Source organism: Micromys minutus (assembly GCF_963924665.1).
Source record: "Micromys minutus genome assembly, chromosome: 5".
In the NCBI taxonomy this organism is placed as follows: Eukaryota; Metazoa; Chordata; class Mammalia; order Rodentia; family Muridae; genus Micromys; species Micromys minutus.
This window is the reverse complement of record NC_137974.1, coordinates 20,242,629-20,314,717: the sequence shown is the minus strand read 5'-3', so window position 1 is coordinate 20,314,717 and position 72,089 is coordinate 20,242,629. Positions and strand designations below refer to the sequence as shown.

Genomic DNA, 72,089 nt, shown 5'->3' with positions numbered 1-72,089 from the left:
TCAGCATGGTGCCTGATGGAGTTGGGGACTAAGAAAAAAGCAGGGGGAAAGAGGTTTGTAAGAAATAGATAATTGGATTCACAGAAGTTTTATTCAGGTTTGAAGATTGACTAAAGCTGGTGTAATCTTGCTTTGCTAAGGACAGGATAAACCTATCTAAAATTATTGTTTTTATTTTTATTTTTGAGTTTTTATTTTAGCTACACTGTTCTCTCCCTTTATGAATCTTCAAACATGTAACTCTCCTTAATTTCCTTCAAATGTCTGATCTCTTTTTTTAAATAATTGTTATCACAAATAAACTTATTTTTAGGTATAAACTAAACTATGAATGAAAATGTCATATTCATTCTCTGATATCTAAGCTTGGGTCACAAATACACTCTAAAGATATCAAGAAGCTTTTCTCACAAGAGCAAGCATTTACAATATCATTCCAATATGGGGTTATCTTTGTTTCATAAAGACAAAAGGAAGATGGTATAAACAAAAGTTATATCTTACAGTCATTTTATTATTCATCCCTATGAAATTAACTATTTTCTTAGATTTAGTTCCTGAACATAATTTGGTGAGCCATAAAACATCTTCCCTGCTCTGGTATGAACTGGAAAGGAGTAAGACTTAACAAAGTCATTTTGTTATAGGTAAAACTTTTTATTTTTAAATCCAACATGTTTGCTAGTTTTCTTTTAAACCTAATGAAGTTAGTAGGAAACTTATATAGTTCCAATGAAAACTTCAAAAGCATGCTTTTGCTATAAAAACTTCACCATTTAGAATGTTCTGGGATAATAGGATGAATAAATTATACCAGAGTATCATCTGAAATCAATACCAAGATATGGAATATCATCAGCACCTGAAAACAACCAATAGTTCAAATGTGCAGTAGACAATTTTATGTCCTTTCATGATTCTGTCATGGATGTTACAGAATTTGACTGAGCCTTACAAACTAAATGATTATTCAGGAAAAGAAGAAATACTCTTTCACATCCCTTTGTGGCCTAATTAAGATCTATGCAGTGCTAAGAAGCACATCTGTCTCATTCTTAAAATAGGAATAAAAAAAGTGACGAAGCTGCAAAGCTCCTGTCAGGATGATATTACACCAATTCCCTACTTTGGGGACAGAGTGTAGAAGTAGAGAATAATTATCTTTATAATGTATGGGATGAGATACTGTTAAAAATCATCATATAAACATGCATCCAGACTTCTTAGGATAAAGCTAATTTGAAGGAATTAAGTGAGTTTGAAAGAGGTGAACAAATGTTCTATATCAAAGAATAGTTTAAACTCCATCATTAATTCATTAATCTAATCCTTCATGTGACAAAGTTTACTTTTCTATCTGTATTTACTCTATTTAGTATCTATCATAATTTCAGAAGCATTCTTCAGGCTATCGTAACTTATATAAATAACATAAGCAGAAACACTGCCTCCTTTGTCAATAAATTGTAAAAATGTATCACAATAAAAACATAGTAAAAACTGAGAAAGACACCCTCAAGGATGTACTTTGTTCTGTAAGACAGTCAAGAAAAACCTTATCATCTGTCCTGTAATACCAAAAATATGGGGGATAGAAACCGACAGTCTTCATGACTATCTGAAAAGAATATTCAGTAAAATAATAAATGTCACTGCCCTGAAGAAAGACTCATTCGTTTGAGGTCAAGGAACAAGAAGCCTAGGCTAAGTGAGGCAGGTTGAAACGAACAAGGAGAGAATGTTTGGCAAGCCAAAATCAACTAAAGAATGGCAATTACAATTGTCTATGAAGACAAATCTTTCTGGATAGGATTTTTTTAAATTAATTATTGTAGATTCTCTTCTTTTTCTATTTTTCTTTTTTTAAAAACTTTATTTTACAAAACAAAGATAAATGTACAGATTTTAAGCATTTTTGCATAAAATTGTACAATACATTTTTGTCAGTACCTGTTTTTTTTTAAAGGTTTGATAGTGTGATAAAGATACCACCAGTAACAATGAGCATAAAGTACATGTAAAACAAGATGCAACCTGGAAATAATCAAAGTTTTCTCGGTGTGTAAAGATTTTTTTTTTTTTTTTTTTTTTTTTTTACAATAAGCAGACAGTACATGTAATACAAGGTACAACCCGGAATTTGTCAATGTGTTCTTGGTGGGTAAGGATTGAGCATGACAATTTTTTTTGTTTTGTTTTGTTTTCTTTATTTCTTGGACTTCATACAGTCTGTGAGTTGTTTCTGGGGCAGTGCGAGCCTCTGGGGTTAGCATCCCACTATCAGTGACTGCATATTATGTCTGTTCTTTTGTGACTGGGTTATCTCACTCAGGATTATATTCTCTAGATGCAGCCATTTTCTTAAGAATTTGGTCAAGTCATTGTTTCTGACTTGTAGTACTTGTAATACTTCTGAGTAGTATTCCATTGTGTAAATGTACCACAATTTTTGTATCCATTCATCTTCTGAAGGACATCTGGGTTCTTTCCAGCTTCTGGCTATTATAAATAGAGCTGCTATGAACATTGTGGTACATATATCTTTGTTGTGTACTAATGTGTCTCTGGGGTATATGCCCAGAAGTGGAATAGCTGGGTCTTCAGGTAGTACTATGTCCAATTTTCTGAGGTATCGACAGACTGATTTCCAGAGTGGTTGTATCAGTTTGCAACCCCACCAACAGTGGAGAAATGTTCCTCTTTTTCTGCAACCTCGCCAGAGTCTGTTGTCATCTGAGTTTTGGATCTTGGCCAATCTGACTGGTGTGAGGTGGAATCTCAGGGTTGTTTTGATTTGCATTTCCCTGATGGCTAAGGATGTCGAGCACTTCCTCAGGTATTTCTCAGCCATTCGATATTCCTCAACTGAGAACGTTTTGTTTAGCTCTGTACCCCATTTTTTAATAGGGTTCTTTGATTCTCTGGTATCTGGCTTTTTGAGTTCTTTGTATACCTTGGATAGTAGGCCTCTATCTGATGTGGAGTTGGTAAAGATCTTTTCACATTCTGTTGGTTGCCATTTTCTTTTCTTGACAATGTTTTTAGCATTACAGAAACTTTGCAATCTCATTAAGTCCCATTTGTTAATCTTTGACCTTAGAGCTTGAGCCATTGGTGTTTTGTTCAGAAAATTTTCTCCTGTGCCTATGTGTTCTAAGGTAGATTCTCTTCTAATAACAGTGATTTCACTAATACTTATCAAATAGCTTTGTTATTATTGTTAAGAGTGCTATTCTCCATTTGTTGAGTGTATCTTGGTGTGAAGTCCAAATTGAGAGCCCCTGGATAATCCAAAGCTTTTTGTTCTATTATTGTACAGGTAGGGTTATCATGCCATGGAAATTGTTGATATGGTTCATAGTCATCACAGCTGGATTTGACTGTTGGTTACTTCTCTCACTTTTAAGAGCCCAAGTTCTGGTTCTTAATTTCATTGATTTTTCTGTGCTCAAAAGAAAAATTTACTATTTGTTTTTGTTTGTGAATGTATTCAGAGAATACATTGGTTTATTCACACACATTTATATTTGAAGCTTTTATTGTTATTTAATTTGATCTTTCATATTCTTTTAATTTTCTGTCATTCATAAATATAAAAACTATATTATCACATAAGAAGCTGTCAGTACTGTCGTCTGTTTTCATTCCCCAAATCAGGTGTTGAGACTGGGATTCTCATTGCCATTGTGTTGTAGATGGGGTTTATTGATACTCTGTTGAGACCCTCACCTCAAAACTCTACTTAATGAACTAACAACTTGTAGGAATGCCTTACCATGGAAAAACATCCATTTCTCTTCTATTAGTCTCAATAACCCTTTCTTACTATAGGGGCACAGAAAGAATTATATGTACTGCTTCATTAGTCTAAAGGACTGGCTTTTAGTCTAAGACATTCAGCCTTTAAAACCATGAGTTAATAATGTTGTTTGATTTTATTTCCTCTTTCTTTTTGCTTTTTCTTTTACTTATTTTTAATAAACACACCATACTACATCATTTTTAACTCACCACTATGACAAAACGGAATAATAATAAGTTAATTTCGGACACTTGACAATAAGGAGTTTTTATATTAACAACTAAAGTCGTAGCTCAAAGTCATAGCTCTTAGATAATTTTCTATAAAAATTGTGAGTTTCTTAAAAGCTTATTTCTAGAAAACTATACTCCCGGTTGGAACTGGATTTCCAGGAGAACAAATAATCATGTCAAATTCTGTGTACTGACTTTTCCTGGTAAGTCAGCTATTGGCAAAATTAAAGGTCTTGTTGAGTGTCAAACAGGATGATTCATAAACATATTATCACAGTTTAAGCTTTCCTAGAAGTAAAAAAAAGAGAGAGAAAGAAGAAATAACAGACACTACTAAGACATTTCTAAAAATGCACTGAATATATTCTTTGACATTTTCATATATGTATAAAATATTCTGACTACCCTAACCACCACTTTTTTTTTTAACTTTACTTCCTGCTCTTATCACCACAGTATTCTACACCAATTGATTTCCCACAATTATTTATTTGCTCATTTCATCTTTGAGATTCACTGTTTTAAATAATGCAAGCTATGTTTTTATGGGTTTAGACCTATGGACTGTAGCTTGTTCAAATCCTCAGTAAGCATATTGACACATATAATGAGATTTCCTCCCAATGAATCAGCCCATTGCCAGTAGTTCAAGAGTAGGAAGACTAGTGAGACTCTCCCCACACCACGTGCCTAGCTCTTGTCATGTAAAGGTTAATAATAGGCTGCCACAGCTGCTGTGAATTCATGGTTGTATAGACTTTGACATTCCCAAATGCTGACACTTCACAGCCCATTTTCCAATATTCTGACTCTTGCATTTTCCCCTATCTTTTTTTAAGTCTCAGTTGTAATACTATGAGTATTCTTCTTATTTAGACTGAGCAGTCCACACTCATGTATTCTCAGCATGTTGGTCTCTGCTTTCACTAATATATACTGCAAAAGAGAAGTTTCTTTTATTGTCATTATTTTATTAATTAATTATTTTATTTATTTACATTACAAATGTTGCCTCCCCCTCTATGTCCCCTCTAGTAGAGTTCTTCCCCCTAGACTTGGTATTTCACTACCCTGGGACATCATGCTTCTACAGGACTGAGTGCACCCTCTGACACTGAGGCCAGATAAGCCAACCCAATCTGCTACATAAGTACTCAGAGCCCTCTTTCACCCAGTCTATGTTCTTACATTGGTAGCTCAGTCTCTGAGAGCACCTGGGTTTACAGGTTAGTGGATAATGTTGGTATTTCCCTTCAGTTCCTTCAATCCTTTCACTAACTCTTCTATATGAATTCACAAGTGGGGTGACTTTGGGAGGGGGGCTTCTAGAAAGTCCCAGAGAAGCAGTATGTGAGAGGATCCAAGGACTCAAGAGGATGGCATGAGCCAAAATGTTCAAAAGCGAGGAAATAGAATCAAAAAAAAACCACACCCAGGAATACCTCTTATGGAATGACCATTAAATCCAATCAGAACATGGTTAATTACCCCCATGAAATGATGCCATTATTATACCAGTAAGCATGCCTTACCTGTCAGGTTGATATTACAGATGACAGAGTTAAAAGTTGAATAAAACTATATATACATATACCATACTTTCTGGTACTATGAGGTTGGAATGCCAAGGTGAGAACTTCAAGTTCAGTTCCAGCTAGATTTCTCTATACAACTAAGATTGTGATGTCTGCTGTAATAAAGCCTTATTTAGCTCTGGTAGGCAATACAAAAGAATGTCAAGATCCTATAATTGTTGGGATCCTCTGGAGTAGCCCTGTTAGAATATATGCAGATGTCTAATACTTGATACTGAGAATTTTGATTATTAACACTGATATTTAAAGAGAAATGTTATTAGTCCTTCCAGAATAATTTTTTAATTATCTTCATAGTTATGGACATTATTTCACTTACAAGGTCGGTTTTTTAATGTATCTTATTTATATATTCTTGGTGTTGTTCATATTTTTCCCTCTAACTCATATCAGTTTTGTTTTTATCTGCAAAATCAAATTATCATAATTCTAACTAAAATAATTGAGATTATATAATAATGACATTTTGTAAAAAGTCTATTAATATAATTTAACAATGATTCCCATTTTAAATTCTCAACACACAAAAAAAATATCATGAAAGAGAACACCTTCTAACCTAATGTCTTTTATATTCATTTAAATTTTAAAACTTCAAAATAATTAAAATCTTAAAATCAGTCACTTATGTTTTTTGGTAAATAGTTTCTACTCATTTTATGTTATGAAAAACATGGTTGGGTTTTTAATAGATCAGCCTAATCATTTTGGCTAGCTGGGTTGCTTTCTTTTTTCTTATTCTATGCAGACAGCATATATTTATATCAATTTTTTTCCTGAGATATCATCTGGAGGTATATGAGCAGGTACACAAAGAGTTTGTCAACCTCTTGATACTAGAGTCACCAACAAGGAAATAATATTCAATTATCAAAATCATCTAAAAATGTCAAACTATTATTTTGATATCTTTTCTGCAAAAGTCTAATATATCTTATAATATCTGCTTCAAAAGAATACCTAACATACACATATCTCTATTTTGTTGATTATGTGGATTACTAAAATATGTTAACTTTCTTTGTTGCTCTTATTATTTCTACTTGGCAAAGATTATGTACCTTTATCTATAGTGATATTCTAAAATAAGCAAACATAAAATAAGTGCATTACTTGATTTTAAGAAGAAATGTTCAAGTTCATAGTTAATTAATTCTATCAGTTGAATAATTATTAATCATGGTGTGCTCTCTGCTCTACCCAAGCAACTCTGCAATGTTACTGAAAGATATATCCCCTTTTGTTATTCTCCCATTCTGTATCTTTGTTATGCTGAAAAATTTCTGCCATCCATGTTTATATTATACCAAAAAAATTGTTTTTACGTGTTCTTCATTTTAACCATCTATTGTTCACCAAAACGACAAACAAGACTCTTGGGTAGAGTGAAGTTCAGTCCTGGAGGGCTTATCTGTTTTAAGAGGGGCCGATTTACTTGTGAATTTAACATGTTTGGGCTTAATTTCTCAGACAATAAACCCCAAATCAAAACAGTATATTTCATATCAATTCTAAAATTCCTGTACTCACATTTAGCTTTTCCATTTTTTCATAGATTTATATGTCTTATTTATACCCAAACCCTTCTGTATTTGTTACTGAAGCTCTATATTGTATCTTGAGATCTGGAAGGAAAATTCCATTAACACATGTTTTAGCTTAGAAGTAGCTTTGCTCTCTGAGTTTTGTTCTGCTCCCATATACATTCTAAGTTATCTTTTATTTCTGTGACAAATGTTATGGGAAATTTGATTGTTAATGCATTAAAGTATTTTTCATTATTAGGATAAAATTTTAAAATTGTGTTTTCATCATGTGTCTTCAGTCAGGACATGAAGATAGAAAATCTTATCGTTTTCTATTTATTTATTTGTTTGTTTGTTTATCTCACTGCTCCCATCTCATTCACTCTGTACCATAACCTTCTCCCACTGTCCTTCTCCTCTTTGCAGGTAGGGGACCCCATGGATATCCTCCCATCCTAGTATATCACATCTCTGGTAGACTAGGCACATCCTCTCCCACTGAGACAAGACAAAGCAGCCCAACTAGAACATATCACACATACAAACAACAGGTTTTGGGATAGCCTTCTGCTTTAGTTGTTCAGGACCTAGATGATGACCAGGCTCTACACCTGCTACATATGTGTAGAGAGACCTACATCTATCCTCTTTATGTTCTTTGGTTGGTGGATCAGTCTCTGAGACCCTAAGAGTCCAGGTTAGTGGACTTTTCTAGTCTTCCTGTAGAGTTCTTATCCCATCTTGGGTTTGCTATCCTTCCTGCTATTCTGTAAGTATCCATCCACTGTTTAGATGGGAGTGTCTGTATCTGTGTAAGCTGGCTTCTGGGTGAAGTTTCTCAGAGGACAGCCATACTCCTGTCTGCAAGCAGAGCAGAGTATCAATTAATAGTGTCAGGGATTAATACTTGCCCATAGGATGAGGCCCAATTCAGGCCAGCTATTGGTTGGCCAGTTTCTCAGTCTCTGTTCCATCCCCCATCTCTGTATTTCTTGTAGAAAAGATAGATTTGGAATTGAATATTTTGTAAATGAGTTGTTACCCCTATCATTCCATGCAAGGTGGCCTCTTTAGGTTCTATAGCCTCGCTGCTCTAATTTATAGCTAAGAATAACCCCCAATCTTATCATTTTGCAATGTTTTCCTAAATCTTTTCAAGAGATTGAAGCTCTTGTTGTATAGAACTTTATCCTCCTTCATTACCTTCAAGATGAAACTACAGCAAGCTGATATTCCACAATATTACTAAAAGTTGGAGACATAACATAGCATCTTCACAAATGATACTAGGGAAAATATGCTCATGTTGAGAAGAATGATATATATCATTTTCTATCACGCTAAACAAAATAACTTGATGTTGATAGAAGACCTCATTTTTAATCATGAAATGCAAAAGCTGCAAAAAGGTAAAATAGACAGTATCTAAAAAGTATTAGTATGGAAATTATTTTCTGAGGGGAATCCAATTACCCAGATATTAAGGCCAACAACTGACAAGTGTGACTCATAAATCTAATGATTTTCTAAATAGCTACGAAATAATAAGTTCAGTAGAGAAAAACCTACACAGATTAGGAAATAATTGTTTCCAGTTATACACCTATCTAAATATTAATATCCAGAATATGATAATAACTCAAAAACAAAGATCCAATTAACATGAGAGGTATTGATTTCATCAGACGTCAAAGAAGATGTAAAATGGTTAAGAAATACCTCCTGAAAAAGTATTCATCATCCTTAGGCACCATTGGAATTCAAGTATAGATAATACTGAAATTCGATCTTGACCAAGTCAGAATGTTCAATAACACAAATGACAATCAATTCTATGGAGGATAGAGGGGGAGATAACAACCATTTACAGTTAGAGAGATTTCAGGTTGGTCCAGCCACTCTGGAAATCAGTGTTTGTGTGTGTGTGTGTGTGTGTGTGTGTGTGTGCGTGCGCGTGCGCTCGCGCACGCGTGCACACGCACATGTGTATGTGTAAGACTCGATATTTATTACATAAATAATTGCCATACAATGGTGATTTCCATTCTGTTCACAATGGAGAGAAATTGGAAACAACATAAATGTTTCTTAAGAAGATAAATATATAAGGAGCCATAGAACATATACAATGGAATACTTTTCAACTTTAACTTTTTATTTTTTTTTAGTATTGGGATAGAAATTAAAGATTATATGGAATGTGGTGACTCATAGCCCTGCCCTCCAAAAGAAGAAAACAAAAAATATTGTAAGTTCTCTCCGCTATGTATTCATTCTGGCTCTGAATTGCCAAATTTGGAAGAACTGCAGAAACCTCAAAAGTAAAAAAGTGGCATGAGAGAGTGTTGAAAAAGGATTAAGATTGTATGGAGGAGAAATGGACTCTAAATATGTCTGTAGTAATGAAGGAATATAAAAATTATATAATTATCTATCTATTATTATATAAATATATAATAAGATAATATATTTTTATTATTATTTTCTAATTACCTAAAATCATGTGTGATGCTCATAAACATACATTTAATATAATTATTACATATGTATAGGCAGGCTGAAGATAAGTTATGAAATGTAGACAGCACTGCCAATGTTCTTTAGAGAAGTTATAGGCTAACAAAGCAATACTACATCACTAGGCAGGAAAAGCTTCTGTTTACCATGACAGTACATGTGATTCACACTATAACACCAATATGTCCATTGTCGGTGGTCACCTCTCATAGGTTAAAATAAGTCCCTAGTGCTGAAAACTGTTTAGACATAAGACTCGGAAGATTCCATCTATATGTAATCTGAAAACCCTCCTGTCATACAACTTTTATACTTATAGAAATTAATATGTAAGCTTCCAAGTGAGGCAAGCACTCCATAGATCTGTCCAAATAAGATGTCTATGGATTATAACAACTATTAACGTGATATGATTTCTAAAATTTAAATAATAATACTAATTTTTTTTTTAGCAATTAGCAGATGGATAATTAAACTGACGGTCCACTCAATAAGATAGAAATAATCCAGGCTACTAGAAACCTACCCAACTATATGGGACTAAGCGCGGACATGTATCATAGAAGACAAACTACTACCATAATTTGACTCTACCACCATGATTTCCAAATGCATTCTAAAATGTATTTTTATATGCAGTTAGGGGTAACTCTTACCATTCATCAAGAAGCTTCTTTTAGCATAAAATGCAGATATTTACAGGAAACCACAACTTGTCATGAGGAAGCATCAATGAATCATGTGGAGCCCAGCCCCGATTGTATATATTTACAACACAACTTCTGCACCTAAGGCTCAAAAATTAAAATGAAAGGAAGGAAAAAGGTGCATGCAGAATAATTGTAAGAGCCAAAGGCCAGGGAATCCGAAGTTGAATTGTTTATCTTAGTAATGATAAGAAATGATAAGATAGTTATGATACTTCACTAATACTGCTAAACTAACAAGATGTTTACAATGATATCAGTAGACATGCTAGTGCATAATTGTGAAACACCATGGGTTTCCAACTACACAAAAAAAAAACCAAAAACCAACCAAACAAACAAACAAAAAACAAGTAATTAATATCTCTAGAGAGAGGGAGAATTAACTTCCCTGAGAATGAGCTTTATAATTAGTAACCCAATACCAAATGTTCAGCTGTGAAATTATAGACAGGCGAGGCACACTAAGTAAAATCATCAGACTGCGTTGAACATCTGGAAATACATAATATCTCGAGATATGTAACATTAATAATCAAATAATATCCATCAATTTGATGAGAAGTGAGGGGTTAGAGGGAGAAGGTAAGGAAAGTGGGAAGGGAATTGGGAAATGTTCATTAAATTTTTAATTGTTGAAGAAAATATCTGGTTGTAGGGGAGCAGAGTGGTAAGGGGGGAGGACAGGATCAGGTGTGGGGTACACAGTTGAGAGGCCCAGAGGTCCAGGAGAATAAATGAAAATACACCGATACAGGATTAGAGGGGAAACTTCTAGAAAGTCCCAAATACCTGGGATGGGGGAGGGTCCCAGAACTCAATCTGCATAACTTAGCTTAAATGCCCACAGTCAGTAAATGGAACCTATAGAGACCACCTCCAGCAGACAAGCACTGCTTCCAGTGGAAAGACGTGGGTATCAATCACCTTCAAAATTTTCTACCCAAAATTGTTCATGTCTAAAAGTAATGCAAGGACAAAAAATGGAGCAGATACTGAAGGAATAGCAGACCAGTGACTTAATCAACTTGGGATCTTATTCCAGACACTATTACTGATGCTATGTTGTCCTTGAAGCTGACTGAAACAGATGCAGATGCTGACAGCCAGCCATCAGATAAGAACTCTATTGAAGAGTGAGAAGAAGGACCAAAGGAACTGATGTGTCAAAAAACCTTGAATCCTTGGAACTCCTAGGGACTAAAACACCCACCAAAGATTATACAGAGACTCGGGTGAGGGTCCTGGCACAGGTCATATGTAGTAGAGGACAGCCTTGAGTGGCATCAGTGGGTAATGGTGGGCATAATCCTGTAGAGAACTGATGTTCTAGAAAGTGGGAGGTGAGAACAGCAGGCACCCACTCTGAGGGAAGCGGGATGTCAGAAAAACTCAGTGAGGGAAGACAAGGGGCAATATATGGGGTGTAAATAAATAATTAATTAATAATTTATAAAATAAATTAACACCTTTAAATCTACATGTGCCTCCTGTTAGCAAGAGAACACATTTTGTCAATTCTTACTATGGCATGGGTTCTACCAGACACACCATACTTTGTGACAATGATTATCTGACTATGCTTATTTTAGACGGAACAAAGAATTAATTATAATCCACATGGCTGATACTTAAAATTATCTTCTCAAGCTTCTTAATATTTTTAATTGAATCAATTACTAATTAGTAGAAGTGGTAAAAAGGTCATGTTTGTTTACATATTTGATTTAGTTTCCTGGGGAACTGAGACCAGTACTTCAAGCATGCTAGGTAGGACTTTGCCAAAGAGCTACCTTTTCATAAAGGAAGCTGGTTTGACTTGTGTATAAGGTAAGTACTATTATGCCTTTGAATTATACTCTATTGTAAGTTTTATAATTTTAATTACATGTTTCTATCTTATAACTGTTTTCTATTACTATTTATATCACTGCAGAGCTCCACCGGATACATTGTGGAAAGACTATGACATTTTGTTGTTCAGTTTTCATATATAGGCAAAATGTCCTGAAGCCACTGTGGCTGACTTTCTTTCATTTTTTGTTTTTCATATTTTAAAACATTTTTAATTGAAAAACTTTATTTTAAAAAACAAAGATAAATGTACACATTTTAAGCATTTTTGATTAAAGTGTACAAATACACTTTTGTCAGTACTTGGCTTTTTAAAGGTATGATAGTGTGCATTAAGATCTTACTACTTACAATGAGCATAAAGTACCTGTCAAACAAGATGTAACCTGGAATTAGTCAAAGGTTTTTTAGTGTGTAAAGATTAAAATGGTTTTTCAATTTCTTTCTTTCTTTCTTTCTTTCTTTCTTTCTTTCTTTCTTTCTTTCTTTTCTTGAACTTCATATAGTATATAAGTTGTTTCTGGGGTGTTCAGAACTTTCTGGGGTTAGTATTCAATTATCAGTGACTGAATATTATGTCCGTTCTTTTGTGACTGGGTTACCTCACTCAGGATGATATTCTCTAGATGCATGCATTTTCTTAAGAACTTCATAAGGTCATTGTTTCTGATAGCTTAGTGGTACTCCATTGTGTAAATGTACCACAATTTTTGTATCCATTCATCTACTGAAGGACATTTGGGCTCTTTCCAGCTTCTAGCCATTATAAATAGGGCTGCTATGAACATTGTGGTGCATGTGTCTTTGTTGTATGTTGAAGCTTCTCTGGGGTATATGCCCAGAAGTGGAATAACTGGGTATTTAGGTAGTACTCTGTCCAATTTTCTGAGGAATCTCCAGACTGATTTCCAGAGTGGTTGTACAAGTTTACAACCTAACCAAAAGTGGAGAAGTGTTCCTCTTTCTCCACATCCTTGCCAGCATCTGATGTCATCTGAATTTTTGATCTTAGCCATTCTGGTTGGTGTGAGGTGGAATTTCAGGGTTGTTTTGATTTTCATTTCCCTGGTGGTTAATCATGTCAGGAACTTTCTTAGATGCTGCTTAGCCATTCGATATTCTTCAGTGGAGAATTTTTTGTTTAGCCCTTTACCCCATTTTTTGAAAGGGTTGTTTCATTCTCTGGTGTCTAGCTTCTTGAGTTCTTTGTATACCTTGGATATTAGGCCTCTATATGATGTGGGTTAGTAAAGATCTTTTTCAAATCATTTGGCTGCAGTTTTGTTTGCTTGACAGTGCCCTTAACCTTACACAAATTTTGCAATCTCATTAAGTCCCATTTGTCAATATTTCACCTTAGAGCACAAGCCATTGGTGTTCTGTTCAGGAAATTTTCTCCTGTGCCTATGTGTTCTAAGTTTTAGCCTCTTTTCTCTTCTAATAGTTTCAGTGGATCTGGTTTAATGTGGAGATCTTTGATCCTCTTGTACTTGAGCTTTGTACAAGGAGATAAGAATGGTTATATTTTCATTCTTCTGCATGCTGAGTGTCAGTTGGACAAACATCATATGTTGAAGAGGCTGTCTTTTTTCCATTGAATGTTTATAGCTCCTTTGTCAAAAATCAAGTGACCATATATGTGAGGGCACATTTCTGTATCTTCTTTTCTATTCCATTTATCTACTCACATATCTGTGTACCAGTACAATGCAGTTTTTACATAATTACATTGTAATATAGTTTGAGGTCAGGGATGGTGATTGAACAGATATTTCCTTGTTGAGGATGGATTTTGCTATTCTAGGTCTTTTGTTATTCCAGATGAAATTGTACATTGCTCTTTCCAGCTCTATGAATAATTGGGTTGGAATTTTGATGGGGACTGCATTGAATCTGTAGATTGCTTTTGGTAAGATGTGTGGCTGACTTTCTTATTCAATTTGATTTCATCAGTTCATAACTATGTACTTGCTTTCATGTGTACTATGGAAGTCAATCAAAATCATATTCATCCATGGAAACTTATACAGCATTTTAGGCCTGACTTATGCAGTATCTTAGTTTAAATACTTGTGAATATATTTTTGTTCCAATGGTTGAACTGTCTCATATTTCATATGAAGGAAAAGCACTAGACAACAACCCAGTCACATGAAAGTTTTTTTGTACTCAATTCACAGTTGATAGTATGGGTAATTTAGAATTCTTACTATATGCACACTCCTATATATAAATAAATTACCATTTTCTGACTTTTAAAAGATGTTACGTAGAAAGTAATACCTTAATATCAAAGAAATCGTCTTAAATAATAGACAATAATTTTACTGCATGAGCATTATATATCCATTTAATACATATTTCAAATCATTCGTACAAATTTTCATAAACTATGAAAAACGTCAAAAAGTACTCCCAGTTCTTAATACATTGTGATGGCTACTGTTGACTGTCAAATTAACTATATCTGGAATGAACTACAATCCAGAAAGAAGGTTACAGCTCTGATGTGGAACTTGAGGCAAGATGATATGACTTTGATCCCAATCTTGAGGCAGTTTGACCTACTCTTTAATCTTTTTTATTGGACATTTTCTTTAGTTACATTTTAAATAGTATCTCTTTTTTTCCAGTTTCCCCTGCAGAATAGTCCTATCTAATCCACCCTCCCCTTGCCTCTATAAGAGTGTTTCCCCCACCCAATAATTCCATCCTACCTTCCTGACCTGATATTACCCTTCACTGAGGCAGCGAGCTTTCACAGGATCAAGTGCCTCTTCTCCTCTTGATGCCCAAACAGGCCATCCTCTACAACATATGCATCTGGAGCCATGGGTCACTTCCATGTGTACTCATGGGTTGGTGATTTCGCCTCTGGTAGCTCTAGGGATATTCTTGGTTGACATTGTTTTTCTTAACCTTGGAGATCCATCCCATTAAGAGTCACCAGACCCAGACAATATTGTGGATGCCAAGAAGTAAAAGCTAACAGGAGTCTAATATAGCTGCCTCAGAGACTCTGCCAGTATGTGGCAAAGAAACAGGCAAATGCTCTCAGCCAACCATAGGACTGATTACAAGGTCCCTAATGGAGAAGTTAGTAAAAACAGTAAAGGAGCTGAAGAGGTTGGCAACTCCTTAATCTTTTTAATGGAGAGGGAATACAAGTCTTTAATCCAGGCCACAGTTTCTGCTAGAAGCCTATAAAAGAATAATTAAAAACTAAAGTTTTTGTTTTTTGCTTGTTTCCCTTTGTCTCTCTAGAAATCCATCCCGTCACTGGCATTAGAGCCTACTACTACTACTACTACTACTCACACACACACACATACACACACACACACACACACACACACACACACACACACACACACACACAAAAGAGAGAGACAGAGAGAGAGACAGAGGGGGTAAGGGAGGGAGGGAGGGAGGGAGGGAGAGAGAGAGAGAGAGAGAGAGAGAGATTTATTCCATGATTTCTGTGACTCTAGAGAACTGTCTCTTACACACATCAAATTGCACCTGTTAAATTATGTATGTTTGAATAGGCTCAAATATTCCTGACCTTGTACAAAGGAAAATGGTGTTTATGACTCATGTTGTAATTTAGGTTTTACTGGAGTAACAGAGTTTTAGAATACAATCTTGCTTTGCTTTATAAATATCTTTTATTGTTGTTGATGAAATAAAGTAGTGATTGTGGGAAATTTAACTGATTCATAAACTAAATAATTCAGTTCACCTCTATTCATTGTGCATTCACTGGTGAACACATTTTTGGACTCTTTTTTATGATATATAGTGTTCTGCTTACAAAAAAGCGAAAACAAATTTTAAAAAGTCCTCAAATCTAATGGTTAGTAATTACCTGTGATTCTCTATAGATTTATTCATTTATTTTAGTATTTTAAATATTCAGACACTGGACCACCAACCAGGCAATATAAACCAGATGATTTGAAACACCCTCCACATAAACAGCAGATGTCTGCAGAGTCTGGTTTCAGTCAGAGGAGATGCACCTAACCCTCAAGAGACTGGAGGCCCCATGAAGTTTAGATGTCTGGTGAGGTAGGTTTTGAGAGGGTGGGGACATCCTTGAGGAGACACAGGACAGGGAGGAGGACTAAGATATAGCATAATCAGAGGGTGGACCAGGAGGGGAATAAAATATAGAGTGTTAAAAAAAGGTTAAATAAAAAAAACAGAAAAAAACTTTTTAAAAATAATTATAAAACAGTCGTGACAAAATAGTATCATTGAAAGCATTAAATAATAGCATTTTAAAAATATATTTTTGTTGCATTGCTTTATAATGCATTACAATATATTATTAATAAATAACCAGATAATTACTTTCACAAATTAAAATGTATGTCCCTCATTTCAGATTTCTGTTACAGAGAAAGAATCCAAATTATTAGAAAAATGAAGAGTTGTAAATATTAGAATCATAGCAAAGATGGAAAATCTGACTTTTACTTATATCCATTTCATATAATACAAACAACCCTGCTGTCATAGCATCAAACAGAAATATTTCATGTACTAGAAGATAAATCAAAATGAGTTTGTGAAAATATATATTACACATATAATAAATATATGTTACAAGGGTAGTAATATAATGTAAGATACTATTCCAGGAACACAAAGAAAATATATCTGTGTACCAAAACCCATAAAAGCATATAAATATAAGAAAAACATGAAAACATATAAATAGTCTAGAAACAAAAGCATACAGTTGTGTTGGTTATAAAATACATGATTTAAAAAGTTACTGAAGGGATATACAGTGCTTGATATTAAGTCTTATCTTGAATACATAAAGGTACAGTTACAATAAACAATATCTTTGGGTCAATGTCCCGTAGAAGACAAAAATATTTATATACTAAGCCATGTATTAATTTGGGGTTTGCTAACTTTTTTGTCTTTTCCAAAACGGACCCTTGAAAATGAGGAAGCAATTCCATTCCCATATAAATAAAAGATGAGGTAGTTTATTAGCAGTTAACACATTAAAGGATTATATTCAGTATGAAAAAAAATAAATGTCAGAGTAAAATGAATACATGTGAAGAATAAATACCTATTTAACAGTAATCACTAGGCTATTGTAGATAAAAATTTACTGTAAAAATGTTCATATTAATTAACTTTATTCAAAGGTATTATACATATTATTATATATGTACATTATCACAAACAAACAATAAGGTAAATATTTTGTCTTTAAACATTAAAATAATAGAAAACAGTACCTGTTCAACTAATACCATATGACATGAAGTTTAATTAAAAGTAACTATAAGAGAAAACTATGATACTATATACTAAGAAGCTGAGTTACACAAGAGGATATCATAATCACAATACATCACATAATAGTTAAACAAAGTATGTAAAATAAAAATTTATGTAATCAAAGGATCAATTGTCTCTTTTATATTCTACTTGTAAAATACAAAGTAATGGATTATATCCAGATACATAGTAAGTGAAAGCATGAATTAAGGAACACAGAAATAATTATATCTTGATTTACACATAAAATAATCAACTTAATATTGGCATGCTAATTTTCAAATCTACATTTATAGAAAAATTTTGAAAGAAACAATATTCCAGGTCATATAAAACCTTATTTGCATTTTTACAATAAATATGGATGTGTATGTACTATGAACGTAAATGGATATTCCTCTCTGAGCAGCTATGTCTGGACAGGTGCACATTCATGCATGTGTGAAAGTGTGTAGAGTCTTAAGTTGACATTATGTACTTTTCCATTTTATGGCAGTGGCATTGTCTTTCTCTTAAACATAGAGCACACCCATTTGAACTAACAGCTAGTTCCTCTCTCTAGTTCCCACACTTTAGATGTACTTGCCCTACCCATGCCAGTACTGACTTTATATTGGTTCTGCATATTGAACTATGGTCTTCACTCTCATGCAAAAAGGTCTTTACACACACAGCCTCTTATCATCAGTCTATGACACTTATTTCACAAACATGTTTTTTTATTATTATTGTTTTCTTTTAGTTGAAAATAGATTTTTGATACATTATGTTTTGATTAAAATTTCCAAACACCTAACTACTCCAAGATCTTCATACATTTTCTGTCACTTGAAGGAAAACAAATATTGGAGAATAATGTTAAGATGAAATAAAAGACACATGTTATTTGAAGACAGCAAAGAAACAGAATGAATAGAGCTGAAAGAAACATATAGACAAGAGAGACACACATTAAAACAAATAGAACCACATTATGTAAGGTTTAGAGCCTTAATAGGTTTTAAAACCTATTTAGAACCTGAAATAGATATATTATAAATTTTTTATTAATTTTTTGCTATGGTGTTACAGATTTTTTCCTTCCTTCTTGTCCTTTCCCTCACATTTCCCTTCTTCTTCTTACGTCCCTTCTTCCTCCCTCTCATCTTCTTCTTTCTTTTGCTCTGAATGGTGTCTGTATTTCACTGTGAATTGTATTCACAATGATGTTTTGTTAGTGTTTCTGGAGAGGTTGCCTCGTTATCTGAGTATTTATATGGGTGCGTGTATTAAATTTATCGCACATGTTTTCTTGGGGTCCCCCATTCTTCTGGTCCTTATTTTCTTTCTGCCTCTTTTCTTGATTTTCTGAGACATGAGGGTTGGGATTTGATGTCAACATCCCACTTTCAACTGAGAGTTCCAAGATCTACCACTCTGTATATTGTCTGACTATAAGTGTAGAAGAACAGAGAGGCCCCTCTGCCCGAGCCTCTGAATAAACTTAGGTAAACAGCTAGTTGGGTCATTCAGCTGAAGATGTAATTTTACATGAGGGACAAAGAAGCCTGCCTGTGAGCCTAGAGATTCGTGACACAAATAATAGACACTCCTGAGAATTAATAAACAAGTTTCGTGCCTTGTTCTCACTTGTTCCATGAGTCTGACTAGTTGATTCTGCACCTTTTTGTCCACTAACCACAAGGGGACACAGGGTATGACTGAGGACTCAGGCAACAAATGAGTATTGCCCATGGCCATTCTAGGGGTTGTGAAATGAAACATCAAAGTGGATGTTATTTTAATTTCTTCTGTGGTCAATGATGTTAATCATTTTACTTAAATGTTTCTCAGCCATTTGTGTTTCTTTTGTTGAAAATTCTCTGTTCAGATTGTACTTAATTTTTTTTAAAATTGGGGTTGTTAGTTTTTTTAAAATCCTGTTTTCTAAAAATTATGATGTACTTTAGATATATGCCTTCTCTGATGTATAGCTGGTGAAGTATTTTCTGATTCTGTCACCTGAAGCTTTGTCTATTAATGGTGTCCTTTGCTATGCAGAAGCCGTTCAATTTTATCATGATCCATTTATTCACCATTGTTAATAGTTCCTGTACCATTGGTTTTGGTCCAGAAAGTTCCTTCCTGTATCAATGAGTTTAAGGTATGATCCAGTTTCTCCTCTGTCAGATTCAGTGTATCTGGCCTTATGTAGTCGTCTTGATCCATTTATAGCTGAGTTTTATACAGCAAGGTAAGAATGGAGGTATTTACATTTTTCTATAGTCTATGGGGTTCCTGCAAACCTCACATGTAGCAGGAAAAATAAATTAACTTCCAAGCTTGGAAAAAAATACCTTAGTTCATCCTGTCTTAGGCTGAATCAAAAGTCTGGAAAGTCAGGTGGTTTATTTTAAGCATATTTGAACACAGTACAATTTTGAGAAAAGTTTCCAGGCAACAATAATTTCCATCCTAGCTACACAATAAAGCTTATTATAGTGTGACTACACAGAAATTCCTTTGAAAAGTATGTGTGACATTAAAGATGGGTTATATAGCTTACCAGCTTAGGATCTCTCATTGTGTCTGACTGAGATTCATAGATTTCAGTATGCTCTAAAGTACATATGATATCTATTTTAAGAATGGGTTATGCTACATGAAGGTCAAAATAAAGGTCTAGAAAGGAAGAGTTTGGAATAAACATTCTAGGATTTTTGTGAGCTACAGCTCTGTAGATAAAAAATGTAACATGGTCATTAACAATATTCACTCCCAGCCTTCTGAGCAAGTAACAGACAATCTTCAGTGATTAACATTAAAATTTGTTTTCAGTAGTGATCTGTGGGTGAATGAATCCTGTGTCTAATAATCTGTACCAAAATAATTTGACCAGAACCAATTTTAAAGATGTGGTTACCTATGCCATGTTGTATTTCTTTCTTCCCTATCAAAATCAAGTGTCTATATGTATATAGATTCATGTCTAAGAAATTAATTTGATTCAATTTATCAATATACCTATCACTGTGCCAATATCATGTTGTCTTTATTGTTATAACCCTGTAGCATAAGTGGACAGTAAAGGTGTTGATATCTCCCAGAAGTTATCTTATTATTCAGCATTATTTTATTTCTCTGGTTTGTGTTTCTATATGAAGCTGAAATTTATCTTTTCAGGTTCTTTGAGAATTGCATTGGGATTTTGATGGGGATTTCATTGAATCCTTAGATTGCATTTGGCAGGGTGGACACTTTTGTTATATTACTCATCCAGATCTATGAGCATTGGAGATCTTTTCATCTTCTGATATCTTCTTCAATTTATTCCTTCAGAATTTAATGTTTATAACATATAAATCTTTAACTTGCTTTGTTAGAGTTATTCCAAGACTTGTGTGTGTGTGTGTGTGTGTGTGTGTGTGTGTGTGTGTGTGTGTGTGTGTGGTTATTGTGAAAGCTATTGTTTCTCTGATTGTTTTGTCAGCCCATTTGTCACTGTATATAAGAAAGCTATAAAATTGGCTCTTTGAGAAAATTTTTAAAAATCACAAAACTTTAGCCAAATTAAAATATGAATAGAAGAGATCCAACTTAGAGACAGATAATGATACAAAAATAATAGATATTGAGAAAATTCAGAGAATAATTAGGACATACTTTAAATTATGAAACAAGAAAAAAACATGGATATCAACATAAATGCAAATCTTATGATCTAAAATGTGTTTTTTTTTAATATGATAGGGCAATTAGGGCAAGGATGGGAATATCTGATTTTGTGGAGCCTCACTCCACAAGTTAGAAACTATAACAGAAGCTTTCTGGGTTACTAATATCTTAAGGCTAAATAGTCTAGAAACTAGTATAAAACAAAATATGTCTGTTCTAAAACCAATAAAATGACTCTTTATGACATTTACAAGTGTCATCATAAGAGAATCTTCCTCTTATTGCAGATAAAATAAAATTATATATTATATAGTATGCCATTCTATGGAGGAGATGTTGGATCACTCAGCCCTAAATGGGATATTTCCATCAAATCCCTTCTCTCATGGCACAGGGAATCTTGCATTCCAAAAGAGAGAACTAATAAAATAATCCGTGGGGATTGAGGATACTAAGAAAATAAGGCTCTCCAAATTACCTTGATCAACATACATATAAATATATGCACATTGAAAAATACATGAGCAAAGCCTGCATGAGTCTGACAAATGGGGTCTTAGCTGGACAAAATGGAAGTATGTCCCCATCTGTAACCCAGATGCATTCTCTAATTGACAACCATTTACAAATAAAAAATTTAGATTCCTTCAAGGAAGTCTCACTGGGGAAACAAATTACTCTTAAGTATAGGTTACACACCTAATAGTAGAAGACCAATGGAAAATCCACTCAATGGCATATTTGGACGTCCCTTGTCTTACAGTGTTGTGTCAGGGAAGTCTTTTAAGTTCTCCTCTTTTAATACTATTTTTACTTTTACTTTTATTTTTATAATTTTTTATTTTATTGTTTTAATGACATCTTTACTTGGAACTTTCTAGGTAGACCAGGCTGGCCTTGAGCTTAGATAATTGTCTACCTCTACCTGCCAAGTGGTAACATGAAAAGCATGAGCCACCATCTCTAGTCATCAGAGAGGCTTCATCCTACAAATACAGACCTACAGTCAAACATTAAGTAGAGCTTGGGGAACCTTGTTGAAGAGGTCAGAAAAGGATTACAGGAGGCAGAGGGATCGTAGACATCACAAGACTATGGCACATAGAATTAACTGACCAGGGCTCAGAAATGAAAGGGATAGAAATTTTACTGAAAAAGTCAAGGTGTTTTTCTTTGTAGACAACATGATTATCTGCATAAAGGACCCAACCTTTTCTCTCAGCAGTTTCCTGCTTCATTTTCACATTTGGGTTTTGAATAATTTGATAATATGTATGCAAATATGTATACCATCAGGCTTAATTGTTTTCCTCTGCATGAAGACACACAGTTATTCTGTAATTGTTTGTTGAAGATAGTGTCTTTTCTCTAACATGTACTATAACATCTTTGTCTAAAATCAAATTATTTTTCTCATCTGAATCTTCTATGTAACTTCATATCCTGATGCAACTACCAAATAGTCAGTAAAAAAGGGATAATTTCCAGGTGGAGGTTATATGAGCAATAGAGAAGAAAATAGCAGCTTGTAACTGATCTGATGGGAGAAATGGAAAAAATGGAGTGATTATATGTCATCTTATAAACAATGTGTCTACTTACATATTCCACTTTCTTTTTTTATTATGTATTTATTTTATATATGTTTATGTTAGTACACCGACACACTGTCTTCAGACACACCAGAAGAGGGTATTACAGATGGCTGTGAGCCACCATATGGTTGTTGGGAATTGAACTCAGGACCTTTGGAAGAGCAGTTGGTACTCTTAACCACTGAGCCATCTCTCCAGCCCCATATTCCACATTCTTAAAACCACAATTCAGAATGAATCCATTTTGGGAATTTCCCTCCGTTCCTCCATCCATCCATCATTCTTTCCCTCCCCCTCCCCTCTTTTACACACATGCACACAACAGCAATAACAGAAGTACTGTTCAGCTACTAAAAGAAAAGTATTTTGAAATATTTGAAGAAAATAAAAATGGAAATTAAATCAAGGGATATGAAGCAAATACTAGATACAGAAAACACGTTGTCAAAAATCACACAAACAGAAAATAGGTTGATCTTACCATAATATCAGAAAGAAGTACATAGCAACTCTTTAGTAATTGATAGATAATAGAAAGGAAGGTGATACACACACATATACATGTTCTAATATACAGGGAATAAATTATAAACAGAGATATGATAGATAAGTATATTAAGTAAATGTTAGATAATAGTTAAATAAATAGATACATAGATACAAAGATAGATCATAGATAGATTTGTGTATGGTCATGGCGGTACACATGTTTTTAGTTATACACACATATATATCATGTATTACATGTGAAGATAAATAAAAGCTTTCTGTGTTGATCCTCAATGGCCACATTGCTTGTAATATATATATATATATATGTTTGTGTGTGTTGATATTGTTCCTGTGTCTACCTCTTGACATCCAGTCTCTGGAGGGCCTTTCCTTTAGTCTCTGCTCCAAATATTCTCTCTGTATTTTCTCCTGTGAATATCTTCTTCCACCTTTTAAAAAGGACTGGAGCATTTCCCTTAGGTCTTCTAACTTTTTGAGCTTCAGGTAGTCTGTGGATTGTATGTTGGGTAATCAGAGCTTTTGGGTTATTATCCACTTATCAGTGAGTGTATACTATTTGTGTTCTTTGTGATTGGGTTACTTCACTCAGGATGGTATTTTATAGTTTCTAAGAACTAGACATTATAATATTGCCTAAGAATGTCATAAAATCATACTGTTTTTAACAACTGAGCAATACTAACTTGTACCACATTTTTATGTATCCATCCCTCTGTTGAAGGACATCTGGGTTATTTCCAGCTTCTGGCTATTATAAATAAGGCTGCTATGAATATAGTGGAGCATGTGTCTTTATTATATGTAGGTGCATCTTTTGGATATATGATCACGAGTGGTATAACTGGTTCTTCAGGTAGTAATATGTCCAAGTTTCTGAGGAACTACCAGACTTATTTCCAGTGAAGTTCTACAGGCTTGCAACTCCAACAAGAGTGGAGGAGTCTTATTCTTTCTCCACATCCTTGCCAGCATCTGTTGTCACCTGAGTTTTTGATTTTAGATTTTTTTGTCTGGTGAGAGGTGGAATCACAGGGTTGTTTTGATTTGAATTTTTTCTGATGACTAAGGATGTTGAACATTTCTTTAGGTGCTTCTCAGCCATTTGATAAATTCTTCCATTGAGAGTTCTTTGTCTAGCTTTGTCCAAAATTTTCTAATAGGGTTATTTGATTCTCTGAAATCTAACCCCTTTATTTTTTTGTACATATTGGATATTAGCCCTGTATGAGATGTGGAATTGGTAAAGAACTTTTCCCAATCTGTTGGTTGGCTTTTTGTCTTATTGACAATGTCCTTTGCTTTACAGAAGCTTTGCAATTTTATGAGGCCCATTCATCAATTATTGATCTTAGAGCATATGCCACTGGTAATTTGTTCAGACACTTTCTCCCTGTGCTTATGATTTTGAGGCTCTTCCCCACTTGCTCTTCTATTAGTTTCAATGTACCTGGTTCTATGTGAGGGTCCTTGGTCCACTTAGACTCGAGCTTTCTACAAGTTGATTTAAATGGACTGATTTGCATTCTTCTACATCCTGACAGTCAGTTGAACCAGCACCTTTTGTTGAAAATGTTGTTGTTCTTCCACCAGATAGTTTTAGCTCTTTTGTCTGTCAAAGATCAAGTGACCAGAGGTGTGTGAGTTCATATCTGGGTCATCAATTTTATTGATCTACCTGCCTGTCTCAGTACTAATACCATAGAGTTTTTATCATGATTGCTCTGTAATATAGCTTTAGGTTGGGGATCTTGATTCCCCCAGTAGTTCTTTTACTGTTGAGAACAGTTTTTGCTATCTTTGACTTTATTAATTTCAAATAAATTTGCAAATTGCTCCTACCAACTTTATGAAGAATTGAGTTGGAATTTTGATGGGGATTGCATTGAATCTGTAGATTGCTTTTTGGCAAGATGGCCACTTTTACTATATTACTCTGTCAATCAATGAGCGAGAGAGATCTGTCCATCTTCTGAGATCTTCTTTGACTTCTCTCCTCAGAAACCTGAAGTTCTTGCCATACAGATCTTTCAATTCCTTGGTTACAGTCACACCAATGTATTTAAAATGTTTTTGACTATTGTGAAGCATGTTGTTTTTCTAATTTCATTCTCAGCCTGATTATTCTTTGAGTAGGCAAAGGATACTGATTTGTTTGAGTTAATTTTATATCCAGCCACATTGCTGAAAAAATTTAACAACTTTAAGAGTTTTCTGAACTTTGACTATTTCCAGGTTACATCTTGTTTTACATGTACTTTATGCTCATTGTAACTAGTAAAATTTTAATGCATACTATCAAACCTTTAAAAATATCAAGTACTGACAAAAATATATTTGTATACTTTTATGCAAAAATGCTTAAAATCTGTATATTTATCTTTCTATTTTTAAAATACAGTTCAATTTCAAAAAAAGGGTTTTCTGGTGGAATTTTTGTAGTCACTTAAATGCACTATTATATCATCTACAAATAGTGATATTTTAAATTCTTCATTTCAAATATTTGAATTCTTTGACCTTTTTTGTTACCTCTTTTTTTCTAAATAACTACTTATCCATATTCATGTCATCTTGTTTTGTGACCACCTGAGTATAAGGAGAAAGCCTCCATAACTCTAAGCAAGGAATAATCTCTGATGCCTAGTCAGATTACAAATGTGCACACACCTATAGCCAAGCACACTTTCTCCAGAATTCACGATTAGTCAATAGTTCAATAGAGAGAAATATTTCATAATCATCTTCCCATTTTAGAACTAAGTGTTAACAGGTTGGGAGCAGACCAATACATCCTTCTTTGGGTTAATGATCAAAATGATTTGTCATTTGATGAAGGCAGCATTTCATCTAAATCTCCTTATTTTAGAGTTGTAACTTTCTTTAAACACCTTCTTCTGTGGTGATAATAAAAATGCCTTGATTCGGGCTGAACATTCAATTGTCCTTATTGTCACTCTATAGCTACATGTATTTAACACTTATTGTGTGAGAAGCTCTAGATTATTCAGATAAGCCTGGAATTTACTGTTTTGTTTTGTTTTTGACAGTTCTGAACTGTGATCTCTCAGCCGTGGTATCTTTAATAGGTAGGATCGCTGGCCATTGGTAAAAGGCAAGGCTAACTTATTCATTCTGGCAATAATTCTATATCTAGGCAACTTTACATTTTTCCCAAACTCAGTGCAAACCAAGGTATATATGTAAACTCTAGTATATTATGTAATATTAACAGTTTCAGTGCTCACAGGAGACATGTAAGGGACAATAAATCTTCTTTCTTCCACATTATGTTGTTTAGTTCTCAGTTTGAGCATTTTTCTAGAAAGCAAAACTTTGGGGACAATAACTATTTAAAACCTCAAAGTCTAAACATAGTGTTCAGAATAACTAAGGAAGAAATGCTGCATGCTCAATTATTTAATATTTAAATTTAATTTTTGTTTTGCACACTATATTTTTCTATACATAATTTTAACATTTAAAAATTAAAGTTAAATATTTGTCATTTAACAGGTAACGAGTAACAGACGAGGGGATAATTTTAATATTTTTGCTTATTTATCATTTGTAAAACTTGTAAAAGTCTTCATTACTGTATAGGTAATATCATATAGTAATTTGTTTATTTTTATAAAATGAGAAATGTCCATGTAAATCTAGCAAAAATACTTTAGTATTTACAAATGTATCATCACTATGTCTCCTAGGTTTCAGTTTCCCTGCTATAATTGCCCCTGATCACTATGACACCAAAAAAAAAAATCCTAGCAAACTAGTGAGCCTAATTCAGACTGGCCTGGAACAGAGCAGTGGCTGCTTTGCTCTTACAAATACAAATTCTCCTGGCACCTCCCCATAATTATTGTGGGATAATTGGCTACTACAGAGCTTGAGGCCATTGCCCATTGGTCCAAAGGATGTATAAAAATGATTGTTGCTTTAATATAGTAGAACTACATTCCATGATAGTCTCTGAAGTTTGTTTCTCCTGTTGGGGAGTCGGCCTCCATTACTCTCTTCTATCCTAGTTCTCACACTGGGACTCCCAAGATGCAGTGGACATAGCTTTGTAACATGGTAATATCTTTCCATTGAAATGTTATGAAATTCACATTAACTGTATTATTTAATTTACATAACAAAATTTACATTCCTTTGAACAATAATTTGACTGTCTTATTATTTTAATAATTTTTAAATAGAATATATTCTTATTCCTATTTCCATACCCTCCTCTCCTCCCAGTTACTTCCCTTGTGTTCAGGATTCACAGTCTCTCTCATTAATTAGAAAAAAAAGCATCTAAAACTAATAATGAAATAAACTGGAACACAATAAGATAAAAAAAAAAAAAAAACAAATAATCAAAAATGGAACAAAACAAAAATCTCAAAGTAGTTTTGATTTGCATTTCCATGATTCATAAAGACACTGAACATTTCTTTTTTTCCCTCTGCCTTCTACATTCCTCTCTTAATAATACTCTGTTTAAATCTTTCTCTTTTTTAAAATTGGGCTATTTATTTTTTTGATGTCCTGCGGTTTTTTATTCTTTTTAAAAAAATTTTAGATATTAGCTCTCCATTGGATCAGTACATCTTTATAAATTTGCTTCCACTGTGTAGGCTGCCATTTTAATGTGAATGTTGGCATTTGCTTAAGAGAAACGTTTAGTTTCATGAAGTTCTTACTTCTTCTTTGTTCTTAGTTCCTTGGATTATCAGTATCCTTTCAAAAAAATTTAATTGTACCTATGAGTACAACACTATTCATAACTTTTTTTAAAAAAAATAAGCTGTGGGTATTTGGTTTTATATTGAGGTGTTACACTGAGGTCAGATCTATTTGGAACTGACATTTGGGCAGGGTAATAGGCACGGATATATTTGTGTTTTTTTACATACATAAAAATATATATTTACCTTTACTATCTCCAGTTACTGAGTAGGCTGTTCTTTTTCCCTCCTAATGATCATTTGTGTCTGTTATCAAAATCACGTATCCATAAATATGTGAACATATGAATCCCTAGGAATCATATGAACTATCTATTTTTGTGTCAGTATCATGCTGTCTTATGATAGATCTCTACCACAATTTGAGTCTGAGGAACTAGTATCTCCAGATGGTGTTCATCACTTATGATTGTTTTTGCTCTTCTGTTTTCTTATTTGTTTGTTTTGTTTTGTTGTTGTTGTTGTTGTTTTGTGTGTGTGTGTGTGTGTGTGTGTGTTTCTGAAGTTGGACATAATCACTTATTTTAGATTTACCAATTTTTGTGGATTATTACTGAGAACTTTATACACAAAGTTATTCTGCAGGCCACAATAAGAGAAATCTGAACACCAGCCCAAGAATAAAACTTTCAATCTATAATCTGTCCTGTCTTCTGTACATACCTGGGTAACAGTGGGAGTGGCCAACTAATATCTGGTTTACCATGAACCCTACAACATTAAAGGAAAATCTTGCACAACATAGCCTGAATGGCCAGGAATAAGAGAATAAATAGCCCCCAAAACCAAGGTAAATACAAACATGACTGGCAAAAAAAAATCAATGAAATAATTCTTGATGATAATCTGCTATACTCATAAATCATAAATAGTCACCATTGGAGAGCATTTTTCTAGCAGAGTGCAGAAGTGAGAGCAGAAATTCACAGTCTGATATTATATGAATACTGAGTCTAAACTAGAAGTCTGCACTGGGTTCCTACCCTTTGATTCTACTCCATAGAAGAGCTGAAAAATTATAGGTGACAGGGGATTATAGACACCAGAACAACATTGCTTACTGGATCCACTAAGCAGTGTTTATATGGGATCACAGAGACTGGAGGCAAGCAGGGGACATTCAAGGATCTCACCAGATCATTTTGATACCTGTTATGATTGCTAGATTCTACCTTTATGGGATTACTAACAATGCAAGTAATCTATGACTCTTTTGCCTGCTCTGAAATCTCTTTTTTTCCTATTGGGTTTCATTGTCCAGCCTCAATTGGTGAGCTTTTCTCTTGTGTCATTCATATTGTTTTGTCGTTTGTTAAAAAGAACTAAGGAATAAAGGAGGTAGATATGGGGCATAGGTGGGGTAAGTAAAGGGAAAACTGTGGGCAGGATCTCCTGTTTGAAAGAACAGAATATATTTTCAGGAAAATAAATAAATAAATAAATGCACTGGACTAAAAGATAAGAACACCTCAGTCTCAGGAAAAGTGGTTGTCAAGAACTAAATGGTACTTAATCTAGCACACTATCAACAAGTAGATGAAGTTCATCTTGCATCACGACCCAAAGATCTTCTTTTCTTAAAGTACTAATATAGTGAATAACCATCTACTAAAACCACAGCTAGTATATAAATGATAAGATCGTAGAAAGTGTAACACTATATAAATGTGGAGATTTAATGTAAGTGTTTTGGAGTCAGACAAAAATCAAATAGTCAAAGTGAGAAGACTGAAGCTTTTGTCCCTGTTTATTCAGAAGGTATGGATGACAAACAGGGAGGATTTGTGTTTATATGTTTGGCTTTTGTTTTTGTCTATTAGAATATTTTTTAATTTTGTATTTGTTATAGTTTTGCAGACTTGAATATTCAATTCATTTTTAGAAACATGCAATATAAAGAGGTAAAAATTATTTCTCCAGGATTCCTAAGAAAACTCATGGAAGCAGGACTAATCGATGTGTGAGGAATGCTAAAAATGACACAATCAAGAGCAATCTATGTTCCACTCCCTATGTAGCACATTTTGTCTTGTGTAGTAGAAACTTTCTTTCCCCATTGGCAGCAAGCACTTTTACCAAGTGAGTAGTCTCATTGCCATAATGCTTCATTTTTGACTGGAGTTCCAGGGCAAGATATTTCTCAAAACAAGTGGACAATTATTTGCAGCAAAGAAGAAGAAGGAAGAAGGAACAAGGATCAAACAAGAATGAGAACAACATTACTTCTGACAATTCTCCAAACTCCGCACTTCTTTCAGGAACTTACATACATGAGCTAAGATGAAAAAAAAAAAAAAAAAAAAAAAAAAAAAAAAAAAAAAAAAAACATGAGTAATTCTTGAAGGAAAAAAAAGGCTTAGATTTTTATCTTAGAAATATATCAAATTGATTCTTTGTAATCAATTAAATGAGGGGAGCACAGTTTATAACATCATCTATTTGTCTCACAATGTCAGGATATCTTACATATGACTGGCATGTTAATTTGACCTGGATATAAATAAAGTAAATGTTTTAGTAAATTTGGAGATTCTAGAAAATGAATGATAAAGTCTTGGGTGGAATATAAAAAATTCCTTTCATATTCTTTGAGGAATTTGCTTACATTTTCTGGGCATCAAAATTTGAATCAGTAGATTTCTTTTGGTAGCATGCACAGTTTTATGACATTCCTTCTACTAATTCTTGATTATTGGGGTAAATTCTACCTACTTTCATATTTATATTCTTTCATAGATGTCTTTGAGTCCAATGATGCAGTTTTTAACTAGCTCAATTATATATAACTGAAGATATTTTATAATATTTGAGCTTATTGTGTTTTTTCTAAGTTTTCTTTCTCAGTATATCTGAATATAGGAAAGCAACTAATTTTCCCCTAGTTAACATTTTACCCTACTACTATTGTGCAAATGTTTATGAGTTATAGGAAATACCTGATATAAATTTAAGGTCACTTTTCTACAATATTGTGTCATCTTCAAATAAAGATATTATAGCGTCTTCCTAGCCTACTTGTATTCAGTTCATTTAACTTCCTTCCATGTCTTGTTTTTCCTTTAAAATATTCAGTACTCCACCATGTTCATAACAGCCTGATTTATAATAGGTAGAAGCTAGAAAGAACCCAGATGTCCTTCAACAAAAAAATGGATACAGAAATTGGGATACATTTACATGATTACAGGATAGAGTACTATACAGCTATTAGGAATAATTACTTCATAAAATTCCTAGGAAAATTGACAGAACTAGAATCTATTATCCTGAGTGAGGTAACCAAATCACACACACACACACACACACACACAAAAAAAAAAAAAACATGGTATGAACTCACTGATAAGCAGATACTAGCCCCAAAGGGCTCTGAATAACCAGGAAACAATTCACAGACTTTATAAAATTAAAAAAAAAAAAAAAAAAAAAAAGGCCAGAAAGATAATGCCCCAGTACTTCTTAGAAGGGAGAAAAAAAAAAAAAACACTCATGTGAGGAAACACAGGGACAAATAGAGGATCAGAGATTGAAGAAAATATCACTCAGAAACTACCTCACCTGGGGATCCACACCATAGGCAACCCCCAAACCCAAGAACTATTGATGAGGCCAAGTAGTGCTTACTGGCAGAAACCAAATATGGCTGCTTCCTCAGAGGCTCTGGCAGAGACATACAGATACAGTTGAGGATGCTTACAGCTAACCATTAGACTCAATAAGGGGATCCTAATGAAAGAGCTAGAGAAAGGGCTATAGGAGCTTAAAGGGTTTGCAATCTTATGGAAAGAACAACATTATCAACCAACCAAACCTTCCAAAACTCCCAGGGAATAAAACACCAACAAATGAGCACACATGGAGAGACCCATGGCTCGAGTTGCATATGTAGCAGTTTGTCTGGCAACAATAGGAAAAGAGGCCTTTTGTCTAGTAAAGGCAAGTTTTCACTGTGTAGCTGAATGTCAAGGCAATGAGATAGAGAGGGTGTTTGGGAGAGGGAGCCCCTACTTGGAAGCAAGTGGAGGGGGAGGGGGAAGAGGAGCTGGCAAAAAGGAGATATTTGAAATATAAATACAGAAAATGTCAAATTTAAAAAATGGGAAAATAAGAGGGAAGGCTTTCACTATGAAATAATAAAGGAAACTAATAAAAGAGAAAAGAAGGCTTCAACCACTAAACTGAATAGGTAAGAAGAAAGCACACAATCACATTTTACTTCTGATTTTAGGTAAAATGCTTTGAGTTTTTCCTCATAAAAGTTGATTTTAGCCATGAGTTAACTGTGAATTGACTTTAGCATTTTGAGACATTTTTCTTGTATCTGAATCTCCAGGACTTTTATCATGGAGGGGTGTTGGATTTTTTTCAAAGAACTTTCCTGCATCAAGTAAACCAATCATGATTGTATTTGTGTTGGATATATGGCACCACCATCTACTCTACGATCCTGCACATGTAACACTGAATAGTCATCATAATATGCAGTCACTGATAATTGGATACTAACCCCAGAAAGCTCTGAACACCCCAGAAAGAACTCACAGATTATATGAAGTTCAATAAAAACAAAGGCCAAAAAAAAAATTAGAAAATGAAAAACCATTATGCTTAATCTTTACACACCAAGAAAACTTTAACTATTTCCAGGTTAAATCTTCTTTTACATGTACTTTTTGCTCATTGTAACTAGTAAGATTTTAATGCATACTATCAAACGTTTTTAAAAAAAGTAAGTACAGACAAAAATGTATTCATATACTTTTATGCAAAAATGCTTAAAATCTGTACATTTATCTTTGTTTTTTAAAATAAAGTTGTTCAATTTAAAATCATCTAAAGAAAAGAATAAACAAAAAATAAAGAAAGATGTCACTTACCTTTCAAATTTTTGGTTCTTATAAAAGAAAATGAGATGTTATTGGAGGGAAAAACACTAACTTCAGTGTAATATGTTTGTTTATTTTCATTCAAATCTTTGGTTTTTGCTTTAGAATAGACCTGGAGTCAATAGAAAGTGAGAGAATGAAAAGAAAGTATAAAATTCCAAACTAAATGATTATAGTTGCCAAGTAGAACAGAAAGAGACAGACATGTGCCCAGCTGTTGTGGCTGCTTCATCCAAGCTTATGAAAAGGCTTCAAAAACAAAACGTGGGGTAGGTTTCATTGAATGGTCTCTTCATCTGGGGGTTGTAGGTACGTTCGTTTATTTCCTGAAATAGAAAACAATTTTGCTTTGTAGAAATAAGGAATGGCTCATGGAAAGCTGCTTAAGGAAGATGTTAAGGAAGGATGTCTGATCCTCTTCTAATCACAAACAAGCTACTGTACTATTTTTTCAGTGAAAATTTTATTTAGTTGTTATTGAAATATATTTTCTACATTATATATGGAGCTTTTCTTATATTGCTTTTTAGAACAAAAATAAAATATTTCTAATAATGTTACAAAACTACAATACAATTGATATGTATTTTCAAAATAGTACATGAAGTAGTAATGTAAGATATACCAAAATTACTTATGTATTGGGCTTTATAAGAAATAAATTTATTCTATCAAGTAAGAATACATTAAGACTGGAGAGATGATTCAGTGTTTAAGAACACTGACTGCTCTTCCAGAGGTCCTAAGTTCAGTTCCCAGCAACCACATGGTGGCCAACTATCTGTAATGAGATCCGGTTCCCTCTTCTGTTGTGTCTGCAGACAGCTACAGTGTACTCAGACACATAAAATAAATAAATTTAAAAGAAATAACACATTATTGGATGCTACAAAGTATTCATGTTTATTAATAAATGATATTCTGAAATAAAGAGGTCAGGGATAGATTAGCAAACTGAAAGGGGGTTTAGAACTGTGTATTTTTTTCATAAATAGTTTGCTATTGTATAGGGGAGACTTCACTATGTTCTACCAATTGAACTTCTACATGAGGTTTATAGAGTGAATGCAATATGATTAATTCAGGATGCTGAAGAGAGAGTGCTTGAAGATGGGACTTGGGAACTCACAGAGAAGTTGGCTCATGAACTATAATGTATCTTTGTCAAGGAGAGAAATGAGTACATTTTAGTAAATTGATTCTACATATGAAAAGCATTCCTAGCTCAATGTTTAGTTTATTTAAATAATCTTAGAATATAAGCAGTAAATAACCATATGCTGAATCATTTTATGTTACTTTCATAAAATTCCATTTTTTTTCTAATTTATGTTTTATATCTAGGAGCTGAACTCTAGTGGGGTATTTTTATGCTTACTCCACAGTGATAATTATTCCCCTCACAAGTGTGGCAGTTTTAGTAAGGATTTTACAGGAGGCTCAGAGCTACAGTTCCTTCGTTAAAACTGTTAAGTGGAATTGCCAATACCTTCTTTATTGACAAAGGTTGCAAAGCTGTTTGTTTTTCACTTCTGAAAATTTGTCACAGTAAAAACTTATCACCGGCTCAGATTTTTGAACTATGCACAAGTTCATTGTAATAATGTTACCACAATTGATAATCAAAAACACTGTTCTAGGAATCTTGTGCACTATATAGAAAAATGTCAATCTTGCATGCTATATAGAAAAATAAAATTTGACAAGCATATCTCAAATTATAAAATATTTCAAGATTACAAATATAAAGAAAATTCAAATTGATGAAAAAATGACCAATATTTAAAATGATTACATATAATAAAGATTATATAATAGATACAAGGTACATAAAATGGTGGAATTTACACACACACACACACACACACACATATGTATATACATGTGTGTATTCTATGACACAGATGCTAAATTTACAAGTGTTTATGTAACTGTGCTATTTATCATTAAGAAACATTAATGGAAAGAATATACAGTCCTAACTTCAGAGCTAGTGACTGAAATTACAAGTTGTGATGGTGAATTTTTTAGTTGTTAGCATTATCTTTTTATTATAATAATATAAATGGTTAATGTTCCAGCAAGAATTTCACAAATACTTTTATAATTAAAATTATGGTGTCATATTTTAGATTTCATGCGCTTTTGATCACATTAAGAAGAGGTTAAATATATTGTATACCAACATAGTTTATGTAAAATCAATATCAATATTTTACCTAAAGAAAACTGTGCCATAGATTACAGGAAGATACACAGGTACATAATATATATCAGATATAATCTCATTTTATGCAGGTCCTTAAATTTTAATGTAAAAATCAATTTAGTAGAAAGCAAGACGAATAAACTAAAATTTTCAATGGAGAAAAATAAGTAAACATGGTCTAAGTTAGGAAAAGCTGTTCATGACTACTATTGGGGTTCATGTTGCCATTTGGGTTTTTATAAACATTAGCAAAACAAGGAACAAACAAAAGCTATTTTGCCAGATACTAAAAGAAAGGATTAAAATAACTTTAAATGCTTATTTAATTTACAGAAAAAGCACTTATCAAGAATATCGAAATTAATATAGTATTCTTAGAAGAATGTTGTTGAATTAAATAACTAATTTTAGTTATTTTTAGTTAATTTTAACTAATAATAAATTTTATTAGCAGGTTCGAGACCTGTTAACTATTGTTTGTGCTCCCAAATAAAAGACATATAAATAGTTTTTAATGTCTTATTTAGCTCAGTATTTGAGCCATTGCTTAATCTCTATGTGGTTAGTATCGAGTTAATATTTATTACATTCCATGTTTTATCTTGGCTGTTTTAGACTCAGAATTCTGCTCAACTGGGCAGCATCCTTTCTCCAGGGATAGAGGACCATTTCCTGCCTCCTCCTCTCTCAATCCCAAGCCCGTGAATCCTGAGTTCCCACGTCTATAGGCCCTGTCAAACCATTAAGAGCCACCATATTTATTTACTGATCAAAACCAGCTGAGGGCAGGTTCCCAGAATATACTTGCAGACACTGAAACATTCTTGTAAGCAGTTGTGAGGAACAAAATTAACATTAGAATATAAACAACTTTAAGCCAAACCCACTACAGAATGTCAGTGCTTACACTTAGGATTCAACTCTTTATTACACTTTAATATTTGTAATTACAAAAGGTAAATCTAAGGTAAATATAAAAATATTTTATAAAGAATATAAAAATAGAGTACTACATTACATTGCAATACTCTTTACAGAATTCTGATTGAAGTGAATAACTGAATTATAACAAAGAAAAACTTTAAAGATACCTGATAAATCACTGCACTTTATCCAATGTTGTACGTATTTAATTTTAGACCAGAAATGATGCTGGTGCAGAAATAGTACATGTTAAAGAAATAATGGCACTGAAAATTTAGAAGTGTCTTCATTCTTTGAATGTAGTCTAAAGAACCAGGCTTGGAGCTAGTTAAGGGAAACAGCTCCTCCTCTGTTAAGACAGCTTTACATTTTGTAGCTGTTACAGGTATCAAGAATCACATTAGACACTGTTAATATTGATGGTGTTTTTGTTTTCATTTTTATCAGTTATTTTATTTATTTACACTTTTTTTTGTTTTTTGTTACATACTTTATTATGCTAATTTTACTATTTTAGGTATGTGAATGTCTCACCGGCTCTTGTTAGCACGGTATCAGTGGAAGTCATTAGAGAGAGTGAGATCCCCCCAGACCGGACTTCCAGATGATTGTGATCTGCTATGTGGGTGCTGCGAATTGAACTCCAGTGCTCTTAATTGCTGAGCCAACTCTCCAGCCCCTCACCAAGATTCTTTTTATATCTGTGTGTCTATCGCTGAGCTCCACCCTAACCCAATTATCCAGTCGCTGCTTTCTTCATTTTCCCCATCTCAGTGCGTGGTCCATGCTGGTCTCCATCTTCAGATCTTCTTGCTCCACGGTCAGAGTGCTAGGATCACAGGCCTCTATCACCCCTGCCTGACGACATTTCGGGGCTCTGTCTAGATTCCAGGTGTTCTTCATAGCCCCCTTGTTCTACTAATGCAGTGTGCACAGGAAGGCCGCCGAACTCAGCATAGCCTGGCAGGTGACTTCCTCTTTGTTGTTGTCTTCCTGAAGTTTGGTGGAGGTAGGATATTGCCGTGGGCATCGAGCGGAGGAGCCCTTAGTTCGCTCCTCAACTTGAGTTTCTCTACTTCCTTCAGCTCCTTCTCTGTTCTCGCAATTATCTGCTTCTTTCTGTTCATGTCCGCAAAGATGGGGGTAGCACTGATGAAGGACAGGAAGTTGTGTGGGCCCATCCAGGAGGGCGGAGGGATGCCAGGCTGTGCAGCAGGGAGCCGGTGGGCATCTGAGTGAGTCAAACAGCGCCAGACATTGCTGTCATAGGGCACGTCTGGTCTGGTGGGGAAGGTAGCAGGCAAGCGTCCCACATCAAGCCAGGTGTGAAAGCCCCAGGTGTGCTTGGCTGCATCCTTCCAAGGATAGAGTACCTGGTGACGCACCTTAGACTTCATCTCTGTGAGTGGTGGCTGCTTCCGGGCCAGTTTGTGGTAGCTTTGCAGGGTGAAGCCCAGGAACTCCTTGGTCTCTTTGGGGAGGAGGAACTCACGCTGAGTCCAAGTCTGAGAGGTTGGGAAGGATTCTCTGGCATGGTTTATCTAGGGAGACATGAAAGGGAGCCTAGAAGGGCTGTGCCAGCAGAGAACCAGGATGCGACAGAGATGCCCTGTTTTCCTTCTCGGGCACAAGCACAGCCTCCTCCAACCCAGGACTCATGAGGATTAGATGACCCCCACAAGGAGGCATCTCTCCATTTATTTACACTTCTAAAGCCATCCCATTTCCCATTTTCCCCTTCACAAGACCCCATCCCCTCCCCCTGCAAATCAGTTATACCTTATTGAAATTAAAATACAATTAATAAATTGGTTCTAAATTCATTTGAAATAGAATATATGTCTATTGTATAGTTCAGGAACATTTGGGTGATCTTGAATCTAAACTTTGCAATTAGTAGCGGCCAATAAAGTTGTACAGAATAGAAGGAAGAGGGGAAAAAAAGACAGTGTGAGCCAGCCACCTGCTATGGGCATTTCAAGTCTCTGTTACAATGCATCCCCCAGTAAAAGAAATAGCAACCTTGCAGGAAGAAATCATTCCTCATGATAAGCAATTCTGTCCTGTGAACGTCTGTAATGAAAACCACTGAGTAAGGTTCAATGGGCTGTTTCTGTCAGATTGTTACTATTTCAAATGTTCTTATATTCTGTTTCCAGATAGATATTGTTGAGCTTTTCTAAAAGGCAGAGTTATACAAAAACACAATTCAAGTTTAATAGAGCAGAAAAAGGCTGTATACTTTTAAGTCAGATCACTGTGCCTTAAAACAGTTTAATGCCTTTAATTAACTTACGTTTTTTATTTAATGACCCCTGATTGGTATCCTGCTATGCCCAATGTGCATGCTTCTTGTAAGTTTTTAGCTATATATTTTTAGAGGAATATGTGTTAATTAACTTAATAACTGTTGAATTCACATAGAAAGAGGAAGAATTATTAATTAGGGTCATTTATTAAGGCTGAATGAATAAGGAAAGCTGAAATTGGAGTGAAGAAATCTGAATTTAATTTAAACAAATGTGTAATCAAGTGTTTTATCTTGGTGGGGGTTATTAGTTTTTCTAGGTTTCCTTTGTAAGTCTTTAGGAAAGTGGAATTCAGGACAGAATATGGGTTTATAAACTCCATTCACAAGGAACTAATCACACATTTTGAGGAAAATTTCCTAGTCTTCATTGAGTTTCAAATATACTATATAACATTTTTGTAAGAATTTTATTTACCTCATAAAATTTATGATAAGGGTCAGTTTGCATTGCCTAGTAAATTATTATATTGTCTTATAGAGTAATATGAGGGGCGATCAGATTACTTAGGCTATAGTAGCATTCTTTAGAGTCTTTTTGCATGAGTATCATTTCAGTGTGTACAAGTTTTATTAATAAGATAAGAGTCTAAGAACACTAATTTTTGAAGTGATATTCTGAGTGCTGATGCAATAGACAGAAAGATGTCAGTGATACTTCCCCATCGGTGAGACACTGTAGAATTTACTTATTATTTCTGGAAGGGAAATAACCACAGTGTACTGACATACAAATGATTCCAAATTCAATGAGTCTATTTTTCAGATCCTATTTAATGGTAAAGTTATTTTTACTGGTATCAAGTCAAGAATGTCTAGGACCCTGGCTATAAAATTATGAATGACTGAGAATGACTTAGAACATTTCTGATCTTGTTAGCACATGACATCTTCCTGAATAAAGCAGCATCTCTTCCTTCCTGCTTTCTTCCTGCCTTCCTTCCTTCCTTTCTTTGTTTATTTCTTCCCCCTCTCTTCCTGATTCCCTTCCTCTTTCCCTCCTTCCTTTCTACTTCCTTTTTAAAAATTCCTTCCTCTCTTTCTCTCTCTGGTCCTAGCTTCCTTCCTTTATTAAGACAAGGTTTTTTGAAGCCAAGACTGACATCAAACTACTTATAGAAACCAGACTTGTCTTGAAATATTAATTCTACAATCTTAAAGTCCCAAGTGCTGTGATTGTCAATGTGTACCACTACAATCTGGCTCTCAGAATACTATATTATTCAACATATAGGCTATATGCAGTAGACTCTTAAAAACGGCAATGAAGTAGGGATTTCTGGTTTTGTTGGAGACTCGGTGTAATGCTTCACTGCAAACTGTTGTGTGAATGGATGCTTTTATAAAGCTGACATATGAGAGGATGTTTTACTGTGGACACACAAGGGGTTTATTCTAGAAGCTGCCTGAGGAAGGGGGATGTGATGTGTTCCTGGAACAGACACTTAAGAGGACACATGATGCTGAGAAAGATTTCAAATAAAACCCAACGGAAATTTGAAGATGTTTTGCAACTCTTTGCTGCTATTCATTGGGCTTTGTCTGGCTTATCCTCTCTGACACTTTGATATTGGTCCACTGTGCTTTCTTCACTGATCTTGGCTTGACATAACCTCATAGAAAAAAGGCACCAAAGAACATTGTATTCAGGCTGTTCTTTGCCACTTCAATGTACCTAAGACAATTGGAGAGATATTATTAGTTTCTATTAGATTGAGGCATTGCTGCTGATTCAAGTTGGTGTTTTGCTAATAAACTGGAATAAGAACAACAAAGATTGTAATGGCAACAAGAACTATTTCTAAATAGGTCTGAAACCCTTATTTCATACTAACATTTTTTTCCATTACATCTAGTGGGTGTTGAATTAGAAGGGAGTTTGAAGAGCTTAAGATCCTTTATTGAAGTATATTTGAAAAATCTAACCCTACAGAGTAATACAACAGAAAATTGATTAAAAGCAGAGGGAACAGTGGAGGTTAGAGAATATTTATCTTCCTTTTTTTTTTAAATTTATTTTTTGTATGAGAATTTTGCTTTTATATGTGACTGTTTGCCAGCGGAATGCTAAACACAGATATCACAAAAAGGCATTATACATCTGGAACTTGTGTTATAAGTGATTATCACGCAGCATTTGGATGTTGGAAACAGAACCTGAGAACTCTTCAAAAGCAAACTAGTAATTTTAACAGATGAGACATATGTGTAGTCATCTATGATCATAGTCAAGGTCATCATTGTCTCTATGAAGTCTGGAAACTGGATGAGAATAATACAAAATCCACAAAACTCAAGAGTACCAACAGAGAACTTATACATAGACCCTCCCAACCTCACAAGCCCTCAGACATAGCTTTGTATTCCTACATCATGGCAACTTTTCTCATCAGGGTAATAGAATTTGAGGGTAAAATAGACATGACCTATCATATAATACATTCTTTGTTATACTTTTTAGATCAAAAGTGCCAAGAGAAAGCAGCTAGTCAAGGATATGGACATAGAACTCACACTCTGCCTGAGAATGGTTAGGAGAAATTTGGTTAAAGTGTTAAAAGGAACATGAATTTATGGCAAAATATGCTTATCCACTTGCATCTTTCCCAAATTAAGAGTTTAAACACAGCTGATTCGTTGATAGTCAATTGTTGAAATTTCAGATCTATAAAACATTCTATCTTTCTACCAGGCTGTTTGTTTTGTTTGCCTTAAATTCTTTGATATGTTGAAAAATAAGTATTAGTAACTATTCAACATGGCTTATTCTATGAAATTACTACTCTTAAAGAAAACAGTACACACTTTTGTTACAAAACTTAAAGTAAACGACATCTCCTGCACCTAATAAGAGTCATTCCCCATGACAGGTAGCCCATCTCCCACATTAGATAGTCAGGCCAGGAGCTCGTTGTCCAATCCTGGTCTATGTCCACATTTCCAAATCTTCAGCCTCAGCACCACAGTCCTACATTCCCTAGATTTGGCTACCCCAGAGTCCATCATCCTGAGCTAACCCTTTCTTGTATGTGTCTTTCCTGGAACCAAACTCAGGTAAAGTGCAAATCCATGTGGCCTCTTGTATCCATTAAGACTTACACATAGCTATCCAAGTGGAGATCCACCCCCTTCTCTCTCTCTCTCTCTCTCTCTCTCTCTCTCTCTCTCTCTCTCTCTCTCTCTCTCTCTCTCTCTCTCTCTCCCTCTCTCTCTGTGTGTGTGTGTGTGTGTGTGTGTGTGTGTGTGTGTCTCACACATGGGTTTCATTCATATTCTCTTTCAGTTTCAATTAATCCTTCGTTCTCTGTGGAAAATTCCAAGCAAGACAATACTGATTTCCACCAAGACCCCCATAGCTGCCTCTAGAACTGTAACCATACTTAAGGCTAAGCAGGCTCCCAGAAAGAGATAGAAAGTATGGTCCATGCATTTTGCTATATTACTAAAGATCTTAGTGAGTTTTCTAATTCATTCAAGCAGAAGTCTGGGGAATATAGGTGGGAATGGATTTTAAAGGTGTGAGGTAATGTAGAAAAAAGAGTAAATCTGATGAGGCCGTGTTTTGGTGGGGGCCCTCTGAGTTGGATTTATGTTTAATATGGAAGCTTACACAGTGGGGAAAAAAGGTGCTAAAAGTTTGTTTGGATGTTTGGCAGAAATATTTTTTAAAGCCTTCTTCTGGGAGCAAAAAAGACTTTGAGTCCACAGATCACCAAGGAAACCAGGAACGTTAACCACATAGGGATGTCTCCTCAAAAAAGAGAAATCAATACCTGTTTTCTACCTAGAGGACTTAAAGAAGATGTTCTTAATGACCTTTGCTATTTGTAGAGCCAGAGATCATCCAAATTCCCCTAAATGCTTATGTTGGACTCACCCTTCTAAGACATTTATTTTTAGTTTGGTTTCTCCACCAGTAGAATCTATCCTTAGGGGAGTTGTCACAAGTACTTTATGGCCTGCTGACCTCTACACTGTCTTGGTGAGAGACAATACAAGATCCTAGGCCCTTAAGCCATAGGGCCCATCTTTGTGGTCATGTGTACTTTGAGCTGAGTTTTGATGCTGAGTTTTGATGTAATTGTACCTCTTATACCTGGGACTGTATTACACCAGGAAGCTCTTTTGCTGTATTGTACAAAGTTTTAATATGTCTACAATAAACCACCTAAAACATTTAAATTTTATTTGATATATATATATATATATATATATATATATATATATATATATATATATATATATTATGAAAGTAGCAACTGTTGGGGTCAGGATACCATGTCAAATCTCCTGAAATGGAAGGTATTGACAACTGTTAGCTCTCTGTGTTAGGAAGTGACTTTAGTCTGGTTCCCAGTAAAAGTTCTCAGTTCTCACTTGAGCTATCTCTTCAGCCCTGTAAATTAAAATCTTTATATCTAATGTGTATTCCAGATCTAGGTATTTGCAAAACTTTATCTCTGTAATTCTTTCAAACATGTTTTTTTTTTTATAGAATTCATTCGCATTTAGTAAAATAGCACTTATAATGAATATGGAGCTTAATACATAATCTTTCTATAAATCCAGATTTTAATCACTAACTTTCTACTGACACAGCTTGAAAATTAATAGACCTAAAAGCATGTGAAATTTATATTAAACATGATTTAAACAGCTTTGATTATTTCAGTTTACAGAATAAATTTAGAATTCCTTTCCTCACAGTGCTTTTGTTGAGAACTTTATGTCTAACCTTGTAAGTTCAATTATTAATATATGAGGGAAATGATTATGTGAATGGGCATTTGGGGACAGATACAGCCACAGAATGAGAGAAATACAAGCAATAGCCTGAGGCTCCCATAGAATCAAATTTACCCCTGTTGATGTTTTAAGACCGCATTGATGTTGACCTTGAGTTGAAAGAAAAACCACTATGAGAGAAACAAAATCTTGGCTAGATATAGCCCAGCTGACAACAACTTTAAAATTAATTCAGTTAACCTTTTGTGTGTTAAAATTCTACATGTTCCACTTTAGCCAATTTTGCCTGTGCATTATGCTTTATCAACCAATCTCATTTCAAACTTTTCCAGTTTTTTGTAACCTATGTGAATTCTCTCCTTTGTGGTTATCAGTTTATTAAGTCAGGCCAACAGATTCCACATTTGCTTATACCTCAAAGGCTTTGTTTCCAGAGCTGTGGATCCAGGCCAGGGCCTTGGAAACAGTACATGTACAGGATACAGTTGATCAATAGTCCACACTTCAGAAATGACTTACACTTGGAAGGCTCATCTGTACAACATGTTTTTCTTTTCTTTACGTTTTTTTTATTTCTAGAAGTATTAATTTAGTAATATGTTGTAAATTATAAAAAAAATCACTTTCTTTGCAGTTACTAAATGCTGCACAAAATTATACTGGAAGTTTACTACTCTGGTTTTCCTCAAAACTGTTAGATGTAAGAGTATGAAAGATCTGCATTTATTGTTTTCTGTCATTTGTAATTTGTCTGTAAATAAAAAACTGCTCAAAATAAAATATATCAACCTTCTCTATTGTTTTAAATTAAAAGAAGCCTGGGCATGAATTACAGTCACACACACTGAAATATACAAACTTTTATACTGTTTCACTGCTAAGATTATTCTGTGTTAAAAATATTCTAAAATATATAATTTTTTTCTAAACTGTAATACACTATGATGTTATGATGAGTTAATTTCTATTAAAAATAAGAAGAAAATGTAACCAAACTAGATGTTTATCAATATATACAATTCTAATACATGCACATACAAAAATGGAATATTATTAATCTGTAAAAATGTAAACAAGGAAATTTTAGAAAAATGGTTGGACTTAGAATATATAATGTTAATCAAAGTCTACAAACCTCAGAAATTAATTAGTATGCTTTTTTACATGAACATGTCCTAGCCTATAACGCCCAGGTTAACATTTGCAAGCAATTTTAAGAACTGATACAGCATAATACTTAGAAAGGAGACTGAGAAAGTTTAGTGTTGAAAGAAACAAGGTTGGACATATAGGCAAAAGAGCACATGTATTCTGAAAGAGGTCAAAAGCTAGTTAGGCTTAGTTTTATCTTTTGTCTTCTTCTCTCATACAGTTTTAGTGTTTGTTTCTTAATTTATTTTTTGTGGTAGATATATACATCAGAACTCTTACCTGTCTCATTAAGAGAAGTAGAAGTGACATATTTACTAAAGTCTTCCTCATTGTTGACTAGTATTCATGGCATTAGACAGTACTTTGCATGCTACCAAAGAAAGAAGGTTACTAGTAACTGGGTTGAAGTTTCTATGATCTACATTGGTGACTTGCTTACATAGTATGCTAGTGGGATGTTGGCACAGATGTTATGGGTGTAAGCAATCAATCTCTGATTAAATTCAAGGCCAACTTCAGTTAGATAGAACCCATGTGTGTTTCAGTGCCCCAAAATAAAAGGCCTGTACTATATGGACTTATGGAAAAACCAAATACTATTGTACTACTAAGAACAAGTATCAGTCACATGACCTCTAATAACATTATACTATTCCCATAATTAGTCTCTCTCTCAGCGAGCATTAGATAAGCTCTCTCATGCAGCAGATGGAAATTAATACATAGATCTACAACCAGAAGACCTGGGAGAGTGAGAGACCTTGGGACTCACAGTTCCACATGGAATTGAATGTCTTCATCAATTCCCTCCTCTCAGAGATTAGGGAACTCGGCCGACAAAACAGATGCAGCCAATGGGGATGTAAGACACACAGTAAAGAAGACCTTCCAATCAGGATTCACACTAATATGAGCTCACAGAGACTTTGGCAGCATTTGCAGGGCCTGTACAGGTTCCAGCACTGAGAGAAGCAAGTGGACATGTTTTTTTTTTTTTTTTAATTAAATTTTTTTTATTGGTTATTCTCTGCATTTACATTTTAGACATTATCCCCTTCCTCTAATACCATAACCCTCCACCTTCCATCGCTTCCATAAAGATGCTCCCTCTCCCAACCAACCTCTCCCACCTCAGCAACTTAGTATTCCCCTACACTGAGAAAATGAGCCTTCACTGGACTAAAAGCCTCTCTTCCCATCGATGTCAGAAAATGCTATCCTCTGCTTCATATGCACTTGGAGCCATGGGTCTCTCCAAGAGAACTCAATAGTTGGTGTCTTAGTGCATGGGAGCTGTGGTGGGTTTAGTTAGTAAATAATTTTGTTCTTGCCAAGGGGTTGCAGACCCTTTCAGCTCATTCAGTCCTTTCTCTACCTCCTTCATTGGGATCCTCCTGTTCAATCTGATAGTTAGCTGTAAGCATTCTCCTCTATATCAGTATGGCTCTGGCAGAGCCTCTAGAGAGGCATGCATATCAGGTTCCTGCCAGTAAGCACTACTTGGCATGAGCAATAGTTCATGGGTTTAGTGGCTGCATATGGGATGGATCCCGAGATGAGGCAGTTTTTGGTTGATCTTTTCTCCAATATCTGCTTTTGTATTTGTTTCTTTATTTCCTCCCATGAGCATTTTATTCTTCCTTCTGAGAAAGGCTGAGGCATCCACCTTCTGATCTTCCTTCTCTTTGATCTTCATAGTTTGTAAGAATTGTTTTTTGGATATTCTGAGTTTTGGGGCTAGTATCAATTTTCAGTGAGTACATACTATGAATTTCTTTTGTAACTGGTTTACCTCACTCAAAATGATAGCTTCAAGTTCCATCCATTTGCCTAGGAATTTCATGAAGTAATTGATTTTAATAGCTGAGTAGTAATCTATTATATATATATATATATATATATATATATATATATATATATATATATATATATATATCACATTTTCTATATTCATTCCTTTGCTGAAGAACATCTGCATTCTTTCCAACTTCTGGCTATTATAAATAAGTCTGCTGTGAACGTGATGGAGCATGTGTCTATGTTATATGTTGGAGTGACTTTTAGGTATGTGCCAAAAAGTACAATAGCTGGGTCTTCAGGTAGTACTATGTCCAATTTTCTGAGAATTTTCCAGACTAATTCCAGAGTGGTTGTACCAGCTTTCAATCATACCAACAAAGGAAGAGTGCTTATCTTTCTGTATATCCTCACCAGCATCTGGTGTGACATGAGTTTTGATCTTAGCCATTCTGTCTGGTGTGAGGTGGAATCTCAGGCTTCTTTTATTATGCATTTTCCTGGCGACTAGAGATGTTGAGCATTTCTTTAGGTGCTTCTCAGCCATTCAATATTCCTCATTAGAGAATTCATTGTTTAACTCTGTACCACATTTTTAAAAAGATTATTTGATTCTCTAAAGTCTAACTTCTTGAATTCTTTGAATATATTGGATAGGAGACCTGTATCAGATGTAATAATGGCAAAGACCCTTTTCCAATCTGTTGGTTGAAGATTTGTCCTTTTGAGAGAGTCCTTTGCCTTTGAGAAGCTCTGCAATTTTGTGATGTACCACTTGTAGATTCTTGATCATCTAGCATAAGCCATTAGTGTTCTTTTCAGGAAAACTTCCCCTATTTCTATGTGTTCTAAACTCTTCCCCACTCTCTGTTCTATTAGTTTCAGTGTACCTGGTTTTATAGGAAGGTCTTTGATTCACTTAGACTTGAGTTTTCTAACTAAAGAACTGACTCTAGTTTACAACTGCTTGTAAAGGCAAAAAAAAAAAAAAAAAAAAATGAGACTCCAGTGAAGTCTCAATGAGTATATAAGCTATATTTTATGGTAGGACGCATTCCCAGTAATAGAGAGCTAAGAAAGTATGAACTAAAAAGTTTATAGCATTTTTTTTCATATTACATTGCGTTAATATTGATATTTTCTTCAGTTTTTATATTTGTATGTATACTCAATATTTTATTTTCTGATTTTGTATTTTAATTATGTGTATATTTATGTTGTTTGTTTCTTCTACTACTATGTAGTTTCATTTATTTTTTAAAAATTCTGGGGTGTTTTATGGAGTCTTTTTCTTGTTAGTTTGTTTTGTTTTTAAATTTATTTTTAAAGCAAAAAAAAAAAAAAAAAAAAAAAAGACCTGGAAAGAAGGAATAATGAAAAATGGGGAAGATTATCATGATAAGGGTCATATATATTTTCAATCAAAAGAAACTGATAATGAAAACAGAAGGTCTTAATGGAAGTCTCATAGCTTCATGATGGCCATTCTATTTGTATAGAAGTTTGCTGAGATGTGTAGAATTTGGAACTAGGCAAGTGGGTGTTTGAGTGTTTACTTGGTTAAATTTGTCTGTCTTATGTTTTTCCTTTTGAGTTCACTATAATAAACTAAAGCATAAAAATAGCTTTTAAAAATATTTCTTCAAATGAAGTAGTATAATTGATGTCTTAAACACAGGATGCAATAATAAAAATAATCGAAATATAAGATCATTACTATATTCAACTATATCATAAAATGATAATAACTTCCCAGGATTCAAGGAGTCCAGCATAACGCCAAACTTCTCCTTTCTTCAGTACCAATAGACATAGATGGCTGATTAAGCAAAATAGTAGGCACCATGGGTAAAGTTTTTTACTTTTGCATTTGAAATGAAGTGTGTCTCAGACAGTAATGTCAGCTCTGTGCAAATGTCACTGACAGCATAGCTTACACAGAGGTATTTGTGATATTCCTGTAGACACCACAGTATTTGTTTACAATAGGAAATATAGAACTGTTCTTCTCTGCCAATTACTAGTCTGTAACTCATAGACTGAACTTTTTTTCCTGTGAATTTTCTAGCAACTTTCATCGTTTGAAGGAACAAAACTTTTTTTAAAAATGATGAATGAACATTAACCTTGCTAATGAATCTATTAGCAAGTCATAACATGTAATTTGTACAATAGGACATGAAATACATTGTTGCTTGTGTTACTCATTGACTGGGAATCTGTTTATATAAAACAATAAATGTTTTATCTTAAAAAGTAGAAGTCTTTTCTTAGTCTATCCTTTATCATACCATCCTCTCCATTTCATTTTGTTTTTCCATTAGATTGTACAGTAATAATTGATGAATATATTTAGAACCTTTATTATGATATTTGTTGAAAAGTAAGTACCAAATCAAATCTTCTCACAGTAGTTTTCCCCAATTGCTTCTGTGACTCTCTGCCTCTTTATTTTGTGCTGATTTTATCTTTCCAGTGATCTCCTTTTTGTTACCTCACAGCAGGCTTTACGGATCACTGAGTCTGCTGATATGCTTTTTCTTGCCAAGTTAGTAAGACCTTCTCTTCAATTTTTACATAGATTTTTCAACTATTTGATAATGAGGCTTCTATGAATTATGTGATTCCTGGAATTCTTAAATGCAATCAAAAGTTAATTGTAATTGGTTGAATTTTAAATATTGTTTCCTATATCACTGATTATCTTAACTACATCTTTATTAAAAGTAATAATAAATATTAATTATTGATTGACTATTATCACTCTTATATTCATCTTTTATGTTTCATTCTCTTAATTACATATAAGAACGGGAAGGAGAGGGGCCAAATTGATACTTTTGGGTCCTTGTCCCGGAATGGAGGTGGAAAGTATAGTCTGACACTGGAGACAGTACACCAGAGAAGTGGGTGCTGTGTCTTCTTTGGACCCAGCTCTTGTCTTTTTTCCATTGACAGTGTCCATGGCCTTATAAAAACCTTTGCAGTTTCATGAGGTCTCATGATTTGTACTCAAAAGAGAATATTAGCTATAAAATATAGGATAACCATAATACACTGCACAGACCCAAAAAACTAAACAGAAAGGAAGGCTCATTTAGAAGGGATAATAAAATACTCATAAGAGGCAAACCAAGGGAGATAACTGAATGTGAGAGGGGGCAATAAGGAAGGGATTGGTTAGTGGTTCAAGATTGTATGTGGGGAGGAACAGGAGATGTGGTGGGATGGCCATCAGAATGAATAGAAATCAGCAGCTGATGGGGATGGGGAGGTAGGGATAAACTCTAAGTTGTGCCAGAAATCTCGGATAAGGGAGGCAACTAAGATGTGGCATAGACAGGACAGGAACTCTACAGGAAGACCAACAGCGTCAACTATCCTGGAAATTTGGGGCTCTCAGATACTCAACCACCAACTATAGAGCATAAATGATCTGATCTGGGCCTAGGCCTCCCTGCAGATATGTAGCAGATGTGGGGCTTTGTCTTTATGTAGGTTCTTTAATAACTGGACTGTGGTCTATCCCAAAATCTTTATATGGGGTATGTAATTCTTGCTGGGTTTTCTTTTTTGGCATCAGTGGGAGAAGATTTGCCTAGCCTCTCAGAGGTCTAATTTTCCAGGGTAGGGGGACACTCAGGGTAGCCCCCATTTGCTCAAATGTAAAAGAGGATCTGGGGAAATTTGTGGGAGTAGGCAAGCTCGAGGGCACCAGTGAAAAGTACATAAAGTTATTTAAATAAATAAATAAATAAATAAATAAATAAATAAATAAATAAATAAATAAATGCCCAGGTGTATTTGTTTCTATCCTGGGTCTCTGTATTTCCTAGCCTCTGGTTCCTGGTTACTTACAGAATGACACATCTAGACAGTTGGTGTGCACCAAAATTTGGACCAGTCATTGTTTGATGGCTCCCCCAAATCCCAGGCTAGCATTACTCTTGCATATCTTGCAGTCAGAACATATTGTAGGTTAAAGGTTTTAAGACTGGTTTGATGTCCCAGTTCCACTGCAGGGAACCTTGGATGATTACAGAAGATGGACAAGGGTAGGGGATGCTAAGAGAGACTAATGCTATTTAGGGCCAATATAGAAACCTAGTGTAATGGAAACTCCCAGGAATCTATGAGTGACCCTAGTGAAGTTTTCGAATTCCTAATGATGGATATAGAGCCTGAACTAGGCAACATTTCCTGTATTCAAGCTTTGGTGGCCAGTAGACCGTCCTGTGGTGATAGAATGTATCTTATAAACTAGATGCCAAGATGAAACTTTTATTTCCAGTTGTGGAAATAACTGAACCAGGAATCTGTGAAGCCATGTGAAGCAGGCCTGGAGCAATAGTGGAGTAAAGGCATGTCTAAAACGTGAAAATACTGCCTAGATATTGTCAGTAATAGGATTGTGGGATTGCTCTCTCATGCCTGTGCAAGTCGCCCTTGTCCCATAGGAGGAGATCAGGTAACTCAGTAGTCAGGTTAAATTTCCTTTCCCCTTACAATGTCATATTCAACAAGTACCTAAAATTCCTTCTTGTGCTCGTGAGGCATCTTCCTTGCCCTGGCCCAAGACACTCATGTACACTCATTGGATGACTCTACCTAGGCTCTAATCATTTAAATTGTTTTTGTTTCCCCCTAATCCCCTTAAACAAACTGTCTCACTAAAGCAGCCTCCAAAGAGTCACCACACTCACCTAGGTTTGCTGTCTTTAAGATACTGGCCATTTGACACTACTTACCTTCCCAGGAACCATTCTTACAATCATGGGTTAATCATGCTGCTAAGAACTGAGAAGTGGAGCCTCAATGAGAGCTGGCATCCAAATGTAGGTCATGAAGACAGGAGACAAAGGAAGGAGTAAGGTTTGAGATCCCTTCCTGGCGACATTTGTCTGTCCCACCTGATCCCACTTTCCCATGATAAGGGCTGACTGTCTGTTTCTTCCTTCTCTCTCTCTTATTATTTGTTTCACATTATGGCATGGAAGTAGATATGGCTAAAGTGTAATTGACATCTTGTGGACAAGGTTACTTCTTGGCATTGGTTAAAGGTTCCTGATTCTTTGATAGGATCCCTACACTCTCTTGATTATTAGCTGTAACTTCCATTTTTCCTTCAAAAAATAATCCATTAAGCAATGACTAATTTAAAACCCATGGGGAAGTCACTAGCTTCTCCGAAATTTGTGAGCAGTCTTGTGTTCAGAACTTCAGAGAATCCATTGTGCAGATAGAAGGCTGCCAGGGAATGTTTCGCTCAGACCTCAGTGATTTCAAACTTTCTCTATCACAGCAAATACCACATCACTGCAAAAGTCCATAAGAAGAGGGCTGTGGACACCTGAAATTTGGCCTCTCCAGCTTTAAGATCACTGTCAGCTCTTTCTTCTCTCAGATCAACATTACAGAACACCAACATCTAAATTCCAAGAATGGTGGGAAGGGATTTTCCCCATGAGATAACACACTTGCATATGATAGAATTTTCTTGTTTCTTTGATTGTTATTTAGTTTGAAGTTTTTAATATCCTAAATAGGATAATAACAATATCAAATGTCCTTTCATGGGACACTACTTTTCTCCCCTTTTATCAGGAATAACTTATTATCAGTGGTCCCTTCATGGGAGAAAATATTTAGAGAAGCTAAACTTCTAATACAAAACTAATCACAAAGCAATGTCCTAGCCTTTTAAAAAGGAATTTGACATTCATCATATGGATGATATCTTACTGGCTGCTTCAGATACTGATCTTAAAATGTTTGATAAAGAGAATTTTGCTTTGTTGAGAATTACAAATTGGTCTTGAATAATATGAAAAGGAGATTTTATTAATTATCTAGGAAATAAGATAGGTTCACAGATTTATTGATGAATTAAATCTGTCTCTATATTTTAAAGATGTGACATGCACAAAATGGGAATTAGGAAAATTGCTGCTTTGAGAAACAGGATATGGTTTTGTTTCAATTGAAATTCAGAAGATCTGAATTCCTTCAAAGTTAATTAAGATTAAATTTGACAAACAAACAAAAAACAAACAAACAAACAAACCACCTGACAATCTTGGCTATTGAAATGGATAGGAGACACTTTCTGACTTTATTCACAGAACTAACACTAGTTAGAAAGTATCATTTTTAACTCTACAGCCAAATACCTCCTTTTTAAAAACATCACTTAGGGAGGCATGACTTCTGAATGCAGGCTTGCCTGTCAAACCATAAAAGATAAACAGTGTGAAAGATTGTTACCACTCAGGATAATAGGACAGTATTGCCACAAATTATTTTTGTTACACTCTGCAACAACAACAAAATAAGTAAATAAACAGAAAGATGCAAGGAAGGAAGGAATGAAGGGTGAAATGAAGGAAGGAAAAAAAGAAAAAAAGGAAAAGTGAAAAGAACATAAAAACAAAAAATCAAAACCAGACTGGGCATGCTTAAATGAAACATAAAGGAACATTTCAGAGGCAAGCCTAAGACAACCCCTTCCACTGAAAGTGCTATCACCCCCAAGACAGCCTATTCCCAACACCATAAGGACTTCCACTGAAGGAGAGATTGTCATTCCTGTTATGACAGGGATATTAAACCACTGAAGCTTTAAACTTAAAATGCGACAGCCCTCAGCTCGAAAAGTAAGAAGGAAACCCTGCTCCAATTATAGGCTTTATATATTTCCAGCATCTCAGAAGTCTCCCACTCAAATACAATCACATCAAATATTTGACAATTCATTCAAATACCTTATTGATTCTGGGGCAGATAAAACATTTACAACTAATAAAAAGATCATAATACTGGGAATTAATTCATTGGCCTCAGCTTCTAGGCATAGAAGGTAGTTTGAATGCTTTTACCACAGAATGTGCCTGTGCTCTATACGAAAAAAAGAAAAATGAAAAAATAAAGAAGCTCAGGGGGATGGAGACTTCTAAAAGGTTTAAGAGCTAATGAAACAATGCAGGTTTGGATGTACCCACATATGAGGCTACCCTTTTCTCTGCCATTCTTACAATGTTTCTTTCTTAACAATAGACACTGAAGATTGCTTTTTTTTCTATTGCCCTCCATCTCAGAGTTTACCAATGTTTTCATTCTCAATACCTTCAATTAACAACTGAAGCCTGGCATTATTAAATGAGTGGACATTTCCTGAGGCTACTGAGGTTTTAAATAACATTGATGTAGCTTTAAAAGTCATAGTAGGACCAGAAAATGGGTCAACAGAGAAGTTTAAGCCACCGTTTTCTGTTTATAATGTGTCTAGTACATAGTTGACCTTCTCTCCCTCACAACTCATCCCAATTCCCCCCAATGACATTTTTCTCTTCCCACAACCCTTATTGTTGGGATTCTGTAAACCCCACCTCTCAGTTACCTAGTAACAGCCAGGTATACCCCACCCCTCAATTACCCAGCAGTGGCCAGGTATGCTCCGCCCCAGTGACCTGACACTATAAAAGCTACAATCAGATCTACCTCCAATAGACCAAATGAGACTCCACCCAGATAAGTACATCTGCCTAAAGCTCACTACCTATTCTAAAGGGTGGGATTCCTCTAGATTTCAAATGTGGGTTTCAAATGTACATCTAAAACTTTTCTTCTTTACTGAGATAGTTAAGCCAAACCCGCACAGGGACCTAGATTTTCTCGGGACCTGTCCTTGCTGGTCACCCTGGCCCACCCCATTGGGCTTGGCATTGCCTTGGCTGCATGACTGGCGCTGCAGTTGCCTATTCTTCTTCTTCTTTTTTTTTTAAATGACTTTATTTTACAAAACAAAGATAAATGTACAGATTTTAAACATTTTTTGCTTAAAATTATACATTTTTCTCAGTAATGTTTTTTCAGACATTGAAATAATTTTTACATAAAACCATGTGAATATATTTTTTCGTCAGAACTTGATTTTTTTCAAGGGCTTGACGGTATGCATTGAAAACCTAATAGTTACAATAAGTGTAAAGTACATGCAAAACAAAACGGAACATGGAAATAGTCAAAGTCTTCTTGTTTTGTAAATATATGTATATTTTTTTTGTTTTCTTTATTTCTTGGACTTCATATAGTCTGTGAGTTGTTTCTGGGGGAGTGCAAGCCTCTGGGGTTAGCATCCCACTATCAGTGACTGCATATTATGTCTGTTCTTTTGTGACTGGGTTATCTCACTCAGGATGATCTTCTCTAGATGCAGCCATTTTCTAAAAAAATTGGTTAAGTCATTGTTTCTGGTGGCTGAGTAGTATTCCATTGTGTATATGTACCACAATTTTTGTATCCATTCATCTTCTGAAGGACATCTGGGTTCCTTCCAGCTTCTGGCTATTATAAATAGAGCCGCTATGAACATTGTGGTGCATATATCTTTGTTGTGTATTGAAGTGTCTCTGGGGTATATGCCCAGAAGTGGAATAGCTGGGTCTTCAGGTAGTACTATATCCAATTTTCTGAGGTATCGCCAGACAGACTTCCAGAGTGGTTGTATTAGCTTGCAACCTCACCAACAGTGGAGAAGTGTTCCTCTTTGTCCGCAGCCTCGCCAGCATCTGCTGTCATCTGAGTTTTGGATCTTGGCCAATCTGACTGGTGTGAGGTGGTATCTCAGGGTTGTTTTGCCTATTCTTCTTAACCGACGCCACTGCCTGGAGTTCCCGTACTGTCTCTCGTTCTGCTGACTGCCGCAATGACCATCTCCCTGCCGCCACCACCTCTGCTGCTACCACTGCCGCCGTCATGTGCCACAGCTGCCTCTCAGTCTGCCGCCATGGCTGATCTGCCAACAGCTGCCAGACTCACAGACTTCCAACACGTGAGTTGTCGCCATTACTGAAGCTGTAGACACTTTCTGGCCACTGCTCCGCCACGTGTGCCAATAGCTCCCGCCACGTGGGCCGCTGAGATAGATCAGCCACACACCACATGGTTTCACTTTTCCTGATACCAGATCATGGCTAAGATTCCTGCACAAACATCGGCAAATTGGTAGAGATTGTCACTCCAGTTGGCAGAGAAAATCCCCGATTTCCCAAAAAAGGCCTGGCCAGCCTTTGCGGGCAAAGAGGGTTACTTCTCTATAGCCACAGTTTTGAGACAGACATTGACCATTGGGAAGGTCCCGTCGGGAGTGCCCTTCACTCTTTATCCCTTCCCCAGGGCTCTAAGCAGCTGGTTCACTCAGCGGAAGACCAGGCCTGGCGAGGGCACTCTCTGCCAGATCTGGGATCTGGCGAAGCCACTAGGCGAAACTTTTCTACCGAGTTTCATCCACTGGGATGCTGGATTGGATGGCTCCGTAGCCCCCTCCCTGTACCTTCCCAATGGGCAACTCAATGTCTCAAAACAGGTCACCAGGCTCCCCACTGAGATGTCTCCTGAAAAATTCCAAATCTCTAACACTGACACCTCAGCTAAAGACATCTAAATTGGTACACCTCTACAACAATGTTTGGACTCAGTATCCACTAGATAATGACTCAAAATGGCACCCTAGACTCATTAATTTTATTAGACCTTCACTCATACTGCCAAAGATCTGGTAAATGGAAAGAGGTTCCCTGTGTACAGGCATTTGTCTATCTCCGCTCTAATCCTTCTCTGTGTTCTTATAACCCCACCCCTGCCTTTTAGCAATGAGGCAATAAGGCAGATGACATCACAGCTCTAGATCCAGCCAACGAGCCATCGCCGCAAAATCCAAACCTCTACCTCAGCTTCTACTCATGTCATTCTAAGCTTTTCAAAACTCCCCTCCACAGCCACTCACATGTGGACGTGGACACGCCACCCGGCCTCAAGCACCACTGCCGGTGCCCCTTTCCTCCCTATCTGTCCTCTTCTGCACTGCAATCTTATAGTCTGATGTTCCATGCTTTACCGTGAGTTTCACTAATAATTTACTTCCTGAGGAAAGCCAGCGAGTTTGGGAGAAGAAAAAATGCATGCAGACGAGATCCATCAAACAGATAGACACTAACTTAGATCCTAAAAATCCAAAAGGTAAACAACTTCTAATGACCTATTTCTTTTCCCAGAGCTACCCCGACATAAGAGACTAGCCTAAAAGCTTGAGGGGGGACCCCTAACTCCACAGACAGAAGTCTTGGTGCTGGCCTTTAAAGTGTACCATGGGAAAGGTAAAAAGGCTCACAAATACCATATGCTGGCAAAGGCTTCCTGACCAGCCCCAGCCACTGCTACACCACCGGGCCCCTTCTACAGATGTGGTCAATAGGTCATTGGGTAAAAGCTTGCTCCAGCCCTCACAAGCCAAGAGGCCGTGTCCTAAGTATGATCCAGAGGAACATTGGGCTGTCGATTGCCCTGTGTCACGCAAGACAGAGGGACATCACGCCCAAATAACCCTCCAGCCTTCTAGGCTTGGCTATGGACAACTGAAGAGGCCCAGGCTCCCTTGACCTGACCACTGCCATCACGAACAGGGAGCCACGGGTAGCTACCATGGTATGTGAGCAGCCCATCCCCTTCCCCTTGGACACTGGGGCCACTTACTCAGTTCTGATGGAGTTTTGGGGACCTACTTCTCCCTCTCATTTTCCTATTGTCGGGTAAGAAGACACCTTACCTTCTTCACCAGATTCCAGCACTCACTTACATTTTTAGGGGTGTACCTCTCAGTCATTCCTTTTGGTAGTTTAGTGCCCACATGTCCTGTCCCTTTATTGGAGAAGAGATCTAGCTAAGTTGGGAGCCTCTATTTCCTTTGCTTCCCCCTTCCCATTTGCCTGAACCCAAGTTCGCTAGCAACCCCTCTGCTTCTTCTATTCAGTCAACCTACTAACACAAACATGTTTCCTTTACCAGCTTCTCAGGTAGACACTGAGTCTGTTGCTAAACACTCTTCTGTTGTCATCCAATTACTAGACCCTACCAAGACCCTCTTAAAGTGATTCTTGAGACACCTACATCTCTTTTACCACATACCAGATCCATCATATCCCAGGTGGGAGACAGAAGTTGTTGGTAACCTCTACTGTAAAAAACCAGCCAGAGTCCCCCCTGTAAGTACTATCAACATTCAGCTGCCCTGACTCTGACTTTGCCATGACTCCACACCTTTCCCCTATCCCTCTTCATGGTATGGCAAACCATTTTAAAATATCCGGAACACATTATAGTAATTTGCTCCAAACCTTATCAAACTTCTGTCTACTTCAACGACAGACAAAAAATTTCTAATCAAACTATTAATTAGTTCCTGTTACAGGATTACCAGCCACTGTCCATAGAGGAGCCTGATCTGAACATCTGCCAGGTGGATTCCGATGGTGAAAGCCAGCTGCACCCCCTTACGACGCCCCAAGACAGCAGGAAGTAGCCAATGAGACTCGATGCCCTTATTCCCCTTTCACCATCGGCCTCCCCCTCCCTTTTCTCTCCTTTTTATAATAAGAAAAGGGGAGGAATGGCAGCATTAGGACTTCTTCTGAAAAATCTTTCTTCCAAACCAAATGTACTTAATCTCTACCTATAATGTATACATATGTGTGTTCCAGCATCTTGTCAAGTCCAAGTGCTTATTACATCTAGAACAGCTCCAGAAAAGCAACCTACAGATGCTTCAGCCTTCTCTCGCAGACACAGACGCTTCCACTGGACCTGTTCTTTCTGACCTATCCTCAGATGGTTCCACAGACCCTGGACAACAAGGAAACAGCCAACTCTTAAGACTGGACAAACATCCCTACTCCCACTTTTCTGGCCTCTCTAAAAACATTGCCCCAAACCAGCATGAAGCAGTCAAGAGATCACAACGACCCTATTCCTGGTCCACCATCGCCTCTAATTTTTCTTTTTTAATAAAACAAAAATGGGGGAATGTTGGGATTCTGTAAACCCCACCTCTCAGTTACCTAGTAACAGCCAGGTATACCCCACCCCTCAATTACCCAGCAGTGGCTAGGTATGCTCCACCCCAGTGACCTGACACTATAAAAGGAGCTGCTTGACCCCTCCTCTCTCTCTTGGCCTCTCTTGCCCTTGCAGCCTTGCTCTCCCCTTTCCCTTCCCCCCTCTGTCCCACATGCTCATGGCCGGCCTCTACTCCTCTACTTCTCTCTCTCTCTCTCTCTCTCTCTCTCTCTCTCTCTCTGTCTGTCTGTCTGTCTGTCTGTCTGTCTGTCTGTCTCTGCCACCCTCTTAACTCTCCCATGACCTGAATAAACTCTATTCTGTACTATACCATTGTGTGGCTGGTCCCTCAGGGAAGGGATTCCCAACATGGGCCCCTCAGATGCATCTTCCTTGCCCTCAGGCCTCGCCGCACCTCCATGGGCCATATGCCCCCCACTCTCTTCATCCTTCCCCTAACACTTACAATATTGTTTTCAGCTGTTCCTACTAACACCACATTTCATAATCTCCTTGGGCCCTTATACACAGAAGAGTTACTATCCTCCCCCTTTGCCTGTAGGGCCCTCTTCCAGGTCACATCCTGCATGGTCCCATGATACGACTGTTACCTAGACAATATGTGTCAACCAACCACCACTTTGGTGCCACAACATCATCAGTCCCTTCATCAACTCCTCCCTCCAAGGTTTTCGAACCTCCAGTATTTCCCCAAGGGTCTACCTATTTGAAGCCAAAGAAATTACTTAGCAGCTAGGAAGAAACAGGAGGAAGAGAGATTCTGCTGCTTGTCTCTCTCAATCTGCCTATCCCAGCAGGAGCATCAGTAGCCACTAGGGCAGCCCTGGCAGAGACACAACACTTGGCTTATTACATCAAGGACAAGCTTGACCAGGCCATGTGTTTCTAATGTGGCCTTCTTTTTCTGCCCCCACTGCCCACTGTTTCATTCCACTTTTAAAACAACCAGTAAGCAACATTGCTGATTCACTATAGCCCAGGTGTTGCTTCATTCCCTTCCTAGTGACTGACAACTATGACAATACTTCCCTTTTGTAAAACAAAATGCAAGATGTTGGGCTGTGGAGCCAAGTAGTTGCAGGGGGCAGGCCTGGAGCAAGAATAGTGTCAAGGCATGTCCAAAACTTCTAAATCTTGTATTGGGATCAGGAGGAGAGGGATCATTTCCCTTCCTGTCCTGTGCCTTCCGATATTGGCATACTGTGCCCTTACCTTTGCCCCACGGAAAGAGGTCATGTGACCCAGCAGCAGCCAGAAGGCAATTAGAATTTTTCCTTATGTTAATAAGCTACCCACAGGGCCCTGGTCCTAGTGAGTGTATACTGACCCTGAAAGCCCTTACATATCCTCAAAGATTTAAATACCCCTTGTTTTCCCATTAAATAGGCTGTCTCAAGAAAGCTGGTCTTGGAGAGTCTGTTCTTGATGTGCATATATCCTGACTCCCTTAAGATCCTGCTGAGTGAATATTAAAAAATAAAAATGCTTATCTCTTTTTCAGCCCTGAGGTCTCACTCCTGAGCCCTGACCCTGATATGGATATGTGATCTACTCTGGTGCCCAGTGTCAAGTTCCACCGAGGCCCAACTTGTCTGCGCAACAGGTTTACTACCACCTGTTTTCTGCCTTTGTCCCGGGGTGTTTCAGTACCCCAAAATCCCACAAACACAACTCTACAGCCTGATAGCTTTTCATACTGGTTTATATATCCAACTCTCAATCCACAAACCCTCTACATAACAAGACTGTATCAAATAGACAAAGATACAAACTGCCTTTTTATATGAGATACTAGACCTGTAAAATCTTTAATGTTTCTAGCATTTTAACACCAATCAATTCCACCTGGGTCTAGCTGGTCTTTGGGAAGCTCCATGTTGCCATGTTCTTCTACCTCCATAGTCTGACCTCTCAGCTCTCTCTAATTCACTTACCCCAACCAGTCACTGGCTTTCTTTTATTTTACTAATTAAAATGCGAAGGTTCAGTTGGTGTCACCTGACTAGAAAACCCTTCTTGGTGAAATGGAATTAACATTAAAATACTAAGCTTCCAGACAATCTACAAGATCCACTGATTATGACTGTGAGCTATCAAGCTGTAGAGTGGGGAAGTATAGCCTGAATGGCAAAATTGCTTCAGTCAGACTTTTCCCCCAAGTAATGAGAAATGTCAAGTATGATCAAATTAAAATGTGTTCAAACTGTAAAATATTTATTTTGCTTTTATATTTTTGGGGTTTTACTTTAACTTGTAATCAGTTCTGAACATGGCCTTGCATAATGTAATTATATAAATATTGAAATATGAAAAAGATGATTTAACAATATAACCTCCAATAAAAAGGGGCTAGTAACAAAAATAAGAACATTCTTATTTATATTTGAATTTCACTGTGTATTTTAATTTTAGGAAAGTAGTGCATCAATAAATTAAGAAGGTTAGTGAAATATGTTTGCTCATAAAATGCAAACTAACTCTATACATGGAAACCATTACTCATATGGAGATATATAGGAATTTACACTAAATTACCTCTGTTGATTTGTCTGACTTGTAAATTATTTCATCCTATGATTTGATTTTGTAACACTGATTTGAAGGATCAAATGAAGTATAATCATAGTTCCACTACACATCTGCTCTATAAATGTATATGAATATTATCAATTTTATTATTTTTTTATCTAGGACAGACCATTAATCACTGTGATAAGTTTAATTTAGTAAAAGTAGTATATATAGTTTCTTTGATTATGGAATGGAAAAATCTGTAAATATTTTTATGAAAAAATTCATGTTTCCATCATGGAGACATTGAAATACACTCTCATATACATATTATTGTGTAATTAATTTTCTAGGAAACCATTTAATGATGAAAACAAATTAAACTCAGTTTATTCATCATACAGAAAACATTAATGGAAAGCTATTCATTGAAGGTGATTTTCAGTCACAGATTTGTACACATAAAGTTTTACAAATACTCCTACCATTTTCTTCATTACTTTACCCCACAGAAAGTATGAAAGGAAGAAAGTTTATTTCTTTGATATTGGTATGGCACCAGCATCAATGTAATATGAGAAATCACAAAACTTTTTTTCAGAAATGTGCTTATAAAACTCTTACCTACCTTTTTCAATGTTTTACTACGTTAGCTGTTTGTGTTCCTATAAATAGATACATAGATATAACGAACCAAAAGGAAAATAGTGTATTTTATAACCCATCTGTTCTGCATCAAACTGTTTGTGTTAACTGAGACAAACAGTACATGACTGAAATGAGCCTTTTGTTGTTGTTGTTGTTTTTTTCGTCCCAAAAGTCATAAGGACATTTCAGTTGATTCAATGGTTTTATTCAATAAATCACCAGGTGGGCATAGACATTGTGCAAAATGCTATACTTTCTCCATTAACTCAAAACATTTTAAATAAAAACTTAAAAAATTGTATACTAAGGCTTCCCAATTCCAAGAATTTTAGAATTCTACATAAATAAATATCTGAGATATGTGTTATTTTTTGAAAATGCACTTCTTTAATATTCTTCGCAGATAAATTATTTTGTCCTGACTTTTAGAGAATTAAGTTTAATGATGGAAAGAGCAGAGGAACTATATGTATGTACCAAATGTAATGAACATACATTTGTGTCATCTGATGTAAATAAAAATCATTATTCAATTGGTGTGAAGATTTCATTTCTGACTATACACGTACATATACACACACACATACACACATTCAAGAATAGCTTGCAAATTATATTGGAATAATTTACATGTTATATAATTACTTAAATAGATATATTTAATCCACCATGGAAATAATACATAAATACATAAACAACTATTTATTTTGCTCTTTGGCAGTTTTACTTTATTTTTAATGAAGAATGCATTTGCAGAAAATGACATATAAGTTTAAGTACAGTTCAATATGCCAACGAATATATCTGCAAAAATCTTAAGCCATTTCTAAAAATAATCAAGAGTAACATAATATCCAGAAACTTACATTGGTTCTTGTCTCACCAATCTATTTTCTTTTTATACTTAATTCAATCAAATTGAGAAAGAAACTGATTTGTACCTTGACCCACTCTTTCTTCTCTGTATCTTGAAAGCATGAAAAAAAATATGAGAAGGAATATGGAGTGTCATGACCTGGCTTTAAATATTATTTGCAGTTATACTGAGAGATCAGCTAACTTTATGTTTTTCCCATTACTTAGACTCAAAGGGAAATTATCAATTCCAAATGCACTGTCTCAAGCTGAAGCAAATCCTGCTTATGTAGTTCAAGCCAGTTGTTTGAATCTCTAAAGAGCAGGTGATTACAGTGTTTATCTAATTAACCAACATCTTCAAATTATTATTTAGCTAAACCTATAGAATGGAAGTTGATTTTCACAAATGCAATTTATGATTTTAATACACACTATCACTTTGTATTTACCATGTTGAGTAGAATTGGGATTAAAGAAAAGAAAAGGAAACATTCTTCTTGCACTTATTTTACTTCTCTTCTCTCATTCTCATCTTCTTCTGTCACACACACACACACACACACATACACACACACACACAAGAGAGAGAGAGAGAGAGAGAGAGAGAGAGAGAGAGAGAGAGAGAGAGAGAGAGAGATTGAAAAAAAATCAAATTTGGTGTGAGTGTGTGTGTATGTTATTTTATATATAATGTTAGTATTATTCCTGTAGAGTTGGCCTTAATTAAAACCAGAAAGAGGTTGTTTCTAGCATGAGAGACAGGCTTCTGATGCTGCACCAGTGAACACATCCTTCCTGGGTAGCGATTATTGCAGCATGAAGAATGCAATGATGGTTAACACCATTGATATCTTTCTTCCCCATTCCTTGTACAGCACCTTTCAGTTATGAAAGCTAGCCCACAGAAGACTAGGTTCTTCTAGCCTTTAAAGCCTATTACCCTTTAATTCCACAATATTTTACTAGTGAGTTTTGCAACTAAGGATTTTGTATGACTTATAATGTTTTGTATTGTCATCAACATTTCAGTTTAATTTTTTTCAGAAGTTTTTCATTTTGCTAAATTCTATTTTCATATCTTAAATCAAATTCTTATTTTACTTGTCTTCCTAAAGTTATTTAGAAATTGTTACAATTATTATTATTTTTGCTTATTTTTCTTGATGTTCTTCCAGTTTATTTTAATTAAGAGTCATGACTATAGGATTTGTAAGTTTTTTGGAGCAGGCATGTCACCTTTACTTTTTGTTCTAGTTTTTGTATTGGAGTTATATGACTATATATTGTTTATTGGTTGTGTAATTCCATCTTTCTGTTTTGTTCAGTTTACCTTTATTCCTTAGGAGATGCTTGCAATGTTCATAAGAGCTAATAGGCTTGAAGTGTGATGTCCTCTGTTTGTCTGGTTTGAAGGGCTAGAATCTTATGCTTCATTCTTCTGGTTGAGTTGTTGTTTGGTACCTGAGGATTTTTACAAAAATTGCATTGAGCAATGTTTTGCCTGCCAAATAGCTTGTTGCTGGATCTCATGACTTTTTAAGGAAGTTATATGGTGCATGATTATTATCTAGCTGAGTTCTGCTTGGTCACAAAGGGATAACGATAGTCCAGAATATGTCTGGCCAGATGTATCTTCATGGAAATGAACTGGCCAGAATCCAGAGGCTATGGGGACTTTACTCCAAAACTGTGTATCTGGGAGAAAAGACTACTGTCAAGATAGTAGTTGGCTGGGTTTTCCTGCCCTGTGTTTAGAGTTAACAAATATTTGCCTGAAGTGAGGTAGAAGGTCAGAGATATGTCTGTTGATTCATATGACTAAGCAAAATAAAACAGTTACTAATGGAAATGCTGGTTTCTTTTATCTCATATAACACAGTAATATCACATAGATCTTGCATATTTAAGTTTTTCCATCTTAAAGAAGAGTTCTGAGGAAACAGAGAAAATTATGCTTAGGAGATTTTTGGCAGTTGCATGCATAATCTCTTGTGTTTAAAACCCAAATAAGAAAGAATTTGAAGGTAAAATGCAGAGCATTATCACTGACATAGTCAGAAGACTACATTTAGCCAAGAATGACTACACATTGCTTTAGTTACATCACTAAAAAGTTTAATTTTAAGCCACATACATTCATTCACATAGAAAATTAATTTTCAGAAGGCACGTTTTACAGTATGTTTTATTTAAATAGTGGGTGCTTTATTTCTTTTCTCAGAGAGGTTGTAGAAGAAGCCAAAATGTACGGAGGCTTAGTTTGGGAAGAGGCATGCACATGATTTTATTTAATGGATTTAATTACAAAGGAATTTATTAGAAACATTATATGGTTTCTAGGATGCAGAAACATTATTATATTAGATCTTAATCTTCAGTAAACAATAACACAAGCTGAAAATGTCTCTACCTGACAACTTTAATTTACGTTGTATGGTAAAGAGGAAATGAATGAAACAGTTGACTGTAAAAACACTTACAATTTCTGGGAGGCAGAACTACAGTACACTCAAGTTTTCTGTTACCCTGAGTTACATTAATTATACAATTTCGTGGATCAGTGATTTTCAAGGGCCTTCCTCCTTCCATTTGGAATGTGGATGTTTCTCGTGATTATGTAATATACCTCTGCTTCCTTGTTATGATTATGAGAATGACAAATTACTTTTTATGTAGATTATCTTTGTGTGTACTAGTGAGGATTGTTCTGAAATATAGTCTAAAACCACAGATTATGAACTAGGTAATAAAAGTTTGAATGAAAGCCTATGCCTGATGTTCTAAAATGGCTGAGTGTTTGAAATATCAATAGAAAAAAAAAGAAGTTGTTTGACATATTCAAGGTATGAATAATCTCTGAGGGGGTTAAAGACATTAAGAGTAAATACAGTTTTTCATCTCTCATTTTCTTCTCATAAGTGAAGAGGATGCTGTTTTATCTTGAATTGGGACTGGTTTCATGCTTCTTTGTCAAATCCAATACTACAGTGCTGAGGCTGTGTCACTTTCAAAGCTTGATCACAAAATGCTTGTAGTTTTCTTTTTATTTGATATAAAGCCCAGCTGTGCTTACTCCCAACTTTACGGAAGCAGTTGTGCTGGAGAGTTTGTATATCTATGTGGACATCACACCCATGTTGAATCAATCTTTTCATCCAGTTCATCAGTGTGGCTGTGCACAATGAAACACCTCTACACAACAATGGGGAAGTTTTATTGGAATTACATCCTTCAGCCTTAACTCTGCTTCTCTGAGTTCATGCCAGTCATTCTAGTATCCTGGAACCAGCAGGTATAATATGGAGGCACATGGGCCTGAGTTTTTTTTTTTTTTTTAATAGCTTTATTATCTGGATTGACCTTAAAGAAGCTTAGCTTCCATATCTGGAAAGCAATGTTCAAGCCAAGTAGGTTAATTGTCTCACTGGTTGTGTTAAACTTTGTATCATATAGTGATAGAAATACACATGAATCAATCTCTGATGAAATATCTTTGTTTTACCTTTAAATATCCACGCAAACCTATCTAAAAACTTCATGATAAAGCAAATATAATGTTATGCTTATGAAGAATTGTAAATGTTCTTCCTCCAATGCCTGTATCTTAATATCATATGCATGATACAGAAAAGACAAATGCATGCTACAGGACCTCACTTTTGGACAACAGCAACCACAATAAAACCAAATCATTCCTTTTCAAATAGATTGGAAATGTGTTGAAACAGTATTCAAGCTACGTACTGATGTTCAACCAAACCTAGCATTAGTTTAGTACTAAATATGTACTGATGCTAGAGAGACACACACACACACACACAGAGAGAGAGAGAGAGAGAGAGAGAGAGAGAGAGAGAGAGAGAGAGAGAGAGAGACAGAGACAGAGAGAGAGAGAGAGAGAGAGAGAGAGAGAGAGAGAGAGAGAGAGCGAGATCAGATAAAGAAAAATGCACTGTATGCAGGCTTTGATTTGGAATATGTGTGTGTGTTCTCACCTGATATAAAGTATACCTGCTATAGTGTGCTCATAGAGATGTGAGAGAGGCCTATGCAATTCATTTCCTCTTTCTATTATCAGTACCTGGGATTAAAGAATGTTTGTCAAACTTGGAGGCAGGGTCATTGTCCTCATGAGCACACTACCTGGTTCATTTCTGAATTATTTTCTCACTATTAAAATATTTTTCTCTTTTCTTTATTTGTTTTTTAAGTTGTAATTTAATATTTTCCATCTCCTTCTTCCTAACATTTCCATCTCCCATATATACCACCCAACATGTCTTTATTTATATAGACTATTCTTTCATCAATTTTATTACATGCAATATATACATATACATACATATAAATAGATATATATATATATGATTATATATAATACACACATTATCTATATATTATATAACATATATTATAATATATTGTATATTATATTATATATTATATGTTTTATATTCTATGTTATACAGTTATACATTATGTTATAATGTTATATGCTATATGCTACATGTTATGTGCTAAACATAGCATGTTACATGTTACATGTTATACATGCACGCGTGCACATGTGTGTGTGTGTGTGTTTGTGTGTATGAGACACCCCAAAGCATAACTACAAATTACAGTAATAGATAAAAGCAAAGGAAGGAGATTTATTCAACATTCATGGCCACTCGTTAAATTTGAAGTAATGAGTTTAGGCTTGAAAAGTAGACAACAGGGCTGGACAGATGGCTCAGCAGATACGCGCACTGACTGCTCTTTCACAGGTCCTGAGTTCAATTCCCAGAAACCACATGGTGGCCCACAACCATCTGTAATGGGATATGATGCCATCTTCTGTGTCTGAAGACAGAGAGAGTGTACTCATAGACATTAAATAAATAAATAAATAATTCTTTAAAAAAACTAAAGAAATGTATAAAGCAGTTAAATATAACCAAGAAGTCACAATGAAAGTGTGGTGAAGGCCATCATTGACTCATTAGTTTTGATTGCAAAAGAGTCTAAAAACATAGTCAGCCTTGTCTGAAAACCCTTTGCAGACATTTCCTTGTTCTAATGGCTACCATCAGAATTTAAAATTTTTCTTCTTCCAGCTTGCGATTCCTATAAAATCAGGTTTTATATTGTCTGATGGTCAAAAGAAGAACTAAGAGTATCTCAGCTTTTATCTGGCATGACTATTGTGCTTGAAGGCTCTGGGCAGCATAATTGCCCTGCACTCTCAGTCTTTTACCGGGTCTAGCAATATGGCTCTCTGCCAAGGTGACACCATGTTGGGACTCAGCTGGAATGGGTATGGTCGGCCTTATTTCGTAGATACCTGGTTCTGCTTGAACTCCAGTTTTTGCCCATCTCACTATTGTCAGTACTAAAAACTCCAAGTCTAATCAGGCACAAATTTTGCAGCCTACTGAGTTCTCAACAATGGCTACTGACTTGGTGTGAGAAGTTTTATTCTGCCAACTTTCTTTCCAATTTTATGGTCTACCTTATAGGGCATCTTTCCATAAGATTTGTCCCTTTTGCCACTATATCACTCTTTGATGTCTCCATGGGATTCTCAGCCTCCTAGTTGCTTCTTTGCTGACATCCTTGTTATTTCAAAGAACTATATGAAACTTGATTAAATATCTAAACCATAAGGAAGGTTAGAAATTATTGGGTTAGAAGATTCCTAGACTACTGTAAGCAAAACTCAATGGACCAATATAATGACAATTGAGATGATCATTGTGCTTAGAGAAATGAAGACAGTAGGGGGCCAGCTCAAGGATTCAGATGACATTAGAGGATCTGCTAAAAGCAAAGAAAGAAACATTATATATTTTAACAAAAGTGTGGCTCTGTTTTGTTGAGAATTTAAGAACTGGAGTTAGGGTTAAAAGTAAGTAATATATTTAACTTAAATCATAGAGAAAAATTTAGGGGGAAAGAGCATTTAGGAAAAAGTATAACAAATTTTCATTATCAAAGAAAATTGAAAAAGAGTAAGATCCTCAACTTCATATGGTAAAACAAAAAACTTAGTAGTAAAACAATTCTATAAAATAAAAGAACTTTCAGGAGTATAACTATCCTTGATTCTAAATCTACTACAGAGCTATAGGAATATAAACAAAATGATATTTGCATAAAATAGAAAGGTTGACTGGAATCAGAAAGAAAACCATGTAAATCTATAGACCTAGGGAACCCTGATTCTGATGGAGAATACATAAATATATGCTGAAGGGGAGGAAACAGGATCTTCAACAGTACTGGTCCAACTGGATGTCTATGCGCAGAAGAATGACAATAGACCCATATATATCACCCTTCACAAAACTCAAGTCTCAGAGAATTAAAGACCTTGATATAAACCCAAATACACTGATGAGAAAGTGGGATATAGACTTGAATGCTTTAGCAAAGAAGACAACTTCCTAAGCAGAAATAGTGCAGGCACTAAGATCAGTAATTAATAAACAGGACCTCATAAAACTGACAACCTTCTGCAAGGCTAAGAACACCATCAACGGGAAAAAAAAAATGGCAGGCTACAGAACACAACAGATCTTCACCAACACCAAATGTGACATAAGATTTATATCATAATTACATAGAGGACTGAAGAAACTAGACATCAACATACCAAATAATCCATTTAAAAATGGGATACAGAACTAAACATGTTATTCCATCTAAAAGAATCTCAGGTGTCTGAGAAATGGGTAAAGAAAATTTCCACATTCATAGACATCAGAAACCCAACGTCATACTTGTCAGAATGGCTAAGATAAATAACACATGCAACCTCTAATGCTGATGAGCATATAAAATAAGAGGAATATCATACATTGGTTGTGGGCATGCATACTTGGATAGTCACTGTAAAATTTCTTTATGAAGATTTCTGAGAAATTTGGAGATTGAACTATTTCAAGACCCAGCTATTACAATCTTGGGCATGTACCCAAAGGCTATTCTATCCTGATACAAGCATGCATGCTGAACTGTATTTAAAGCCGGTGTTCTTATAATAGGCAGAAACATGAAATAACCTAGATGTTTTTAATCAATGAATAGATAAAAGTGGGCACATTTACACAATAGAGTATTATTCAGCTTTAAAAAACAATGACATTGTAAAATTTCCTGGCAATTGTTTAGAAACAAAAAATAATCACCCGGAGTGAGGTAACTGAAACCCAGAAAAATATACAGGTATATACTCAGTTAAAATAAATATTAGCTGTTAATTGCAAGATATTCTTGCTACAATCCTCATAACGTAAAAGGCTGAGTAAAATGAAAGGGGCGAAGGCAGGGGAGCAAAGTAGAACACATAGATCTTCTTGGGAATGACAAAGAGAATGGATTTTGAGGGCCTGAGTAGTAGGAGATGGAAATAAGAGAGATCAGGCCAGATGGAACCAGGGATGGAGAAACAGATTACTTGGTTAGATTGCTGGAATTTTTTTTTTCTTTTTTGGTCTTTGAGGGGCCAAGTTGGAAACCTAATTAAATGGAAATTCACTGGAATGTTCATAGCAATGATTTCCAGTACTGTGGGACAAGGAGCATGAACTGGCCATCATCTGTAATCAGGCTAGGTTTCAAATGGTGGGAATAGGACATCAACCCTGCCACCAAACCATATACCTGCAATTTGTCCTGCCTTAAAGATGTGTTGGAAAAATGATGTCACAAAACATATAGGTGTGGCCAACCAATGACTGGTCCAACCTGAGGCCCATATCCCAAGAGGGACAGAGGAAGTATAAACCTGATATTGCCTAAATGAACAGGAACCAGAGACAGGATAGAATCAAACAGTAGTTTCAAAAAAAGAAGTCAATGAAATGATTTTTTTTTGTCATTTGGCTGCTTTATTGTATAAGAAATTTATATGTAGAATATAGCATTGTTTATGATTCAGCTTTGATATGAATGAAACAAATCTTGAGTCTTCACTCCCAGACTAACAGTGTACATAAGTTTGGAATTTATAGGAACTCACAGTTCTGAGACTGGATTTTTTAAATAGACTTTTAAATTCTTATAAGTATTTATTCAGAATTCTAATTCTGTGAGACTTTTAAAAATTAGGCTTTGTTTTATATTATGTTACTAATGTAAGATCTCAGAGACAAGAAGCAAAATGGTTATATATGGCTTAAGAGGACTGTGTCTTTGGGTAAAAGTTGACAAGTGGTAGAATGTCCCAGTGAACTTCACCTACCAATTTGACCAAAACCTTGAATGAACAAAGAGGAGACAGTGACATTTGGGGAATTTGCTCTATCATAATAACCCATGCCATGACTGTGGAACATTTTCTTAAATGGTAAATGATGCAGGAACATGCATCCAACTGTGTTAGAAAGGTGGCTGAACATGAGCCGTGAAGTAATGCAGCAAATAGCTTTTGTAAGCATTTTACCAAATATTTATCACAGCAATAGTAACTAAATAACTAAAACAGTTTTCACCCAGAATCATCACAAAAAGCTGTGGTGCCCTGGGGAAATGGCAGCTCTATTCTGCATTACTGTAAGGCTGTAATTCAACCTTTGGAATTGACTTTCTGCCTTAGCTCTCTTCATGGATGGATGGAATCGTGGAATTTTAAAGAAACTGATAGTTCCCCAAGACACATTTGATCATGATCTTTATCATAGCAACAAAATCAAAACAACAAATAGTGTAGTGAAGGTATTTTTAATGGTTGAAGAGACTAACTCCATTATTAAAAAGACTTAATGTTATGAATGAGGAAGAATAAAAATTTTCAGAGAGTAAGAACTCATGAATTGGTTCCAAATTGTGAACTGCTGAGCAATTTAAAAAAAGATAACCTAAACTGAGAATCCCTAAATTGAAAATGCCTATGAAGGTGTTTCCTACTTAAAACAACAACAACAATCTGCCTAAAGATATTAGAATTGTAGTTCAGAGCAGTCAGACCACTTTTCTAGCACTTAGAATAATTTGAGATTATCTTTCATTTTATTGGATTGGCAAGCATTATGTATATATAAATTTGGGTTCATAAATGATTGTACCATCAGTTCCAGAAAATGTGGGCCAGGTTTGATTATGGATCAGAAGATATACACATGCTACTGCAGGATCCTGGGAAGGTGAAGCGAAATCATAATGAATAAATACCCTTGGATGTTAGAGATGCTTGGACCATGGGAGCTCTTGATGTTGCTTTATTCTAGTTTTTTTTTTTTTTTTTTTTTTTTTTTTTTTTATATTTGATCGTTTGTTCCTTCTGAGGTTGTAATTATTATTCTGTATTTCTATACACATATTTTCACTGTTTGACAATTATAATTAGTTGTTGATTGTACATTCCTTATATTTTGTACAGCCTTAGGATTCTTAAAGACTACTGAGAATTTCACAAATGTAGTAAATAGATTTTATTTACTAAGATGAAAAAAAAAGTTTTTACAGGGGACATATGCAATTTTGTATGAAGCAATGCATTTGAGAGAGAAGGTTATGTTAATTAACCTTTAGAGATTATAGTGGTTAATCTTCACTGTTGATTTTATTGGATTTAGAATCTCCATGAAAACACTTCTCTAAATATCCATGTTGGGAAAGCCAGAAGCTTTAACTAAAGAAGGATATCCAGCTCAAGTGTAAGTGGTGCTAGTGTCAGGTTTGGCCTTGAACAGAAGGAAACATAGAAAGCAGGATATGTGCCAGCATCTTCTCTCTTCCTCCTATCAGTCAGAAACCATGATCAGCTGCCTTGTGCTGCTGATGTCAGGAGTCCTCACACAGGGTGGATTCCATGTAGGTTTTGGAGCAAAAATAGATTCCTTCTTGTTTATTTTCTGTGGTCAAATTTCTTTTTATGTTTTCTTGTTTCACTTTTTTGTCAAAGCAACAATGAAAGTAATCAACAAGGTACAACAAATAAATAGAAAGCATCTTTGACATTCATATAGATTTATAGGCCACACTTGAATTCCTAGGATTCAATAAACTGACAATTCAAAATCTGTCTGTTAAAACTGTAATGCTTGACTCTATAGCAGCTACATACTTTCTTGAGATTCAATTCACATTATTATCCTAGTATTAAAAAATCAA

At 35.4% G+C, this 72,089-nt stretch overlaps 1 protein-coding gene across 1 annotated transcript; it reads right to left on the bottom strand.

Annotated features, from left to right (window-relative positions):
- Window positions 1-37,011: 37,011 nt before the first annotated feature.
- On the bottom strand, window positions 37,012-50,827 carry LOC308420894 (testis-expressed protein 52-like; the record flags this gene model as incomplete). Its single annotated transcript, XM_080917155.1, has 2 exons — window positions 37,012-37,602; window positions 50,813-50,827. 2 exons carry the CDS (start codon window positions 50,825-50,827, stop codon window positions 37,012-37,014), a joined length of 606 nt encoding a protein of 201 aa, XP_080773281.1.
- Window positions 50,828-72,089: the final 21,262 nt, after the last annotated feature.